Source organism: Astatotilapia calliptera, chromosome 23 (assembly GCF_964374335.1).
Source record: "Astatotilapia calliptera chromosome 23, fAstCal68.1, whole genome shotgun sequence".
Lineage (NCBI taxonomy): Eukaryota > Metazoa > Chordata > Actinopteri > Cichliformes > Cichlidae > Astatotilapia > Astatotilapia calliptera.
In genome coordinates, this window is record NC_137443.1 from 29,129,191 (window position 1) to 29,199,796 (window position 70,606).

General features: G+C 43.4%; 1 protein-coding gene and 18 non-coding genes across 19 annotated transcripts; 6 read left to right on the forward strand and 13 right to left on the reverse strand.

Moving 5' to 3' along the window:
* Window positions 1–11,317: 11,317 nt before the first annotated feature.
* Window positions 11,318–37,345, reverse strand: LOC113015940 (TSC22 domain family protein 1). The gene is made up of 3 exons (XM_026158322.2): window positions 34,547–37,345; window positions 14,817–14,868; window positions 11,318–13,228 (listed from the first exon to the last, which is right to left on the reverse strand). Exons 1-3 carry the CDS (start codon window positions 36,583–36,585, stop codon window positions 12,980–12,982), a joined length of 2,340 nt encoding a protein of 779 aa, XP_026014107.1. The 5' UTR covers window positions 36,586–37,345; the 3' UTR covers window positions 11,318–12,979.
* An 18,564-nt stretch (window positions 37,346–55,909) lies between these two features.
* Window positions 55,910–55,982, reverse strand: trnam-cau (transfer RNA methionine (anticodon CAU)). The gene has a single exon. It is a non-coding gene; the product is annotated as a tRNA-Ile (tRNA).
* Window positions 55,983–57,898: 1,916 nt separating this feature from the next.
* Window positions 57,899–57,970, forward strand: trnae-cuc (transfer RNA glutamic acid (anticodon CUC)). Its single transcript has one exon. It is a non-coding gene; the product is annotated as a tRNA-Glu (tRNA).
* A 1,910-nt stretch (window positions 57,971–59,880) lies between these two features.
* Window positions 59,881–59,951, reverse strand: trnag-gcc (transfer RNA glycine (anticodon GCC)). The gene has a single exon. It is a non-coding gene; the product is annotated as a tRNA-Gly (tRNA).
* A 122-nt stretch (window positions 59,952–60,073) lies between these two features.
* On the forward strand, window positions 60,074–60,145 carry trnae-cuc (transfer RNA glutamic acid (anticodon CUC)). The gene has a single exon. It is a non-coding gene; the product is annotated as a tRNA-Glu (tRNA).
* Window positions 60,146–61,330: 1,185 nt separating this feature from the next.
* On the reverse strand, window positions 61,331–61,403 carry trnam-cau (transfer RNA methionine (anticodon CAU)). Its single transcript has one exon. It is a non-coding gene; the product is annotated as a tRNA-Met (tRNA).
* A 601-nt stretch (window positions 61,404–62,004) lies between these two features.
* Window positions 62,005–62,075, reverse strand: trnag-gcc (transfer RNA glycine (anticodon GCC)). Its single transcript has one exon. It is a non-coding gene; the product is annotated as a tRNA-Gly (tRNA).
* A 122-nt stretch (window positions 62,076–62,197) lies between these two features.
* On the forward strand, window positions 62,198–62,269 carry trnae-cuc (transfer RNA glutamic acid (anticodon CUC)). Its single transcript has one exon. It is a non-coding gene; the product is annotated as a tRNA-Glu (tRNA).
* A 1,185-nt stretch (window positions 62,270–63,454) lies between these two features.
* trnam-cau (transfer RNA methionine (anticodon CAU)) lies at window positions 63,455–63,527 on the reverse strand. The gene has a single exon. It is a non-coding gene; the product is annotated as a tRNA-Met (tRNA).
* Window positions 63,528–64,110: 583 nt separating this feature from the next.
* trnag-gcc (transfer RNA glycine (anticodon GCC)) lies at window positions 64,111–64,181 on the reverse strand. Its single transcript has one exon. It is a non-coding gene; the product is annotated as a tRNA-Gly (tRNA).
* Window positions 64,182–64,303: 122 nt separating this feature from the next.
* Window positions 64,304–64,375, forward strand: trnae-cuc (transfer RNA glutamic acid (anticodon CUC)). Its single transcript has one exon. It is a non-coding gene; the product is annotated as a tRNA-Glu (tRNA).
* Window positions 64,376–65,560: 1,185 nt separating this feature from the next.
* On the reverse strand, window positions 65,561–65,633 carry trnam-cau (transfer RNA methionine (anticodon CAU)). Its single transcript has one exon. It is a non-coding gene; the product is annotated as a tRNA-Met (tRNA).
* A 583-nt stretch (window positions 65,634–66,216) lies between these two features.
* On the reverse strand, window positions 66,217–66,287 carry trnag-gcc (transfer RNA glycine (anticodon GCC)). Its single transcript has one exon. It is a non-coding gene; the product is annotated as a tRNA-Gly (tRNA).
* Window positions 66,288–66,409: 122 nt separating this feature from the next.
* trnae-cuc (transfer RNA glutamic acid (anticodon CUC)) lies at window positions 66,410–66,481 on the forward strand. The gene has a single exon. It is a non-coding gene; the product is annotated as a tRNA-Glu (tRNA).
* A 1,185-nt stretch (window positions 66,482–67,666) lies between these two features.
* Window positions 67,667–67,739, reverse strand: trnam-cau (transfer RNA methionine (anticodon CAU)). The gene has a single exon. It is a non-coding gene; the product is annotated as a tRNA-Met (tRNA).
* Window positions 67,740–68,340: 601 nt separating this feature from the next.
* Window positions 68,341–68,411, reverse strand: trnag-gcc (transfer RNA glycine (anticodon GCC)). Its single transcript has one exon. It is a non-coding gene; the product is annotated as a tRNA-Gly (tRNA).
* Window positions 68,412–68,533: 122 nt separating this feature from the next.
* trnae-cuc (transfer RNA glutamic acid (anticodon CUC)) lies at window positions 68,534–68,605 on the forward strand. The gene has a single exon. It is a non-coding gene; the product is annotated as a tRNA-Glu (tRNA).
* A 1,185-nt stretch (window positions 68,606–69,790) lies between these two features.
* On the reverse strand, window positions 69,791–69,863 carry trnam-cau (transfer RNA methionine (anticodon CAU)). Its single transcript has one exon. It is a non-coding gene; the product is annotated as a tRNA-Met (tRNA).
* Window positions 69,864–70,463: 600 nt separating this feature from the next.
* On the reverse strand, window positions 70,464–70,534 carry trnag-gcc (transfer RNA glycine (anticodon GCC)). Its single transcript has one exon. It is a non-coding gene; the product is annotated as a tRNA-Gly (tRNA).
* Window positions 70,535–70,606: the final 72 nt, after the last annotated feature.

Genomic DNA, 70,606 nt, shown 5'->3' on the forward strand with positions numbered 1-70,606 from the left:
GCATGTGCGTATGAGCTGGGAGGGAAAACTCCCTATGAGTGTGCGTGCGAATACGTGCTAGTCTACTGTATGCTTCATGTGCTGGGACACTCTGTACTTCTGAAAGCCTAAAACCCCTCAGCTTAAGGGAGGAGGGATGGTGGTGTGGATGGGGGTGGGGGGTGTTATACAGTGTGTCGCCCACAGTGGGATTGACCTAAATATTACCTCCGTGTGTGTGTGTGTATCTGTTATATCTCTGGTGTTATTTCACGAGAAGGCAATTAGTGTCTCTCCATCTTGGCCTTGAGTTTTTGTGTGTTCCCCTCTTTCTCCATGGATACATGCATGTAGGTGATGTAAAATAAGGGAGGGATTGGTCAAAAGTAAGCTGCACAAAGAAGAGCACAGGAAAGAGAGAATACAGGAAGGTCTCATGAAATAAAACTTTTTTTGTACACTATATTGCTAAAAGTATTCACTCACTTCCATGGCCACCGGTGTAGAAACTTGAGCAGCCAGGCATGCAGACTGCTTCTACAAACATTTGTGAAAGAATGGCTTGCTTTCTGGAGCTCAGTGAATTCCGGTGTAGTACCATGATCGGATGCCACCTGTGCAATAAGCCCATTTGTGAAATTTCACACAACTATATGTTTCACAGTCAGCTGTTAGTGGTGTTATAACAAAGTGGAAGCAATAGGGAATGACAGCAACTCACCCATGAAGTGGTAGGTCATGTAAAATCACAGAGTGGGGTTATCGGATACTGAGGAACATAGTGCGAAGAGAGTTGCTACAGACCTCCATGTGGCCTTCAGATTAACTCAAGAACAGTGCATAGAGAGCTTCATGGAAAGTGTTTCCATGGCTGAGCAGCTGTATCCAAGCCTTACTTCACTAAGCACAATGCAAAGTGTTTGATGCAGAGGTGTAAAGCACGCCATCACTGGACTCTAGAGCAGTGGAGACAACAGTGCTTTCTGGAGTCACACTTTTCCGTCTGGGAATCCAATGGACTGGTGAGGGTTCAGGGGTTGGCAGAACAGTGTTACTTGTCTGCCTGCATTGTGCCAAGTGTAACGTTTAGTTGAGTTTTTAATGGCTTAATAAGAAAAAAGATCATTAAGTTTGAGTTTGTGAAGTTTCTGCGAAGACTGCTGCCAAACATGTAGCTCATTTCCTCCATTTCCAGCTGCAGGATTTGCTTGTCCCTCCATGTCTGCATATTTAAATGAACTAACCCAGTGGATGACTTGGTTAATTTTACCCTCAGATTAATTTAAACCAAAATGCATCTCTAAGAGTCTCCTGACAGTGTTTACTCCTCTTCCAGATATCAAGAAGAATCCACTTTTGCTGTAGCTTGCTGCTCTGACGCCATGTAGTGGGTCAGAGGTCGGCCAAAATTCAAACTACAAAACACTTCCTCCCACTTCCTCTCAAAGGTTGGTTTACTTTGAGCATAATAGCTGTGTTCATATTAGCTCAATAAAATCATACCAAAGAAGAACATGACTGAACAGAGCAGGACTATCTATATTGTGGGCAGAGATGGGCAGTAACGTGTTACTTGTAAAACTAACCCAAACCATCACGCCTCCACCACCGTGCTTGACAGTTGGTATAAGGTCTTATGTGCTGCTGTGTTTTATAGTCAAACATCTCCACTTTGGTCTTCTAGAACAAGAAGACCAAAGTGGAGACAAAACCTTTTTAGAAAAAAGCGGTTTTCTCCTGGCAACCCATCCAAGCAAGCCAAACCTGTTCTGTCTTTTTCTAATTGTACTCTTAAATATTTAACCTGCTAACTGAGGCCTGTTGAGTCTGAGATGTAGTACTTGGGTTTTTATACATTACGCGGTCTGATGGTCTGACTGCGTAGGTAAAATCTTGGACTCCTTTAAATATGTTCAAGTTATTTTACAATAAAAATAAACAGTAGGGGAGTGAGGGGGTCATGTGCTAGCTATTTTTCAGAAATGGTTGATTTTTCATATATAATAAACCTAATGCTTTTTCAGCACTGCCCTGCATATCAGTGCTTTCTAGCAGGATTTCACAGATTAACCCCCTGGTATATGACTCTAACTCAACACGTTAAAATAAGATGTTGCATGTCTCACCTTCACACAGAGTTCTGATGTAGATGATCAAGCATGTGTTTGACCCTGACAGCAGCAATATCTCAAGCATTTTGGAACTCTTTTCACTTTTCTTACTTGTATCTGATGGCATTTTTTATGTGCACACAGCCTACTGGTGATTGGCAGCATACCAAAAAGCCATGCATGCAATAAAGTAGGCTTTGAACGGGACTACGAAATGGAAAGTGTTCGTGCCAGTTGCTTCCTATCAGCTGATGATGGTAAATTAGGATCAGTTGGTAGGATCCACCTGAAGGTCACATGCCTTTTGATTGGCTTCAAATTAATGCACTAAAGCTTGCAACACGCCGATTGCAGGGCATGATTAACAGTGTAATGCTAACTGAGTTACATATAACTGCAGAACATCGAGACATGACCTGTGGAGGTATCACATGCCTGCTGCTCATGTGTCCAATTAAAGAAGATGGACAGTGTGTGTCAGTAGAGATGGTTTGCTTTCAATGTCATCGCAAGTTAAGCTCCACTCGGGTGTGTCTGAGCTCTCCTCTTTGTTTTGCCTCCGTCTGTAGGTTCTTCCTGCTGATGCTGGCTCCATGTGTCACTGGCTGCTGCCTGGAGCCACACTGAAAACGTGACCAGGACACACACATCATAGGAGAGAAGAATTTAAAAAAAAAAAAAAAAAAACTATAACATTGTCTATTTAGATTAAGTGTATAAAATCTTTTAGCTTTCTTTTTGAAAATATAATATGTATATAGTGTTTATTCTGTAAATTTGCATGAAAGCCTTTAAGCACTCTCACACTTTAAGGATTAAAAAGGAAAAGGACTGTCAAAGTCACCAAGTCTTATTTATAAACGGGACTGTAGAGAAAGTGCTGCCATCATCAGAGATGCAGATAGATTATAGACGGAGAAAAATTCAGCATAGGAAGGAAAAATACAGCTTGAAAGGAACTTTACAGATCTGGTGATAAGGTTTTGCGTGTCTTTCCGCTGCTGATGGAAAAAGACGATGAATGTGGAAATGGTGTGAGGTGAGACGCGAAGTATGGCGTGAGGGAGAAAAAAGAAGAGCACTGATTTCTCTTCCTCTGTCTGGGGAACAGGAAAAAAACAGGAAACACTGCAATGATAGAAGCTGTGTGTGTATGTGTGTGTGGTTGAATGCTTTTTGTGAGGCCAAGAACGATATTTAGACTGACCCACATCAGCTCGATCTATCTCAGTTAAATTGCTGTCTGTTTGGAGCGTAAGCAAAATGCCTCCCTGCAGTCCTGTGACAGAAATACGAGCTGCAGAGGAATGCTCGCTTGAAGGATGAACTCAGAATAAATATGAAGTGACTTTGCTCTCTCAAATGATGTCCACACTGTGCACACCCAGGCTGCGTCTCCACAAACAAAAAGGAGGATTTGTGAGTTTCTGCAAGGAGCTTTGCACGATCCAGACAGGCACATGTCAACCAGCTGCTTATTTACCCATTTACAAAAAGGTTCCAGTATCTGGGCTGATCTAGGGTCAGGCTTGCATGGCTTTTAGTGGATCTTTCTTGAGAGGCCTCAGGCTTTGTCCACCATTTGGTGCACATCTGCTCAACCAGTGGAGACTTTGCATAAAGGAAAGAGTCTAACTTACTCAACAAGAATAATTTACATGCAAAAACTCTGGATTATATCAATCAGGTCATATTCACATTGGTCCTCCGTGCCAATGAGAAACATTTGCAACACTGGCTGGGGGTCGTGGCTATTTATGAGATCGCTGTGGTTTTAGGTCATATTAGTGTGTCACACAAGGTCAAGACTTCTGTTTCCTGTGGTCTGAAGTCTGAGTGCTTAGTTTCCATGTGGCAGCAGAGGAAGAACACATTTAATGCTCACAGTGGCATTGTGACAGCCATGCGTGCCCTCTGATTTTTGCTGCTCAGCACATTGTCGGCCAGACATCTCAGAACTGTCTGCTTTTGAATGTGCAAAAGAGTTTAGCTGGAAATAACAATAAAGTTTAGTAGGAATAACAATAAATAGATCAACTAAATGCCCAGATACATCTGTCAGGTCCCGTGTCAGGTCTATGCTGGATTCTTTTCTTTTTCTTAAGGATAGTTTTAAGGCCTGCCACTTCTTTGGCCGCCCACTTGTCCAGTTTCCTCAATTTTTTTAAGGACACACTGCACATGCAGATTTTAAGTTTTCAGCTAATAGCTGTTTGGAAAGAGCCTTGTTGGTGCAAAATAACTATTTTATGTCTGTCAAATTTTGTTATCGTTGGCATTTTTTCATAGATTCAACTAAAGAAATGGGAACAAATTATATGTTTTTGTAACAAAGTGCCTAAAGATATCATTTAAAATTGGTTCTTTGCCTAGTTGTCTGTTATGTGGGCACAACACTGGTTCATCCCTTGAGATAGGTGCCTTTTTTTGTTAATTTATCGGTCAGTGTTAAGGGGTTTAACACAAAAACAAAACTGGACTGAAAATAAATGAAAAAGCAGCTAGTGTCTAAAGAAAAACATTGAAAAACCTTCAGAAAGCCTGAAGAACTATTGCTCAAAAGCACTTTAAAAATGTCAAGAAAGTCAGGTTGCTTGGAGGTAAAATATAGAGGAAAGAGGCTTTTTAGGACTTGTGCAAAATAAACTATTGCTGCATATTTTATAGTAACGTCTTCTCACATTGGAAAGAGACTTGATGACGTTGTTAATACCTGTAATACTATATTAATATTTGTCATGAACACCCCTTTTTAACATAACCTGTAATTCTCCAGGCTAATTTAATTAATAATGTGTTTATTACAAGTCACGTTGTGTTAATACCACTGTGCGTAGCACTGTGAGTAACTTGAGCTAATATGTGTAGCATCCATTACTGCAGATAAACACCATTTAATCAATACTTTACACTTTTTAAACTTTGAAGAGAATAAATTAAAAAAAAATTCTATATATCTTATTATCCTTGAATACTACTACAGAAAAGTTTACTTCTCAGAAACTTTAAATGCTAATTATAATAATTGTACCTAACAGTTATAATAATTGTTAATGGCTTGCAGTTCGATAGTAGTTTTGCTTGTTAAGCTATGTTTGTTTGGATTGTGGGTTACCAGTGCTAGCTATTATCAAAGGAATCTACAGACATATTGAAGGGTACTAGTATGAGTGGACAGCCAATAGCTTATTTAGTTTGATGAGTTATGGAGTTAAGTAGGTCAGACACAAATTGGCTCTTTTGGTCAAACTGTTATTGAATTGTGTTTGTAAGTGTGATGCCAATATATGGCCTCTGTTTCTCTTGTTCTTTGTGTCTGTGCGCATGTTTTATTGTGTGACAGTAGCTTATATTTAGTTACAGTTTTCAACCACTCTCATTTTATTAATTTTATTTGGCTAACCTACCAGACACCGGCTCTGTACTCCACTTTATGGCTCATAAACTGAAAGTCTTTCAAGCATCCTTCTCAGAAACTGGATCAGTTTGTACCATAAACAACCTGATTAAGAGGAAAGCTCTTTAAGTGAACGTACCTCTGCTGGGCCTGTTGTTGTCTGTCCTGCTGTGTCAGGTTAGCAGTGGTGTAATGACTGTCTGGTTGCACAGACACTCACACTAGGCAAAAGCAAAGCGGCCAAAGCAAACATAATTAAAGTGAAGTGCACTTAAGAAGAATCCAAGTGACATTTGAAGTTACTGCACATAGGCAGGAGAATAAAGTTTGTTTTGAAAAGCATGCGACACTGATTTAGATACAGTCTGCTTGAGAAAATATGAGCAGGTGAACAAAGATTCCCAGAGTTAGTGGGAAAAAGGCGGATAAATTTGGGTGTTCATTTAAATAACACAAGGGCTGTGTAGATTTTATGAATTTTAAAAGCTCAGCCCTGCCCTTGTGTGGTTTCTTTTATCGTCATTGCAAATCTTCCAGCAGCACAAGCCAGAAATGCTTTTTCACAGTTACACGGTGAAAAAATTAAAGATGCTCAGAGAACCAGTCAAACCAGTTCAGCACAGCTGAGAGAAACTTCAGACAGACAACAGACAAAAATCATTATCTGTGTCTGCTGTGTGAATAAAATATCATTTTAAATTTAGAAGAAAGTAAAAAGGGAAAAGGTGACCAAATTGCCCAGTTATGGCAACTGGACACTTTTAAGCTGGAGGTGTTTCCTGTTTTGACATCTTCCGGGGAGCGGTGAAGGTGCTAAGGGGAGGAAAAGTGGAGGATAACATAGAGCCATAATCCCCCATAATCCACCCTTCTCTCGCCAGTGGGGGCGCAGGCTACGTGCCGCTCTCTCCACGCTTCCGTCTGCTGTTTGTTTTGAAATTTCAGAAGGCCCATGGCACAGCAGTGGGGGCACGTGCCTCTGAGACATGTGACTTTGGATGGAGGACAAACGAGGACACACGGACACGTACTGACCACCATGAACATCTACTGCAATGTCCCTTGTTAATTTAAGGGCCTAATTCAGGTTAAGGCAGCAGCTGGGTTTAAGATGACTTAAGCGTGTTATTTTGTGTGCTTTAGGATGAAGATGAATGTTTCACTGTCTTATTACTGCTTCAAGGTCACTGACATTGCTTTTGGTCAACGGAAAATATGAGGCATGAAGTAAAAATAATAATCTTGCAACACTGGACAACAGCAGGAAACTGACTCCTCTTTTCAAAGCGCGCTGCATGTTGAGTACATTAGGGCATAACTTTTTTTAATCCAGAATGATGTGCTCATCCCCAACTGCATCTCGAGGCTTAAAATACCCAACTTGTGTAGCTTCTCTCCATTTATTTCTTCTCCTTTTTTGCTAAACATTGAAGAGCATACAGCTGCAGAATCTTTCATTTGGATTTAATCACACAAAGTATTACTAGCGGTGCTTTTTGTATCTTGTTTATGAGCCACTGATTCAATAAGCAGCATGTGGAAAGTATCCACGCAGTAAACAAAGCAAAAAAGTGGGAACGAGGCCTGTTTTTTGCACGCAATTGTTCACATAAAAAGTGATAGACGCCCACGTGTGATCACCATATGAAGGCATGCATGGGAATGCTTTTCAAAGGTCACAGAGATAACCACACTGATGCCTTTGCAGCATTTTTGTACCAATCAGAACACCTCCTCCAGAGCACTGATCATCATCTGACATACTTTATTCTGTAGGTATTAGAGGTGCACTCCCTATAATTTGTAATCTCTCTTCTAGCTGACTCTTTCCTCGTCTGTCACGCTCTATTTAGGCACAGCAGCAGCGTGTTCACACCTCCCCTCAGCTGCTACCCAAACACAGTGACATGACCCACATACAGCAGCTAACTAACTGTGGCGAGAGTCACAGTGATTCCACAGGAACGTCTACGGACGAGTTTGGAGCATTTCTCTTATTGGCATCACATGGTGAATCAACCGGCTCGCTCTTTGTGTGTACTTTCTGCGTGAGTTGATGTTAAGATCTGTGCAGGGATGTTCTCATGGGTTGCCTGTGACAGCAGCTGACTCTGATTGAGTATGAGTGCTGATTGAAGGCACATGTGTCCTGCTGTGTCTGTGTTTGCCACCATGACGTCACCCGCTGCTTTGCTGTCTTGACGTGGGGTTTAATGTCATCGGCATGCTGGTGTTTTTTGAGAGAGCTGGCTACTAATTTATCCGCTGAAACTAGTAAATTTCACTATAGACAGACACATACCTTCTAATTAATGTCAAACAACAGACTAGTAAAATTCTAGCAGTTCACTTGCCAAACTTCTTAGACAGGCTGAACCTCATAGCAATACAGCCTTAATAGAAATGGCCTCAGCGGAAGGGAGACTATCAAGAAGCAACACTAAAGGAAAGGAAACAGTGAGAAAAGGGTGAGGTATACAAAATTACACAAAAACTGGACTAAAAATCAGTGGTAACAGGTCTGATGGACTGATTTTTGGTTCGAATCATCCTAGGTATGTACATAAGAGGTCAGGATAGGTACAACATTGGGCGTCTACAGCCATCTGTGAAACATGGTGGAGGCTCTGTCATAGTTTTAGGTTACATTTCAGCTAGTCGTTTCAAAACTGATGAATTATGAACACAAAAAAATACACTGCCAATGCACTGCCAATGGAGTAAAATCATACCTGGATAGTGCCCCACTTTGTGTTTTTCTATCAGTCATGGATCGGCCTCCCCAGAGCCCAGACCTTAACATTATTGAAGCAGTGTGGAATCATGTTGACTGAGAACAGAACAAAAGGCAGAAACATCCAAAGAAGAGCTTTGAATATCTTTCAAGAAGCCTGGAGAACAAGAAAATGACTTTAAACGTTGCCTGAAACCCTTTACAAATATAAAGTTTTTATCTCTTTTAGATGATTTACTTTGGATTTTTTATCGTAGCTCAGCTAAAATCTGGTTTAAAACTTATATATTTGGGATTTCACATTCACCATGTTAACAGGTTTTCTCTCTGTGTGTGTACAAACACAAGGTGTATTTCTGATTCTGGACTCTGGATGAGTTAATCCCTACATAGAGTCTTAATGGTAAGTCTAGAGGAGGTGGAGCCCTACTTCTTGCCAGTCTGGACATTGAGGGTTTAACCAGCAGGACACCTGCTTTCTCAGCAATAAGGAATACATCAACAACACAGGGGAGGTCCACTCGTGGGGGTGTAAAGAGGATTTCAGGGGTCGTTTGTGGGGCAGAATGGTCTTTGCATGTCTGAAAACAGTAGGCCATGAATACACAGAGAATTAGTTTTAGCTTATATGTACCTGTCAGTAAACACTGACTAGGGATGACAACAACCACAAAAAAAGTGAGTAAGTGCCCTCCATATCTACCTCTGAACATCACCAAAAATAGATGGGAGACTAGATGAGGAGATTAATCTGCACGTTATCCCTCAGGCTTGCTGTACATCCTGTCCTCAGGGTCTGGCCTGCCTGAAGAAAACACCTTTTGTCAATGAAATGGGATTTGCGAAAGTGCCATCTGGACACAGGAGCAGAAGCTCTGCCTCCACTCTGTGTCTGATCCACCAGAGATGGTCATTACGAGGTCAGGATCTAAGATCAGACTGATCTGAGGAGGTCAGGTCAGAAGCCTTTAGTTACGTATATGTTAGATCAAAGACCACTACTGATTAGATTTTAACCCAGGACTCCCCAAAGTGATGTACTCTGTCATACTCAGGTGTTTTTTTATACATAGGCCATAAAATTATGGGCTCCAACAGTTTAATTTGATTGAATATCACACAAGGCAGGTCGTTTTTAACTTACTTAACTGAAAAAAACCTAAAAGTTGACTTTTAGACTCCCTGCAGTCAGAGGAAATTGAGTCGGCTCTGGCACAGGAGGCAGAGTGAAGCCTAGAAAAAGCTACTAAAAATATCGTGCAGGCTCAGTGAGCTGCTCCACTGTGAGATTCAAATGAGGCTTTGAAATTAAACGTCAGTCACTGCGACGTGGTTAAGCCTCGGTATTCTCGAGCTTTCTGCCACAACTCATGTCCTTCATGAACGGATGGTGTTTGCTTAGATTGTGAAGTGAACCAAATAATTAAAATTTTTTAAATATAAGTGCTGGTAAAACTAAAATATTACAGTTCAACCAGTAAACCTCTCGTTAGGGTGACCAGAACCCAACAAACTAAACACAGTGTTTGTGTGGGAAAAAGTGTGACACGTTAACAATGCTGGGAGGTAGTCAGATGTTTTATATTTAAATGCAACTTTTCTTTTCTTTCCAATCTTGATGAAGCTTTGCATAAACATTGTCTAGGGCACCGTGATTGCCAACATCTATATGGCATATGTTTCATGCAAATCCCACAATCATATATATTTGTAAATGTGATGGTTCAAATGAGCACTAAATGGAATGCTATTGTATAGAATTGAATATCATAGTATAGACATGTGTTTTTATGTTCCATATATCCCATGCATAGCTAGTAAGGTTTGGTAGAAAGAAAAAGAAATTCTTCTTACGCTAGCATGCGATAGTCTTCATATACTGTATTATCTGTTATTTCAGATGCTTTTCTGTCTAGTAACAGTTTTGGGGTTTCAGTTGGGATGTATCCATAGATTGGCTTTTTTGAGACATATCTGACTAATTTTAGCAATTTCTATCCAATTATGACACACACTTTGTAACTTTCATTGATAGGCATAATTTTCATTTCACTCTACAGTCCATCTATAGCCTTTCAGGAAAAAGGCCACAGATGGACTGTAAGGACCTGCATGTTCTGCAGAGCCCCAGTCAAAATGTGGGACATTGTCTCAAGAAGTGGGACAGGGGGACAAGGAATAAAGATGCTGTGTAGCCCCACTTAAACAGCAACATTTGGTTACACATAATTCTCAGTGATGCTCCTTTTAACCTTATGTTTTGCACTTCCTATACTTTAATGTCCTTCCATCAAACCTTTACCTTAACATATAAACAGCTCACAGTAAAAGTCAACAGAGCATGGTCCTATTTTAATAAATAATACAGGTGATTTTATTGACTTTCATTGACAAGCAGTCATAAATATTAATGACCAGTTTTACTGCACAGCTGCACACGTTAATGATTCTGGGTGTGGCTTTGACCTGATTGAACAGGAGAAATTATGTTCGTCTTTTTCTGATTTCTTACTTCTAAAATCTCTGGCTCTGAATAAATATATCACGCACTGTGGCAGCTAATCTTTACCCGCAAAACTACACATTCATACTGTTCAAGCATTTTATAAGTCGCAACTTTCCCTGCAAAATGAAACTAACGGCTGATTTTACCCGTTTAAATATAATGCACTAAAAACGGGGCGGGACCTCCGTTGTAACACGTTTCAGTGTCAAACTCGCCATCTTCGGCTCCTCAGCCGTCGGTCTACATTTTTCCTGCTCGCTCCCCCTTTGCACGTTCTCGCAATTAGCGGGCATGTCCATGTGAATCGGGCGGATGGGCGGGCCGACCATAAGGTTCTGTTGGGGAGGCTCGGCCATATGGAACCAATGAGACACCCGTGTAATATATAAATATTTACGTAGTAGACTCACTTGCGCATGCGCACGGAGGTTTGGCAGAGCCAGCCATTCATGTTGTAAACTGGGAAGCCATAAATATTTATAAATTACCATTTTTCTAATACCTATAATTTTTCAGCTTCCAGAGGAGAAAAGATGTAAACATATGATAAATTTATGACTTAAAACAAACAAACAAAAAAACATTCCCAGTTTTGTCATGTTTTTCTTTTTTTATTTGAGGTGCAACTGTCTAGTGCAATTGTAACGTCACATTTGTGATGGGCTGAGGAACATGCACAAAACATCAACATACTTCTGCTGCTGGGCATTTTCCTTTTCTTTCTTTTTTTTAAGCCAGATGTCTCATTATTGTGTTCAGCGCTCCAGTTGCACTGAGCAACTCAAACACTTGGCTGTACAAAAAAAAAAATAATAATAATAATAAAAAAAAAATGCTAAGATTTATTTAAACAAAACAAAACAAAAAAAACTAAAACTACACACGTCTCCAAATGGTTAAAGAGTCCAGAACATTTGAGCGAGTGAGTTTGAAGCAACGGCAGATACAGTACAAGGCCGTGTGTCACCACAGGAGAGACAGCATCTTAGTGTGGAGGTAAAAGGTCCTCTTCTGTTGCCACCCTGAGTAATGACATCACAGGTAGATCAGAGAAAAACCTGGCCATACCATAGATATATATACAAAATAGTAGAACAACAACAACAACAACAAAAAGGCTTCTATATATGTATCTATGGTTGGAAACCAGGCACTTGGCAGAGTTGAACTGGAAAATTTTCACCTATACAAAGATCACTAGCTAGAAACAGTCATGTCCTATCGAACTGCCTTCCTGCCATTTATTTTTACAGATCACTTGGACATTATTACATTAACAAGAGCCAAAACAAAATTAATAGGACAGACAAAACAAGCTTCTCCCAGCCCTCCTTAAAAAAAACGCCAAAAAACATTGATCCCCTGCATAAATCTTTAATGCGTTGTCTGAGAAAGAACAAGGAGGGGGTGTCAAGGGTGGGCAACGTGGACCTCAAACTCAGTTCTCAAAGTGAACAATGAGAAGCAGCTGATATTTAATTCATAGATTTTATGACCATCCTCCCCTTGAAGAATGTCAAGACTGGTGATCCTCAGAGATCTGGGACTTTCCCGGATTGAGGGTGGGTTGTATGAATCTTCGGTCATCCGTTAAAAGTCCGCTTGGAAAAAAAAAGTGCAACAGGAAAACAGGAAGATGTTGAATTAAAAAAAACAAACAAAAAAAACACTGTGCGCTGATGGACAGTCAGGGTGCGGCAAGGCGGGGTAGGGGACGATGGCACATGTTTTCAGTGGGGAGGGGGTCACACCGCAACGTATTCAACGGCACTGACAAGAGCCTGCTTCTTTGATTGGCCGGGCCCTTGGTTAACTCCTCCCGCCCTCTTTTTTTTTTTTTTTTTTAGCGGCCCTAAAGATGGCGGCAGGGTCGGTTCCTGTTAGCTCTGTCCCTTTCCCCACATTGTTGTTGTCACCATGATGATGATTACAACAACAACCAGCATGACAATGAGGATTGTCTGAAGCGGGTGGTTAAAAGTCAGAAACGAGGCAAAGACGCGCACGCAGACGCACACACACTTACACATTACACATCGGTGTGACTCCAAAGTCAGTTAAATAAAATGTGCAACAAAAGAGAGTGGTTCATCCTCCGGCTGAGCCCGAGTGTGTGCTCCTCGAAACACTGGCAGAGTCTTAATGCTAGAGTCTGTTCACAGTATGACGAGACTCCTTTCTCCTCCTCCTTCTCATCTTCTTTCTTCCATCCCCCCGGTCTCTCATCGTCAGAGGGCTCTCCAATGTCTGGGTTACGCAGATGTGCCGGAGCTCTGCGTGGAGGGGCCAGCCGGGACCGGAGGTTGGGCGGTGCCAGTCGGGGAGCCACCAGTCTGGACTTGAGCCTGGAACTGAGCCATCTGCTCGGGGCTGGCCAGGGTCTTGAGCAGATTGTTCTCCTGCTCCAGCTGAGTGTTGCGCTCGATTAGCTCTTTGATCTGCTCCTTCAACACCTCCACCTCCTCGCGCACGGCGTACATCAGGTGGCTCTTCACCAGATCCTGGAGGAAGAGGGTGGGGGATAAAGAATGAGTAAATAATACAGCGGCACTGGGCTCCTTACACAATGACGACAACAATTACAAATGTGCTTCTTTCAACTTTATATTTCCAGTCAGAAGTGAAATTATTGAATGTTTACTGGCTGGTTGTTCAACAGAAAGCTAAGCTAGCAACAATTATCGTAGTTTTTAAGCTAAATTAAAACTCAAACTGTACTATTTGAGGCTCCTTAACCCCTTTCAAAATCACGTGTTACACAGTTTGACACGTCTACATCAGTGTGATATGGATGTGTCAGAGGTGCACGGCTCCAAAAAAACTGAATAATTTGCACAATACAGTTTGAAGCAATATATTTTTTGCAAATATGACAAATTAAAATCCATACATTTAAATGAATATTTAATTAATGAAAATAAACTGTCATAAGGTTCAATAAACAAATTTTCTGGCAATTATTTTTCAGGCTTTAAATGGTTACATTTAGATTTCCCCTACAGTCAGGTTTCGCATTTTTGTTGACATTTTATAAAACATACTAAAAGAAGAAACCCATGAGTAGACTACAAAGTTTTTCCTCCGTGCACCTGCCACGATTTGGCATTTCCAATATGACTAAACGCCATTTTCCTCTACTTTACATCACTGTGAGGTAAATATTTATGCATGTTTTGTTCAATATTTAAGACTTTTTATAAGCAAAAGGGTTAGTCGGCAAGCTTGCACAATGCACTTGCAATGCACAATGCACAAATGTAATTTGAGTAATTTCTGCAGAATAAAAACAAGCAGACATTGACAGGCTGCTGGGGGAAATGGGTAACACAGCAAAGGCTAAATTAGCATGAGTCTTGCAGGGGCATGCCAGCTGTCTCAGCAGCACGAGGAAAACAAGGGCGACATGAACTCCTGCAGAAACAGCTTCACAGATTATTCCCATGACGACGATGACGGTGATGATGAAGGCAGAACAGAGCTGAAGGGGGATTTGGGTTTAATAATCTGAGCATCCTTGGTGGACCCTCCTTCCTCCTCCCCCCTGCCCTGATATGTAGCAACTAGGGAACAAAATGTTCCCGCACCGGAGTGGGAGGAGCCAATCAGCGGCCGAGTTATTTATACCGCGCGGAGGGGAGGCTCCTGCTTGCCTAGCAACACTTGGAAACTAGAGAGAGAAGGGGCGTATGTAGATGTATTTGGGGGGGTGGGGGCGGCGTGTGAATCCTTAGCCCGACTCAAACTGAGCTACCAGAGAGCTCGAGGGTCATCGGGACAAATCGCGACAGAGCAGAAAGCTTCCCCGCAAACCCGCAGGTGCCCTAGTGCGCAAAAAACAAAACAAAAAACCCTTCCGACGCATCTGCATCTTAATTTCTAGAAAGCTCTTTCCAGTTTCCAGCGCTCTGTGCTCACTACACTGCATGCAGTGCAAGAAAACGCGAAAATAAAAAGGCAGGAGGGGCACAGTTTACCGCTGTAGGTGCTCGGGTTACATAACACCACAGGGCTGCAAGTACGTGCAGAAAGCATACTGCAGATGGTTTAAAAATAAATACATTTTTTAAAGGGGTACAAAGTGTCACCTACCATTGCTTGCTCGATCTTGTTGTCGATGGCCACCACACTTGCACCCGAGGAGCTGCAAGACAGAGAGAGGAAAACCTGTTTGATGATGATGATGATGATGCAACATTAGCTGTGACCACTGCGGCTGTTGTTTTTCTCCTTCTCCCCTTAAAGACAGCGCTGAGAGGGATTTTAAGAAGTCTGCAAAGGCACCTTCCCCCCCTTCTAATTTTCTGCTTACAGCCTCAAAGACAGAGTGCTGACATTTACCTATTGTCAACCCTGACTGATGCACTCTCCTTCCCAAGCGCAGAGGACAGAAACGAAATCGAGAAATTCCTCAGTTGACAAACGCCAAGGTCCATCGCCACCGGGTAGCACTGGGAGCTCATGCTATCCCGTCCATTAAAAGCCCCGCAGGCGACGCATCGTGTGTACAAAGTTGGACTCCGGCGGTATAAAAGTAGAAAAAACAGCGCATTATTGAGAGCCGGGTGCTGCCACAGCTCTCCGGGCGACCGGCCGGGAGAGAGCACACAAAGACTGAAAGCGGCGGGCTGCAGCTCCGCTCCCTCTCTCCCTGATGCATGCGGGAAAACAGCTCCAGCAGCCCGCTGATTGGAGGACGAGATAGCTCATTTGCATAACACATGCGGCTGGCTGGCGCCTGATTGGCGGAGAGGAAGCTGCTTATAACAATATATGCGACATATATATATATATATATATATATATATTTTTTTTAAAGCTATCTCAGGGGGTGTCAAACATGAGGCCCGGGGACCCAGAATCGGCCCGACAAAGACTCCAATACGGACTAACGGATGGTTTTGGATAACGTGAAGTAGGACAGGCATATTTGGACTTTTAATGTTTTTTGTTTTGTTGTTTTTTTACAGCTTCTTGCTGATAAAGACCTCCCCCATGGCTATTTATGCTACGAAAGAGTAATTACTTAATATATTAAAAAACATAATGACAGAAAATTACTGCGTTCCCCACCCCCACTATCTACAGTAGAAATGTAGATGGGACATTTTTCTGTCCTTTTAAAACAAAAACCTTGTGTTTTATAATTAAAAAAAAAAAAATAGTCCATCAGAACCTTTTCTGTAATTTTACCCATATCTTACAATATAAGCCCAGAGTCACGCTGACTCATGTCTCCTATTTACTCAAGCAGAATTTTTTTTATCATATTAAAAAACTGGGGCGTGATGTTTAAACTGCACTACTTTATCTTACATTGAGATATCTTGGAGATTAAATGTGTAATTGAATGTTTGTACACTGATAGTTCTTTTTTCTTTTTTTTTTTGTTACTGGTCCGGCTCCCATTGATATCAAACTGGGCTGTAGGTGGCTCACTAAATAAAACAAGAACATCCCTGTTTTGCCTGTCACACCTCAAGAGTTATTACAGTTGTGTTTTCTAATTAGCTTTTATTTTTTATTTCACTTTGACTGATTATGACTTCTTATTGTATGGAAGAAATATGTCCCACGTAAGTTTGAGGAAAATCAGCACAAATATTACAATAAAAACAAACTTCTTGAAAGCAGTTGACTCAGTAAAGCAGACGTCCAAATTGTTATTAATCATGTTTGTCAATCATCAGGCAAGTTGTAACATTTTTTTAACCAGACTAACAAATACTAAAACGAGTATTTCCTCCATATTTTGTTTTATTTTCGTTAGTTTTCCAAGTTCACAAAATCATTTTAGTAAATGTAACTTGACCAGTTCAACTTAGTTTTTCTACATGATAAAGAAACACTGTTATATTTAATGGCAGAAGTGTGTCAGCATGACTCTTGGCTTAAACTGAAGGAAATAAATATTTTAAAATGACAGTAAAGTTTCTGTTAGCTTATTGTGCAGACTGTCCTGTGATCATAAAATACATAAAATAATAAAAAACTGAAAAAACCCATGTATTTTTACAATAGATGAAAATTTTAGTGAAAAAAAAAGTGTAGAGAAAAAGCAAAAACTTTTCATCATCTACTTGTTTATTTACTTAGTTGTTATTTATGTACTTTATTTGCTTTCGTGTAGTATGACTGACCATGGGGAAGGTCTTTATCAGTAGTAAAAGCTGCAAAAGTTGTAAAAATACAGTTAAAGATCTAAGATTTATGCCCCTTCTTCACATTTTCCAAAACTGACCAGTGGGACAGATTGGAGTCACTAGTGGGCAGATTCTTGCACCGGAGCCTTATGTTTGCCACCGCTAAAAGAGGGTCACACAACAGGGCAGCTGTTCAGACACAACAAGCCTTTTTTTGCTTTCTCACATCATACACAGGATAAAAATGTAATGCAGGTATGGCAAACCTTCAGAAGCTGTTATGTAAAACAATGTCGCCCCCTATTGGGTGTAAGTCGTGTATTAAAGCCACTCATACATCTGAATGCATTACTGGCACTACCATGGGCTTTGAGCAAATGTTATCAAACTGACCAGGAGTTGACCCTAAAAGCAGGTAAAAGCCAACCTTGGCACTGGCCAGATGTCAAAGATAAATATAAACACAAAGCCTGAAAGTCTGCCGAGTGGTTTTCATGTTTCATACCAAACAGTGCAGCAGCTTTTTCTCCTCTCCAGGCCTGTTTGATATGTGGATGCACTCTGCTGTACAGTCACACTGGACCACCCTCTCTTCTTTGTTAGCGAGGAGGCGTTGTTGCAGATTATTTATAAACTCCCTCCTGCTCTTCTTTTGCCAGAACAACGATTCAGCTGGAGGAAAGCTCAGCACTGAATTTCATTAACTGTTAATCATTAAACAGAAACGAATGGGTGTTAACCCAAATTCGGCACTTTGCTGTTTGTTGCTGCCACAGATTTTCTCATTTATTTTTCTTCATAGAAGAATTCTTAAAATTTTGACTTATTTCTTTGTTTTGTTTTGTTTTAAATTTGTTTAGGGTTTTTTTTTTCCAGTGGTGGAAACAAACTTCCATAGTTTCCTGATTAATTTCGTTCTAATTTCATTTAAACAACTGGATGGTTTGACTTTTTTTAAAAAACATTTTTTATGTAATTATTGGGAAATACAATGTGGAATCACATTAAATATATATTATTCCAGTTTAAATTAATAAAGCAACTCTACCTGAAACATATCAATTACAACTGTGTAATACTACTACTATTACGAGTAAAACAAAACATTAAATGAGGCATAGGAAAACTGCAGAGCTGACATCTTATCTCTCATTAATTAAGGAGTTATTTATTTTTGTCCAGCCCCCAGATTTACTTTTTTAAATTATAAATTAATTAACCATTATTTGCTTTCAGCACTGGTGGAACAAGATTAGTGGGAAAAAATGGCAATGACTCTCAAATTAACCCTCCATACATCATCATCATCATCTATATATGATCATGGATTTTTTTTCCTTTAAAAAAGAAAAAGAAAAAAAAGAAAAAGCAAAATAGAAATTTCTCAATTTCAAATGTAAATATTTAGTTTCTTTTTTAATATTCCACCTTGGAAAACTAAAATGTTATGCAGTAATAAATTAACAAAACAAAACAAAAGAAAAGAAAAACCACCATACTGTGATAATTATATTTCAGATCACTACAAAAGCACAAACCTCTCCAATAGGATCAATATTTTCCTTAAATGGTCAATCAGATTATTTAACCGTGTGATTTTTACGGTATGGAGGAGTGGACATAAAATAAAGGAAGTAAATTTACTGGAAACAAAGCATGAAAAAAAAAGAAGCCGTTACTGTCCTGGCATTCGTGTTGTGGTTTTCGGTTTGAATTTCATTGGCTGACTGCACGCATGTAAGAGACTGTAATCAGAGCTTGGAACAATCTGCACCTTTTAAGCACTTTAGTTGGGTTATATCAGTCCCTGGCTGGGATATTCATTAAAAAAATAGCCGTGTTTAAACAAGGGAGTGTTGAAGGTTGGAGATCAGACCCCTCTCTGGGGAGGAGGAGGACGACAAGGCCTGTGGCCTGCTAATATCTTTGTGTTTCACTTCCTCTGGCTCCGGCATTGACTGTGGTGGCTCTGATGAAGGAACTTTGATAGGATCTAGTGATTTTAGAGAAGTCGGAAAAATAACATCTCCAGTTACTTCTGCTTTCCCCCCTTTAGCACACTTCACATCCTAAGAAGCATCATCACATGCTGCGGTGATATCTGCTTATAAAAAGAAAACAATGGGGAGGTGAGGGGGCTGCACGCCCACTATAAAAAGTAAGGCAATTTATCTACTAAAAAAGATTGTTATGCAAATATTTTATTGGGGTCTGGTCGTGTTGAGTGGCTCATTAGAGTGACTTTAACACAGTGCTTATCACTGACAGTTTGGACTGGAGGGAAAAATGACAAAGACAAAGCAGCTACAGCCAGTCACGCCCTCATGCTCTCACAGTCGAGGGGAACGTGCACATGTAGAAGCAAGCCCGCATTGTCACTGAACAAATTGGCAGCTGGAGTTTAAGCGGCCGTTGCTGCAGGTAGAAGTGGGAAACACATTCACACGCTGATGCACGTTTATACTGGAAACTGCACCACAAGATCAACAACAGCACACAGACACATCACCGCACAGCCCCGCTGCCATCCGCCTGGATTTAACCCCACCTAGCCGCTGCAAGTCCTCTGACAATGTGACAAAACCACAGCTATCGTTACCTCTTCAGATGCTTCTCCAGCTCCCAGAAGAGCAGCTTCAGGGCCATTCCGTCCCTGTCCTGCTCTGCTGCTCCTGCCCTGGCCAGCCCCTTGTCTCTCATTGATGCAAACCCACTTCCCCACCAAAGTGTCCCCAAAACAAACACCACTGCCACCAACACTACAACCGCACCCCCTCCTCTGTCCTCCTGACCTATGTCCTTTGGGCCCGACCCCCTCACTCCCTTCAGCTGTGGGAGCTTCACATAGGGGCGTCTGACCAGCAGCAGAGACTAGGAGAGGAGTGTGTGCGCGTACACAACAGGAGTGCACCTTAGTGTGTTACGTCCTCCTGATTTGCCTCCTAACTAGGCCTGAATTACAAGTAGAGGCTGAGATGATTGGGTACGTGGAGCAAAAGCATAGGAGGGTGGGCAGTGATGTCACTGCGTAAGGAGTCACGTCACCTCCTCTTCTGTTGTTATGTAAACTGTCAGCAGAAATCAGGGTGATCCGTCCAATAGGATGAGCCACTTTTGACCACGCACCCCCCATAAGAACTCTCCTGGCTGTCTTTAAATCACTCCCTTTGCTCTACACCTCGTCTCCCTTTCATCTTTTCTGTAACAGCCTGTCTGATGATAAGAGAGGTAAGCCCTGAATACACCAGGCACTTCCCCGCACACCGCACCGACTCTTCAACTCATTTCGCGGAGAACGTTCACATTTTTAGCCATGCTGCCACCTCTCATCAGTGGTCGCACACGTGCCCTGAGTGTGGGTCTCAGCTATAGCACGCCTCACGTGTACCTCCACACTAGCAAAATTTAAAAAAAAAAAAAAAAAAAAAGAGATGGGGAAATACTTCAAACAAACACAAGCACATACAAAGTCTACACTAGTGTCTGAACAAAGGCCACAATAACAACAAACTGAGCCCAATTGTTGTTGCCAACATCGTCAATCAGGTCAATCAGCAGCACAGAGAGCAGCTCTGTGAGTTGCTGACTTGAAGAAAAGTAGAGAACAAAGAGGGAAAAGGGCAACTCTGAAGAGTGATGATGGCGAGGAGCCGTGGGCGCCACAAAATGGCGGAAAAAGGGCACACTTGGGGAGTTTGTTGGTGGGATTCAACTCGATGCACACAGTGAAATTATTAACCCCATTAGGTGGAAGTCACATCATCTTTTCTTTCCTTAACTGCCAGTGCCACTAATCCTAGTAACAGCTGGAAGTTGGCTGGTATCGGAAATAATCAGTGCAATTACTTTTGACTTGAAGCACCGATGCAAGACGGCCAGCGTTACTGCTCACGCTGTATATCTGTACATTGTGTGCTCGCACGCATGCTCGCTTGGAACAAAAGGTCTGAGTTAAGCCTTCACTGATGTTCAGGCAGTTTTACTTTCAGCCAATCACTGGTGCCGCAACAGACTTGGCTCAGCCAATTGTGGCAGACCTTGACGTCATGACATCGCATATGGGCTGCTTTCATTCATTATGCATCCAAGTCCCTCTAAAGCTTCTGTGTGTGGCCTGTACAAAAGTCTGACCTGTATGTTACTGTAGATATTGGACCCTGAAGACTACAGCCTATAAGAACTAATGTAGTAACACTGATGTGACCCTGATGTTTCAGGGACTTTAATAGCAAATTAAAATCCTCTTAGTTTTGGCGGTGATACGTTGTTGTGCAACTGCATCAAGCTATGAGACTGACTTAGTTAGGTAACGTCCCAAACGCTGCACAAAACAACAAGCAGGAGTCTGTGCTCAATTTAACGCTTTAGCAGCGCACCTTTGCAACAGCTTCACCCTTCTCTTCATTCAATACAAGCAGAACTCGACCAACACTGTTGTCCACCTTTTTGTACAGCTCCGAGCAGAAGGCAAAACAGTGGTGGGGTACATCGTTTGCCACACCCTGTGGAGCTTACATAAGAGTGGATGCGCTGCCACAATGTGGTAGCAGATGATGCAGGGTTTATGTTGTTCACCTAGTTAAATATATTAGTCTAAATATAATGTTTTGCTTCTTTTGGGGGGGGTTAAATTAATTTGAATGCATTTTCTCCCATTTTTATTTTCATTTAGTTCCCACACTGGGTTTGATTATTTCAATTTACATGTAGTTTAAAAAGTATTTAGTTTTAAATAGTTACATTTTTCATGTTACCATCTCACGCCTATGCTCTGTATTGCTTCAGTTACTTAATATATTTCTCTTAGCCCTAGTTTAAATTCATATTTCAGTTAACTAAAATGTTTTGTTTTACACCTTGCTTCAGTTTGATTGTTATCGCACCCAGTTTGTGGCTCCTAGCTTCAGAATTGAGTGTTAGGGCTTTTCTGTTCAACACTGGGAACTGCACAGTCAGGCAGTATCAATTTAATCTGCAGGATAGGGACCATTAAAAATAAAAATCGTGGAGCGTTAAATATTCTGTAAATCTAGAGGAGCAGCACTGTTCTGTGTCTGAAGAGTGTACAGAAATAGGAAGAGAGAAATGGAGATAAATGCCAAAACAAGCGAAGCAGAGGATGTCTTTAGGCTTTAGTAGCTTTATGCTGTAGAAAAGTGAGAAACCAACTGCACCAACAGCAACATAAATGCCCTTTAGTGTATTTTACTTCCGTTTATCTATGTTCTGCCTCATAAAAGCATCCAGCTGAGTGTAACTAGCACTTCCACCTCATTTTTATTATGTGGTTTGAGAGGAAGCAGAGCTGGGCGACCAACACCAGGGCTTTACAGTGTGACCAATTTGGTCTCCTATGCGAAAAAAAAAAAGAAAAAGAAAAAAAAAGGGTCTCCGCAACTCTGGAAGTCTCTGCGTTATCAACAACAGACACATTATGCCCATATCACGATCTAAGATAGTCAGGGCCAGGACCTCTCTGATTGGTTGTGGTCCAGATATTCTTGTAGTCCTTCCCGTGTATACGTTTGAAAGAGCAGGCGGATAGAGAGAGGTGAGTAGCTTGAATAACGCGATATCAATTCATTAAATCCTGAATTGACTTTTAAATGTAATTGTATTTTGTCAGAAACCCCGGAATCTGAGGTTAAACCTCAAAACTATTTCAACAACCACCAAGCAACTAAAACAGTAAGTGAGAGCAGATAAACGGATTCCACATAAAGACGTAAACGCAGGGCGCGAACCTGGCGCATCAGAATTGTTGAGATATCGGCTTTCTCACCCGACGGCACGTACACGAACACACAATCGGTGCTGAAAGCCGACAGCTCACAGATTCTCATGCATCAGCTCCGCGCCCTGCGTTTACATCTTTTTTTGTGCTATATTCTTTGCTGCAGGTTTTGTCTCTCTCCAACCAAAATTGACTGAACCAGCAGCAAAAGAAGATCAAAACCAAGCTTCACATTTAGCTTCACATAAACATCGTCATGAATTTCCTCTAACTTGTGCTGTTTTGCTTCCACCACGATAAAAAAAAAAAAAAAAAAAAAAAAAAAAAAAAATCACACTTGCTGCACAGCTCTTTCTCTCAATGTTCTTCAAGAACAGTTTTCTATCTCAAATCTCTGTTTTCTGCAATATTCATTCGCTTATTACGCACGAGTCATGTACAGTGCTGTCGGCTGCTGTTTTTTTTTTTTTGGGGGGGGGGGGGGGGGGGGGTCTCTCAAAAATGACCAGAGAGAGCAGCAGCATTCAGAAAAGCTCAAATTGAATTATTCACACACTTTGGTATTCAGCTTATCCCTCAAGTAAGATTCCTCTGCTTCCATTTTTTCCCCTTACATCCCTCTCTTTATCTCTCCCGTCCTCCAAGCTGCACATCACCCACCTCCTTCCGCATCACTTCTTCTCGAGCATTTGGTAGGCGTGAGCTTGTGTGTGTCTCCCTGGGCATGTGCATCATGTTTGTGTGTGCATCTGAGGTCATGTATGCAGACTGGCAGAATCCAGTTTGGGAGGCTTTAACTCTGTCCTTTACTCAGCAACAGATGACATCTCAGATAATTTTTCCAAATGTGGAAAAAACAAAGGTGTGTTTGAACTGAATTTGGAATGACAACTGAGTCATTTTAGTATTTTGAAGGGTGGAACACCTGACTGGGCAGAGGTAGCGATGAAAGCCACCATTCTACCCGTCTGCAGCAGAGGATAATCTGCCTTGATCTATGCCCAAACACAGACAAAACTCCAATAAGTCTCATGGCATCAGACCTTCAGGGCTGAAGCTCAGTGAAGCGAAAGAGAATAGCTCACTGCCGTGCACGCAATGCCTTACATAACCAGCCTCAGTGCCATATGGTCCAGGAAAGGGAGGGAAGACAGCGAGATGTAGACTGAGCGACTAGTTCGTGATGGTGCAGATGTGCCCTCTTCTCCTCATGGGAAAAAAAATAAAAAAAAGAGATATCATTATCTGCCATCTGACAGATAATGATCTGCCATAAAGCTGGGAGGAGTAAGTGCAACAATAAATAATTGCCAAAAAAGGAGACAATCAGAAACAGCCAAGGGAGGAGACTGTAAGACCGAATGTGATACACATAACTGTAATCTACATATTTTACCTCCTTGAATGAGGTTATGTGGGTAGCTCGTTTTTTTGTGTTTGTGGGCAATAGGTGCCCTCGGTCACACAAGCCTACCTACCAGTCAGAAAACCCCTGACAGTCACTAGGGCGAAAAAGGTGTATTCTTTAACTGGTTGGAAATGTTTGCTAATTAAAATCAGCTGCCAAGAGGGTGCCACACCAAAAGCCTCCCTGTGATTACTAGTTGTAACTTAAAGTTGTAACTAACATGCTTCAAATGGCATGACTAATTTTAATGATAAAAGTTTGTTACCAGTTTGTGTCGCACTCTTCAACATAAAGTTACATAAAGTTTCATTAATGTAGCGCCAACTCACAATACAAGGTGCTTTATAGCGTAAAAATTCGACAATAATACAGAAAACACCAACAATCAAATGGCTGACTATGAGCAAGCACTTGGCAACAGTGGAAAGGAAAAACTCCCTTTTAACAGGAAAAAACCTCCAGCAGGACCAGGCTCAGGGAGAGGCGGCCATCTGCTGTGATCGGTTAGAGGTGAAGGGAGGAAGACGGGACAACAGACACACACTGGAAGAGAGCCAGAGATTACTAATAACTAATGATTAAGACTTCGCAAGCAGTTAGCAAGGAGTTCCAGACAAGTCCGTGTCTTCAATGCAAACTAGGAGATGGCAAGATTTTTGACCATTGACCAGCAGTTGCCAGGGGATCATTGACTTGTTGATAGGCCTCTATGACTATCCATTCATAATACTGGAGGTGGGACTACGCGCAAACTTAGAAGTGATCTTATAAACATGTCAATCCAGATTCTATACCACTGGACACAGTGAAGAAGAAGAAAAAGACATTCTGCAATAAATCTTACCCGCATCAAACAAATAGAAATAAGGAAAATATGGGAGACGTCACTTTAATGTTTTAAAAATTTCTCAAATTACGTTGAATGACAAGACTCGATGAGGGAATTTAGACATCACTTTTGTAATCATGTGGTCGACAGAATGTCTGTAAATTTAGTTACACTCAAAATAAGGTGATAATGTGTAGTTCCCAACAAACGGAGCTCAAATTGAACAATTAAATAATCGATTGTCAATCAACAGTTTACCCCTAAAGCTTGTGAAGGTAGGAGGTCTATAACAACGCCTGTAATTCTAGGAGGTGTTGCAATACTTTTTTGTTAAACACCTTGAATTTCAAGCGCACTGTGGTGGTTGAGTATACAAGAAATACCTGAAATGCCAGTGTTTAAATATTTATGAGCCTGACTATATTTCTGTAGTACTAAAAAGCTTTTCCAAGCTTTTCCAAGTACCCAGAATGATGCTTCCCCTGCACACTTTACTCACTATAATCCATGGGTTAAATGATTATACATCCAAATATTAGACAACCTTGGACACAATTACAATATAGAGGAAGTTATGTTGCCAAGCCTCGGTCATATGGGTAAGTGTTTTGTTTTAAGTTCGAGCACTCGGTGGAAACACAGCGAGCTTGCTTGTCACTACAGTAACAGTAAAGATCTTCTCACCAGCAGTTGAGAAACTTTGCTTGCAGCTCTCCGTGGTCAGCAGGCATCACGTAGTGAATTTAATGTGTTTGAACAATGAGAACCGCAGAGGCTTCACACACAATTACGATTTTACCGCTTCACTTTCAGGGGGAAATGTTTTTCTTGGATGGGTGCTACAATTCTCATGTTCTTGTCATGTGAGAATGAAAGGTGTTCAAAAACAGACCAGAGAAACTGGAAAGGAGAAGCTCAGGAGAGCAGGTGTAGGGTAATGACTGCACAGAGTCCCCCTGAAGAAACACAGCCATATCAAACTACAGCACACGGGTTCCCCACGAAGTTTATTTTGGGACAGAAACTCCTCAGCACTGAAACTGAAACCACAATGCAAACATCGCCAATATCATATTCCACATTACTATCACCAAAACACCCATGTAGAGCTGCTAATGCTGCCTTAAAGCATGCTAGTCTGCAATCAATGAACTAGAAATGCATAACAATAACTAAGTTTATTTTGTGTTAATGATCCAATCAAGATCAAGTGATCAGACTGTGATTAAAATCACCCCCCAATCAAACAAAAAAACCTAGGTGTATAAGCTCAGGTCTTATAGCTTAAAGCATAAAAAAAAATACGCCTAATTTCTATACTTTGTTACTATTACTTTTTCACTATAACACAGAATCTATTTGCCTGTTTGGTTGTTCAAATACAAAAACAAACTAACAAAAACTACAGCTTAGCTCTCTGAAGGATGCTAATATTATGATGCCATCACATTACCTGGCAACCAGCTATCAAAAGGCTGAAAAAGGCCCGATTTTAGCCTCGATGCTGCTACAACACCTTATCAAAGCATCCCATTTTTTCAATTTCGCAATGACAATGAGCTCTCATGTATAACCACAAAGGTTACACACCAACCTGGCAACAGGCTAAAATGATCCACTTTTAGCATATAAACCAAATCCAACACCATGTCTTTAGTCTCTCCAGGTGATTTAGTGTGTCAGTTTACCAACACCACAAACAGGCCAAACAATAAGGCAGCATGGCCATGTGCTAGTATCCAATAATCTAGAATCATGTCTGTGGTTATTCTCATTTATTTAGTGTTGATGAGTTAAAAAAAATAAAACATAAAAACAATAATTAATTATAGATAAATTGTAATCAAACATGTGCCACAGAGGTTTTCTTGCTTGGGCCTCTTGTCTCAGACATTTTTATACATTAGCTTTACAAACACTAGATTTATACACCCATTAATATACTGTTTGCTATATGATAAAGTGGCTTTCAAAAAAAAATTTTTAAAAGCCAATATGACCAACTCGCAAAATAATAACTAAGGACAGTCAGAAATCCCATGTATATCTAGAGGGATATATTTGAGGCTTTGTAAAAATGTACTGATTAGTTACACTCCTTACAGAGTTTACTTTGTGAAGCTGTAAGGATCAGCCTTTCAAATAATTTAGAAAGCCAGGCATTATGAGCATACTACGCCATGATTTTAAAAGTTCCACATTCTGAAATGTTTTGTTTCAGATGGTTTTCACTACTCAGAGACTTTGTCATCTCATGCACACCAGTCCCACGCACCTGCTGTTCAAACGTTCTGTTTGTGAAGGGCAGCCAGTCAGAAGAAGGATGGAATAAAGGGAAAGGGATTAAGTAAATAAGGATTTTTTCCCCCCATAACGGGTATCTTTAAAAGAAAATTCCAAGAAGATGCATTAGGCTATAGAAGATGAATTCAGAAATGTGCCATGTGCTTTGGGTTGTCAGAAGAATAGTTATTTTGGACGGTTTAGTAGAGAATTTTTTTCCCTGGAGATCAGCTTTAATTAAACTTAAAGAATGTAGTTTGAGCATGTGGAAAATTTTAAGTAGATCCTCCTTACATTTGCAAAAACAAAACTTTCAGTAGTACAAGCAGTCTCCCACTTCCTAGCTACGCTGAGGATATGAAATTACTATATGCTCAGTTACCTACCATAAATGCATGGATTCATGTTCAATATCATCACATTTCTTACTTCTTAGGTCAGTGTGAGAAAAGCCAGAGAATTAAAAAGAAAAAAAAAAAATAACACCACAGTTATTGTGACACAGCCAGTTAAAATCATAAATGCACCTCCCTGCTTATCTTTTCCGTTCAGTACAAAAGCCTGGAGGAAAACAGCAGCTCACTCATTCCAATAAACTCCCTCTCCTGTAAACAGCGACAACTTCACACATACATGCACCATAAACCATGCCAGCAGCTCAAGCCATAAACACGCTTCTACATGCATGGACCCACATTATGATCTCAATGGTGTGGGACTTTCTTTAGGAGCAGCTCTGCATGAAGGCACAAGGCAGAGAAACGTGACACTCGTTTGCCCTAAAACCCCAACACATGCTGCCCAAAACAGAACCCGTCAGAGCCAGCGGACACTCTGATCTCAGGACACGCAGGCACACGCACACACACACACACACACACACACACGCACGCACAAAGATGCACTTTCAGAGATGATAGCACAGTCTCAAACATGACAGAAAATCAACTGCGCATGTAGAAAGCAGACATTTGCGTGCAGGTTACACTGCATATAAATCCCCAATGACCTTGAAATTAATGTGCAGAATTTAGGTTTGTCACCACACAGAAAAATTACACTGTGCCATGACAACTTCATCTACTGCCTTTCAAATGCAACTATATACAAAATGTTTCTACACTGAGGCAAAGGGGATGCATATTTATGCGACAAGTTGATGCAAATATGCTTATAGGAGCAAATCCATCTCAGAAATAACCTCCAGTGCATTTCAAACCCTTCCCTGGGATAAATCATAACAACCCCTGCATGCAGCAACCGTCCAAACAGTTATTACATGCCGATTTCTGACAGCAAGCACAGAGAAGATCCTAAACTGCTCATTTTGTTTGTACACTGCATGCAGGAGGGATGTGTCCGCTTAGCTGTAAGGCATATTTTAGGTCAGTGACTCTACAAGCATATTACGGTTACATAAACAACCACGTTTCAATGCTGTGATCATTTATGAGCCCACACTGCCACCTCGTGGTTCAGCAGCAGCACAACAGAGCAGACCAACAGTTGAGTCAACGTCTCTACTGAAGCGTAACGTGATGTTAAAACTAATTACCGGAGAAACAACAGCCCTCAGGTGTGACTTATCGCTCATGACAGATAGGAGATGCCGCCCAGTAAACCTGAAGCAGAGCTAAACCATCCACGACAACTCAAAGGGAAACCTGCTGAGCTCTTGCGGCAGTTCACAGTTCAAATAATACACCTGTGATGAGCGTGCTTGGAGAGGCGCCTGCAGGAAAGGGTTTAAGCTGGCCAACTCAAGACAAATTCTGCTGCAGGATTTCACAAAACTTCACAGACATATTTGTATAGAGCAGGGGTGTCAAACTCAAATACACAGTGGGCCAAAATTCAAAACTGGAACAAAGTCGCGGGCTAACATTAATATTTATTGAAAAAAAAAAATAATAATAATCTTCCTCCAGATTTAAGAATGAATCTCTTCTTATGGACTCAAACAAGTTTTGCTGAAAAACTGAATATGGAACAAGGAAAGCTTAATACTAAACAATATATATATTAGCTGTATAACACCAGTAGGCCAGCTCTAATAATAATTTGATATGGCTTCACGGGCCAAATGTAATTAGAGTTTGACACCTATGGTAAAGAGGGAACAACTTGTGCTTGTGAACTCATTGAGTTTGACCTCATGAAAGTCTTTGTGTTCCCTCAAAGAAATGACCCCAAATACCATTGAAAACATTTGATTCCACTTGCAAAACAAAGCCATCTTTTGCCAGAAAACATCTATGATTTCATAGGTTTGTCTTGATCAAAGCAAACATTCCACGTGGGAAAAACTGAAGCTTGGTTTATCAAGAAAAAAAGTGGTTCCCATGTGGAAACCAATATTACATAATTATATTAGTTCACATCAAACAGTTCTGACTGATGGTAAGGAGAACAATAAAACGTGTGTGTGTGTGTGTGTGGGGGGGGGGGGGGGGGTATTATTGCCTTATGAGTTTTACTGGGGTGGCTATCATTCAGATTTTATTGATTTACTCAATGACACTTATCAATACTATTATCAGTGCTGCTATCCATATGTGGGTGTAAAATAATGACATAAAAGTAGTTAATGCTAGCTTTGACAGACCTTGTTACCAATGAAACTTTACATCTTTCTATCTCAACCTTCAATATTATGCACCTCTGCTGCCAGCATCTGGCATCTCTCTCTCCTGTTGAAAACAGCTGTGAGCAATTCATTTTCATAAGGTGTATTATCTGAAATGATCAGGAAAGCTTCAAGCAGGCCAACCTGCGAGGAGCTTGCTGGTGTTAACCTGCTTAACCGAAACCACCTCTTCACACGCATTGTCTTTAATTAAACTGCATTATGCTATGAAATTAGCTGCTGCTTTCTAACGGTCAATACTTTGGTATTGGCAAAACTTCTACCATAACCAATGAAATACCTTTTTCAATGAAATCCAAATGCTTGCAATCAAACTACAAAACAATGTCGCTAATATAAAGCTGCGAATGTGCAAGTTTTATAGGCAGTAAATCGCTTGATTGAGAATTAATTCATAAAGAAATATCCCCATAATATTTGCTGCAAGCAAACTGAAAGCTCAGGTAACTTTGACATTCAGTCAGCTGAAAGCCTAAAATAAGTACTTGACAGACATTTACATATCAGCATTGTATATAAAGGAAGTATTTCTGCATTCATGTTGTGCAAATGATATAAATTTACACAGGCAAGCATGCAAATGCCGAATCAAAACTACCATCCTTTGGTACCCATCCATAAGCTAACAATTAACTACCAGTGCAGATAACTCACCACCTAAAATAAAGAGATATAACACTATCAGCAGAAACTATAGTGAAAGCTACTATTTTGTGGCTTCAATGAATTTTAGCAAATGCTACCATATTGCTATACAAAGCTGAAGAGGCACCTGGAAGCCAAACATCCTTTCTAAGAAAAACCTGGTCAATCTCATAAAAAGCTGGATCAGAATGCTTGTTGAAGTTGAGGAGAAGCGTCTGATGAGGTGATGGAGGAAAGTTATGTACTGGTGGGGCTTACTGCAAAACCTTCATCTGATGGGAACGTAAAAGGAACTGAGCACATTTCAGATCTTTTTTTTGGGTGACATGCCCTCCTCAGAAAATGAGGACCGCCCCACACCTTAAAAATTTTAATCAGTAGTGGGGTAATTTTGAAGAACTGTGATGGGCATTAACTTTTTTCCCCATGTGATAGACAAGACAATAACTGAATAAAAACTACCCTTCAGCGTTCTCGTAGACAAATCTAAGGTATCAATTACAAAATCTGATCAGAAGTCTGCTCCATGTCTCTCCGTGTGCAGTAAGGTTAAATGTGTACTTTGTATCTCCCCCTGAGAAACTTTCCAAAATCAAAACACAATTACACAGCCCTGAATTCCCATCACATTTTTCACCTGGTTGTTTGCCTGCCCCACAGTTTGAGAACCACCGGCATTGAGACAGTTTGCCACAGGTGTGTCTGTCGGTTTGCCTTAACCACAAAAAAAAAAAAAAGAAATAAATGGAAAAGTCACTCACCTTGAGCACACTGCTCCAACAGGTACAACTGGCATGAAACCATAAATGCTACTGAACACCCTAAAGGCTCTACGTGGAAAAAACAAGACCTCAAAAGGTTTCATTTAGGAACTAGTATTACTGAAAGCTTTAAATCCAACACCCAGATGCAAAAATAGAATAAAACATTCCTGGACACCTGAGAGTCTGATGCTGTCAGGCATGAGTTTCTATTTTACTCTTTAATTTGTTGTCTCAGCTTGTTTGTAGTAGTCATGGTGCAAAAATGTGTGCTGCACTATGACTGTTTTAAAGCTTAATACCATTGCCATTAACAGAACAGTATGAGGTTTTTTGGTAACATTTGCTTTTCCCAGGTAATTTTTTTTTTTTAAAGCATCATATTACTTGCTTTGGACTTGTTGGACCTTCTCCTGGTAACTGTGGGAGTGCTCAGCTGGATTTCCCTGAAATAAAAGGGCACCCAGAGCAACTTCTCTTTGATGCCAGCTACAGTCAAGTTTAATCTTAGCCATCGGGGACTTCCTCTGCTTTGTCAAAGCTTAGCTATGAATGACAAGTCAGTTAAAAGCAGGTGTGCCAATATTAGCAAACATGAATCATGAGGCCGAGCCAGTATAACTACAAATACAGCTTGACAGGTGGCTTATTATCTCTATGACCTGAAGAGGTTTTAAGAAGCCGAACATCTCAAATTCATATGGCCCTTTTCTGCTAAAATATCTAAAAGGGAGTCATTTAAACAGGAAGGAAGAGCTACACTCTGATGCTCATGAATCAGATCAGATGAAGACTCTTAAAAATGATCAATAATAATAGTGGAATTAATCCAACAATGAACAAATGTTTTAACTGCTGCCAAGGATGTGGACTTCATTGAAAAGGGTTGTAAAACACAGAAGAAAGCTTCAAGATGAGACACAATGCTGCTAATCTAAAGCTGAAAAAAGAAGCTGTGTAAAAAGTTTACAGGCCATAAATCACTAGAGCACACCTCTAGCTTTTACAGCTGAGGATGAAGTCATATGGGTAAATATCCATGCAAAATGTGCTGCAAGCAAACTGAAAGCTCAGGTAACTTTGACATTCAGTCAGCTGAAAGTCTAAAAGAGCACATGACAGATATTTACATACGGCATCATACATAAAGGAAGTAAAAGGAATAAATTTGCACAGGAGACCATGTACACTCTGAGTTGAAACTACCTGCAGAGGTTGAAAAGGAGGCTACTCCTAAAGTCACTTTCTCTGCAGATTCGCACTTCTACACAGTGTTGTTGACAGAAATGGAGAAACGTGTGTGCAGGACACAGACGGCAAGTGCACGGTCACCTAGAAGTGTGTTTGTGTGAGGTCATGAGTGTTTTCCTTCTACTCTGATATCCCAAAGTCCAATTACAGCAAGCTGATATTCTGCCCTAGGGAGGAGGACCCTGGTCTTGCTGTGATATTACTAATTAACATCACAGGGGCAGATATAAAAAAAAAAAACGAGAGCAGGATCCTTTGCAGACACACCCTTGCATCTTTGTTTCAGAACTTGGCAGTGTCCGTGTCCGCAGCTGTGCTAGATCAAGCGTTTTCGACCTCCTGACAGCTGCAACGTGACGGCTTTTAAAGACTCAATCTGGACTCTGACACACAGAAGCAACAATATTGGGTGTGAACAGGGCTGATTGGGCTCAACAGGAAACCGATCACCCAGGATAATGAGTTAGTGTCGATTCAGAGGTGGAAGTGGAAAGAGACCTCTGAAACTCTTTGGAAATTATTTTTCCTCAGCGATAGCCACTGACATGTTTCCAATAAGCCAACAGCCACAGACAACAATTTCCACCCTATTTTTCATGAAAAGCTACACCTACAACTGGATGTGTACAAATGTTAGTCATCATTAAGGTCACAACCTGTAGAGAAGAAAGGAGCATCTTAGGATTGGAAAGACAAAAGCCCTGGTGTCTAAGAGAAGAGAGATCACCTCAGATGCTTTCACAAAGAAAGGAAACAGGAAGAAAAGAGACTGTGACAGAGGGGGTGGAACGAAAGCTGTGACAGTAACGGAAACACACAGCCTGATCGCAGCATGACAGGACAATGACTATAAACAAAGATGATACACACACACAGCAAGACAGTCTGCTGCTGCAGGACAGTAGCTGATTCATGGCAAGAAAAGAAGCTGACTGACAGACAGAAACGCACTTGCACACGGCCTTGATGGGGTGCCACGAACTGCTGACAAAAGCCTCCACAAGCGAACACTGTCCTGCTCTGTCTGTGGCTCAGCGTTACTGAGATTACGTCAACATTAAGCCAGCAATCATTTGTTTCTCTGTTTCTTAAACTCGAACGCCAAGAAGACAACTGAAATCATGACGTGATAACTGAATTCAGCTTTAAATATTCTCTCTTTTGCTGCTAACAATTTGGAAGCAAAAAAAAAAAAGTCTATTTGTTGCCAACAGTTGGTTACAAAAACACCACAACATCCACAGAATATGTTGTCCTTTTCTCCTAGTGGTCTTCAGTGGAGCCTGGTGGCAGTCCATCAAATGCCCTCTACACTCTGGGGAGGGGGGGTTAACGGTACTCACAACATGGATCTCCTGCTTAACCAGCTCACAGGGCAGCACTATGGTAACAGGAGAATGCTTCCATGACACTATTCTGTTTCTCTCTGTCGCCACAGTTTTTAGATTTATGCAACACAACTTTACGCAAATGGGTCAAGTCCCCCCCGAAGCAACTAAATTTAAACAAAGCTTGCTTTTTTTTTTTTTTTTAGAAACTACTAACTCTAGAAAATGAGCATTTGGTATGTGTGCATATAAATAAACTGCTGCACAGTTCTCCATATCATGGCACATATCAACAGAGCTGGTGTCTAACAAAAGATTAAATCTAAGGGGAGAGTGAAGGGAAAGGAAACTCAGACTAAAAAACTGGACAAGTGTCCAGTAGATGGATAGAAATGGGGGGTGGGGGGATGAACAGGCTACAGCATCTGCTGAGTCACAAGCACCTCAGTGAGTCAGCAGCTCCGCAGCCACTGATGTTTTACAGCAGCAGTGTCCAGTCGGCTTTTTTTTTCTGATGTCTGGTGTGTTGATAGCTGTCAGGGGGACCACCTCAAGGGACACAGGATCAAGCACATGTGACACTGAACTTCTAGTTCTGATTTAAACAACAAGACCAGAGTGTGTACCACTGATGTGGGGGGGAAAAAGAAATTACAGGAATGGGAAAGACTTATTTTGTTTGTACCTCAGCTTTGCCTACAATGTACCAAGAATAGCTTTTTGTTTAATTAAAGACCTTCACAGTTTACATTAGAATCAAACAGTTTAGGTAGCACAAGCCATTCATCCTCACCTGTCCTCCTCTCCTTCACCATGATGAGTTCTCAGGCCTGCAGCCACCATGAAGGCACTGGCCTCAGCGGACATCCCCATGTGGGCCAGAGTTCTAGCAGCACTGCCAGCTTCTGCGACGCCGTCTCCACCTGCTGCAGCCCCCAGCCTGGGCAGCCCGAGCAGACCTTGGTGCTGGAGCAGAAGCTTCTGGGCGTCCTCCAGCTGGGACGCTGTTATGGCAGGAACATGGGTGAAGGTTGTGCCTGGCGTGAGGATGGGCTGAAGATCAGCTTGCAGCGCAGTCAGAGGCATGTAGGGGGTCCCGTGGGTGGGTGCTATGGTGATGGTGCCAGCAGAATGGGGTTGGGTTTGTGGCTGTGGACGAATCTGGGGTTGAGGTGGAGCTGGGAGGGTCTGGGGCTGTCCTGCGGCAATGGTTGCTGTAGCAGATGGGGCAACCTGACCATGATGGGGCAGCTGCTGGGTAATGCTTACGGGCTGCTGCACCGTGACCCCTGACAGTGGCGTCACAGAGACTATAGCCGTGGCATGCGGCAGTGGAGGTTGGACTTGTGTCTGGAAAGGTGCGGTGGGCTGAATAAAGTCTGGTTGTCTGACCCCCGTTTGGAGCTGAGGTGCAGGATACCCTCCCTGTGGCTGAGGCTGTAGAGGATCCACAGAATAGGGCTGCTGGGGTTTTACTAGTGGAGGCTGGCTTACACCAGTCTGTGGTGTCACCTGTGGTGATGCAGGAGGGATACTGACAGGAACCGCTGGCTTCCCTACAACAACCTCCTGAGGTGAAACATAGGTTACAGGTGTGGTTTGTGCCAGTCCCAGCAGTGGACTCTGCATGGCTTGTGGACTAGTGAAGTCCTGGCTTGGTGGCTGATAGGGCTGCACGGTGTGAGGGAGCTGTACGGCAGCTACACCTGGACTGATCCCAGCATTACCTGCTTCAGGGTCTGCAACCACCTCTGCACCTTTTGCTGCCTCCGCCATAGGAGGATGAGGAACCTCCTTTTCGTAATACTCTGTGCAAGTCCATCTCCCTTTGCGGAACGGCTCCGAATTTGTGTCTAGTTTGACCACCCTGAAGCGAGAGCCGGTGGCTGTCTGAGTTTGGGTGTGGTGAGTCTGAGTGCTGGGAGGAGGAGCAGTAGCAGCAGATGGACCAGTTCCTCCACCAACAGGAGCCACCTGCCCACCCATGTTAGTGTTATCAAAACCTGGAGCAGCAGCAACAGCCGACACAGTAGAAATGTTCACACTGCCTTGTACAAGTGGATCAGTGGCTGCCCCACCAACAACAGAGGCTGCAGGCTGGCTTGCCCCCCCTGCAGTTTTAGTGTTATCAAACACTGCTGGTGGCCTCTGAGGCTGGTTAAGACCAACTTTGGAAGCTATAGATGGGCTGGAGCTTGCCAAAGGAGCAATGGGAAGTGTTGGCAGTGATGCTTCACCTCCTCCTAAGCTGTCAGAGTGATGATGGTGGGCCTGGCTGTGCTGCTGAGGGTAGTACTGATGATGCACAGTCCCGTTTACCATAGAGGGGTGATGCTGAGACCCCTGTGGGATAGAATGAGGCTGGAGAGGCTCATTGGGTGACACCAGTCCAGGCGTGTCGACTCCATGGAGGCTGTTCAAAGTCTCATCAGAGGAGCTCCTCTCCGGCACACCCGTATCCGTGGCCTTTGACACGGACACATCTAGCATGTCAGAGGAGGACAGGTCCTCAGTGTGGGACTCATCCATGTCGTCGTAGCTCTCAGTATCATCTGCCAAGCTGTTGTTGCCGCTAACGTTTATCTGAGCAGAAGTGACACTTGTGATCTGGAAGCCGCTTTTCTTCTTCACCTGAGCTCCAGCCACTTGGGACTGAGGCTGATGGTGGAGTCCAGGAGAGGAGGATCCAACCTGGGTTGGATTGTCGTCCACTGCGCTGACACCGGCAGCGGAGGAGGCTGGGGGCGCCCCGCTGCTGCCTCTCCTGTAGTGGTAAGCGGTTTTCCGGCTCCCGGTCCCGGACAGGTCTCCGGGGAAGTCTTGGTGGTGCATTTTTATGCTGAAAGAGTTTCTCGAGGCCAAAAAGCTGCGCTGCCTACTAGCTAGCGCAAATAGCGAGCCATAAGTGAAAAAGTCACGTGATTAACGTGCCTTGAAAAACAAACAAACACACATATACACACACACACACACACAAGCCAAACGCTCCCAGCTGCAGTCAGGCTAAAACCCAAGCTTGCAGGCGGTGTTCCTCTTCCTAACTCTGCAGGAGCTAAGCTGCATGACAATAAAAACAACACTATAATCGATTACAAAATAAATCAACAGAATGCGAAATCCAGGTAGCCGCTGGCTAGCTAAAGCTGCGCTGGGTCGATTAGATACGCTCCTCTGGAACTTCGTGTATCCTTTCACCCTCCCGATTACGACTGTATTTTTGAGGATATTGCTGCCACTTTAAGCACGGAGAAATAAGGCAAACCGTGAGCAAATTCAGCTGCACTCAACCGCTCCTCAACGCGAATCTGCAAGCCTCTTAGCTGGCCGGTGCGTGTCGCAGGAAATCAGCCGTCGCATCCATTCCTTCTCCCGGACGTCGAGTCTCGTTTTACACCTCAGAGACCAAAAAATGAGTCAGAGACACCTTCTGCTCTTAATGAACGACGGTGTTAAATAATATCCGTCTTTGTAGTGGTAAAAAGTACTCGTTAAGTCCATCTCAGGTTGTCGTATCACGTCCGTGTTTGCTGTCTCATTGCCGGTGAGCAGCGGCAGCAGCTAACGGGCTGTCAGTCTCAGAGGAGGGAGGAGGAACGCAAACATAACCACTGCGCATGCGTATCCGGGTCCATTTCTTCACACTAGTGCAACGTTCATGTTGGATTGTTGGAACGGATTTCCCCAAACACTAGAACACTGTCGCGTAATAGAACGGGTTTTGAGCTTAATAATGAATTTAATTTTTTGATGACCCAACTTCTGGACCATGGGTGTAACAGATTTGGCTTCAGGAATTTCAAAAACAGTAAAAACATCATATGCGACATAGATAGAATATGTTTCACAAATTGACCTGATTGCACATGAAAGGCAGCATCAGCCTAAGTGTTGTGTTTGTTTTTTTCTAGGAAGCCACTGTTTTGAAAGAACTACTAAACTGTTAAAATAAACAGCACTGATTGATGTCTTTAAGCCTGTTTCAAGCATGGGTCTTACCCCTGTTTTTATTTCCTTATTGTGAGTTATTACTTCAAACAATCACATCTATACATATGCAAGAAATTTATGTATTCTTTTTTATGGGCAGGGTTTCAACCCTTTTATTGCTGACAACAGGCCATAACTATAATGCTGACACAAACTAACCACCTCATCAGATAGGATCGCCTTGTTCTGCCTGTTGGGACCTATTCAACCAACGAGGATCCCCTTTTTCAGATATTGTACCTGCCTGCTGTGCCTGCCTTCTAGCAATAGATTCTCATGTTTAACATATTGAATCAGGACTGCAGGTAGAATTGGTGCCATTTAATTAAAAGGAGATAAAAAGAGAAATTAAAGATCTGAGCAGGGCCTGTCAAATCTTTTCCAGGATGTCAGTACTACAGAAATCAAACACGTCATGTACACCTGGAGGGGAGGGTGTGCTCTGGGAAAGTTCCACTGTGAAGTCCGTTTCCAAAGATTGCATAATATTGATGCCGCAGAAAGTAAACAGTGAGATGCAAGTCATGCTTTCTGTAAACGATCAACTGGATCATGAACACCGTTCCTGGACAGCCTCAGGAATTTACACTGTGTTTACATCGGACTGACACAGGCAATTTCAAATAACTAATTGAACTACACAAAACAATCAAGCTCATAAATACAGGGTGCTGTGATTTAACTCTTCAAATCATATTGTAACATAATATGACAAATAACAATCATCTAATGAGCTAACGTTAAAAAAGGTCAAAAGCACCATCCAAACCACAGGTGGTTAGATGAACATTTATATGCTAATTTGTTTTTAAGGTTTATTCGAAATCTTCGCCCATGCAGAAATTATGTGATTGTGAAGCCAGAGTGTCTTCTTATTAACTACTACAGGCTAATGTTTCTTATATTTTTTTGACAAACACGTTTAATAAAATAGCTCTAAAGTAAGTGCCACTGCAGCTTTCTAAACTTAAAGAGCATGAAGCAATGAAAGCATGTTATGACAGAAGTATTAGAGCACACCCTAGGAGAAAAAAATATTCAAGGTGGAATGATTTCAGTATAAAACCACCAACATTTATTTTTTGCACTTTATAAATACCTTTCGTTTTTAGTGCTATTTATAAAGCTGCAATAAAATATCATATAATTCTAATTCTAATTTAGGAAAAGTAAAAAAATTACACTACCGGTCAACAGTTTTAGAACACCCCAATTTTTCCATTTATATTTTTTGCAGTTCAAGTCCAATAAATAGCTTGAAATGGTACAAAGGTAAGTGGTGAACTGCTTGACGTTAAAAAAAAAAGATAAGGTTACCCAAAACTGAAAAATAATGTAAACTTCAGAATTATGCAAAAAGGTCCTTTTCCAGGAAACACAAAATGGGTTAACAGTTTAAAGCTGTTCTGCAGCAATGGAGGTTGATCAAGCCTTGAAAGCTGGTGCTACTAATTCATACAGGTGTTCCAATAAAAGCTGTCCATGCTGAAAGGAACATAAAATAAATACCCTTGGATTAATTGTAAACAAATCCAGTTTTTCCTCATTTTCATCACTTTTACAATATGTCTAGAACCTCCATCAACTTTGGCGTCTTCTCTCCTAATTGGGTTTCAGTAAAAGTACTGTTCAAGATTTATTAGGTTGCATGAGCTTCTCAAGTTCAGTCTTAATAGCAGAGCAGTGCACACACATCAGCACACGGGTATGAGGAGATTCAGCATAGTACTAAATGGTAAATGGCCTGTATTTGTATAGCGCTTTTACTAGTCCCCCCTAGGGACCCCAAAGCGCTTTACACACACCCAGTCATCCACCCATTCACACACACATTCACACACTAAATGCTACTGTTCACTGTTCCTTTGGCCACCTGAACATGTCATTGCATCAGGGCAGAAAAACTGATTTTAAACCTGAAAAATAGGGAAGCAACCTGTTGTGGGGAACTTCTACACTGTTGTTTAGCTCTTCTGGACTCACACTGAAAGCAAAATATTAGTCTTAGTCTTCGTTCACAGGATCCCCTAGAACAGTGTTTCTCAAACTTTTCACAATAAGTACCACCTCATAAAATATATGGCTCTTGAAGTCCCACCCTTATGACTGACATTAAAGTACAGTAGTATAGGCCTATTTAACACCACATACAGTTTACACAAGACAATTTTATTTCTTATATGAATGTTCTTTATTGTAACTGTCATAAACAGGATGTGACAAGTGATAATAATAACAACTGTACTGCATTAAAACATTCACAGCAGGTGGGATATCCAATCTTTAGGTGATAACATGATGAACCCTGCTTCCAGGTCCAAACTACTCTGCATTTATTAAGGCTGTTGTGTTTTTACATGTTTTAATGTTTTTGTTCTATTTAATCTGAACAAGCCCCTAAAAAAGGCGGTGATCACTGTAGGCCTCTCTCGGTTTTCCTCATCACTATTCATTTGAAAGCTCAGTTTTTAAAACTTTTAAAATACAGCCAGCCCATGCAGCAGTATATTAATGACTACATTATATTGCAGTTGTTCTCCTCACTGAAGTTTGATCCGTTTACATCATCCCGACATGCGATTGCCTTTGTCCCTAACCTTCAGGAACCCTCACATTAACTTTGATTTTTATTTCCAGCTTGAGTGAACGCTGGCGCGTCTGGCTGCCGCTACTCACCGGTACATTTTTTGATTATTTGGATTTATTTGGATTAATTGGATTATTTGGATTCAGATTTGAATGAACAGGAACATTTTCACTCAGGACCAGATCGATCTCTGCCAGGGATTGATTTGCAACGCTTGTCCTCAACTTCTGTTATTTCAGCTGAATGTGTTCTCACGTCTTCTTCTCAGTGAGCTGCACTAGCTTAACTGTTTGAGCTATTTTTGCCTACCTGTTCGTTGCTCCGGCCGGCTCGGCTCCTTTTCCTCCACATAATCGAAGATGTGGACCAAGATGTTCCTGAGCTGGTCGACACTATTTTGGATTCTCCTAACGCTCGTCTACCATCCTACGGCTGGACTGCTCCGCTATACAGCCACTGAGCTCCTGCGCCTTCGCGGGCAGCTATCGCTCCCGTCGCCGGCGGAGCTCCACTACCACCCGGGCATCACTTTCCAGCCTCGCCGGAGATACATCCATCGCGGGTCCCGCAGGATTTTCCATAACTCCAATGGAACTAAATCGTTCTGGTCTGCTACTCGCCGCCCTCGCAGGAACCCTGATCGGGCTGTCAACCATCGATCTCTAGCCCACCTGCCCAGGGCGCCCACCGCGATTAGCAAAAAAGAAGATACTCCACTCAACTTCAGTCTTCTAAACATTCGTTCATTGACAAGTAAGGGACCTCTCATCCAAGACCTCCTATCTGACCGTAAGTTTGACTTTTTCTGCTTGACTGAAACCTGGCAACAACCTGATGACTTTTCTCAGCTAACCGAATCTGATCCTCTGGGGTTTGTTTACTTTTCTAAACCCCGCTGCTCAGGTCGTGGGGGTGGTCTCGCGATCCTTTTTCGCCAGCACTTGAAAGTCCTGCCAGTTAACGTTGATACCTTTAGTTCTCTAGAGGTCCTTGCATGTGAGCTGACTGGACCCATTCCCACCATCATAGCTACTGTATACCGTCCCCCCAAACCTAACCCTGTCTTCCTCAGTGACTTTGCTAATCTACTAACCCATCTTTCATCTCTCTCCCCAAATGTGATCTTGGTGGGAGATTTCAACATTCACATGGACAATAATGACCTTCTGCTCACCAGAGACTTTTCCTCCTGTCTCGAAGGCTCTGAATTTAAACAATTTATCGACTTTCCCACTCACTCTAAAGGACACACCCTGGACTTTGTCTGCTGTTCTGGTCGTACTCCCTCGAATCTTTCTGCTACTGAAATCCCCATAACTGACCACTTCCTCCTTTCATTTAACCTCACTCTCTGCTGCTCTTCTACCAAGCCAACCCGTCTCATCTCGTTCCGCAACATCAAGAACATCGATATGGACATTCTCACTACCAGTTTGGACAATGTTCAGATTTCGGACTTCTATTCTACTCCTGATGATTTGTTGTTATATTATAATAATTGTCTACGCACTGTCCTTGATTCTCTGGCTCCTGTAAAAACCCACTCTGTTTCCTTTGCTCGCTCTGCTCCCTGGTTTACCTCTGACCTCCGAGCTCTGAAGGCCAAAGCTCGGCAGCTAGAGCGTAAATATAAGAAATCTGGTTTAACTGTTGATTCAGAAATCTATAAATACCACGTACTTCAGTATAAAGACTCCATCAACAAGGCCAAACAAAGCTTCTACTCTGGTATTATCAGTTCTTATGAGGGTAATGCAAGGACTCTGTTTTCAGTTCTCAACAAACTAATTCAACCCCCCGACGCTTTACCACCGCACTTCTATTCCTCTGAAACCTGCAACTCCTTGATCCTGTTCTGGACTACGAAAATCAATAACATCCACCAGCAACTCAGATCAAATGTTGTGTCTACGCCCTCTCCAGAACCTTTTCTCCTTTTTGAGCCGTTTTCCACTTTTCATCTTCCTGATTTATCTGATATTTCCGAGTTAATATGTAAATCAAAGCCTGCCACATGTCATCTTGACCCCATGCCCACGGGACTTGTGAAATCCTGCCTCTCTTCTTTACTCCCACTCATTTCTGCTATCATTCACTCTTCTCTCACCACCGGTATTGTTCCCTCCTTATTGAAGACTGCTCTAGTCACTCCTATACTGAAAAAACCTTTTTTAGATCCTAACAACTTTAACAACCTCCGTCCGATTTCCAATCTACCCTTCATTTCTAAGATACTCGAAGAAGTGGTTGCAGCTCAACTTCATTTACACCTGGTTAATAATAACATCTATGAGAGATTTCAATCTGGTTTTCGCTCATGTCACAGTACCGAAACTGCTCTACTTAAAGTCACTAACGATCTTCTAATCGGAGCTGACTCTGGTCTTCTCACCATTCTCGTCCTTTTAGATCTGAGCTCAGCCTTTGACACCATTTCTCACTCTGTCCTTCTAAGCAGACTTTCCTCTCTCGGCATCTCTGACACACCCCTCGCCTGGTTTCAATCATATCTCCTCGACCGTTCCCAGTTTATTCAACTAAGATCATTCCGCTCTCGTCTATTCCCCGTCACCTCTGGTGTTCCCCCAGGCTCAGTTTTAGGCCCTCTTCTCTTTATAATATACATCCTCCCTCTAGGTACCATCTTCCGCAAATTTGATCTTCAGTTTCACTGTTTTGCTGATGACACCTAGTTATATCTCTCTTGCAAACCTGATTCCTCCCTCCCACCTTCTTCCCTTACAGAATGTCTATCCGAGTTAAAATCCTGGTTTACCTCTAATTTTCTAAAGCTCAATGAGGATAAAACTGAGATCCTCCTTATTGGCACCAAATCCAACCTTTTGAAGGCAAACCATTTCTCACTCACCATCGATAACTCCACAGTTTTCCCCTCTCCTCAGGTTAAGAGCCTTGGTGTCATCCTAGACAGTTCACTTTCCTATAAATCTCACATCAATAATCTCACCCGTTCTGCCTACTTCCATCTACGTAACATTAACAGATTGCTTCCTTCTCTTTCCACCCAGTCTACGTCCATTCTTGTACATAGTCTTGTTACCTTCCGTATTGACTACTGCAATTCTCTTTTGCATGGTCTCCCCCAAAAATCCCTCCATAAGCTTCAACTGGTTCAGAACTCTGCTGCTCGCATTATCACCAGAATCCCCTCTTACCAGCACATCACCCCTGTTCTTCAGGAACTTCACTGGCTCCCTGTGAAATTCCGGATAATTTTCAAACTTCTTCTGCTCACCTTCAAGGCCATTCATAACCTCGCTCCTTCTTACCTTTCTGACCTGTTAACCACCACTTGTTCTGCCCGTTCACTTCGTTCTTCTTCTTCTATCCAGCTTACTGTACCTTCTTTTCGCCTCACCACCATGGGAAGCAGAGCTTTCAGCTGCTCTGCTCCCAGGCTGTGGAACTCTCTGCCCCCAGAAATAAGAAATATTGGTTCTCTCCCCCAGTTTAAATCCCAACTCAAAACTCATCTGTTCAAATCTGCATATTCACTGTGAATCCACTGTTTGTTCATTTTATCTTGTGCTTTTATTTTATTGTTCTTATTCTGCCATTGTTTTACTAAGTGTTTTATCTTATTGTAAAGTGTCCTTGGGTGACTTGAAAGGCGCTCATAAATAAAATTTATTATTATTATTATTATTATTATTATTATTATTATTATTATTATTATTATTTTATTGAGAGAAAAAGGTTAGCGTTCACTCTCCAGCTTCACTGTGTTTATGTTATGCTAACCATAGCTGTGTAGCTAGCCACCACACAGAACATCATTAAATATACCAGCTAGCCCAACTTCAGACAGTAACCCTACAAAAGCTACTGCTGAGCTTTAGTTTTCTGTCTTCATTTATATCAGAAGTGATAGCAGAGCTGTACATTTTAATCTTTGCTGTGGTGGTTAAGCTGCCGGATTTTTGGCTTCACTACCCTCCTTTATAGCTCATGTATGTCGAAGCTCGGTTTGCTCTTCGTGGCGTTTCAGCACACGAGCCGAAATGTGGTGGCCTTGCTGGATCTGCTGTCCACCCGCCATGTGATGACCCGCCTCCAGGATCCCCCCAGCCAAGGGAAATACACCGCTCTCAAAACACCGCTGCTGCAGCGGTACTCCCTCTCTCACATAAAGTGGGCCATGAAACTCCTCTCTCTCTCAGGCATGGGTGATGGTACCGCTCTCGAGCCCATGGAGAGCATGCTGTCCTTCCTAGGAATGGATGACAGTCGATTCCTCTTCACTCATGTCTTCCTCCAACAGTTGCCAGTGCGAGGTCGCCTCACCAACTCAATGCTGCTGGCCGCAAAGGATTACCGCCCTCTCGCAGAACAGCTGCTTGTTTCACTTAAACAAGCAGCTGTTTTTTATGTGCATTAAAGTTATATAAAAATTCAACAGTGCAAATGCAAGGACATATCCTCAGCATAACCATGTATAATATCCACAAAACGTAAAAAGAGGTTATACACACACAATATGGTAATATTATGTTGAAGCACAGTACATATCACTCCGCAAGGCTCCTGCCTACGATAGCCGTAATGCTCCGACAAATTATATTCACATAGAGTTCAATTTCTTTCTTAAAAAGTGAGGTTTCTTGCTCGAGAACTTACATTTATGGATATGATATTTGGCAAGGAGTAAAATCAGATTAATGAGGTAAAGAGCATTTGAGTCTTTCCAACTAAAGTCAGTATAACCAAATAACACATTTTGGTAAAAAAAGCACAAAATTTGATAATATGTTCTTAGAGATAAAATTAGCGATGTCTTTCCACAAAATCTGTGTAAAGGCACAAGACCAGAATAGGTGCGAGCAGGTCTCCGAGATGATCTTACAGAAGGACCAAAAAGTATCTATATCCCTCTTACATTTTTGAAGTAATCATTTAACAGGGTAGAATCTATGAATTAGTTTAAATGAAATTTCCTTCACTTTGTTAGTAAGGAGGAATTTTTGTGGCAAAGACCAAACGTTTTTCCAGTCAGTGTCCTTGACAAAATTAGACCAGAAAGAAATGGAAGGAGGAATAGAGATATGTGACTCTTGGAAAAGAGACTTAATCTTTGCATTCACACCTTTACAAGAGGAGAAACAAATCTGACCTAAAGGAGTGCCTCTCAAGATAGGGCGGGACATGAACAGGTGTGGGGAGGCAGTGGTATTTCTAAACGACATGGACAGACCAGGTGGTATGGCATCAAAAACAATACAAAACTCCTTTGGGGATACTGGGATGTTATATCTGGATAGGAACTCTGAGTAATTGTATAATAAGCCTGCGTTATTGAATAGTTGACCTACCAGAAGTATACCATTATTAAACCAGTTTTCAAAGAACAGCGACTTGTTCTTGTAAAGAATGTTACAGTTGTTCCAAATATAATATCTTTGTGGAGAAAAGTTATGTTTATAGATCAAGGACCATGCCAAAAAAGCTTGTTGATGAAAGTTTGAGAGTTTAATTGGGATTTTCTGAATATTGTAGTTGCAGAGAAGAATAAAGTCCAAGCCACCCAAATGTGAAAAGATATGATGAGAGAGTTAAGGGTTTTTGAGATATTTTTTAATCCAATTTATTTTGAAAGTATAATTTAGGGAGCTGAAATCTATAAAATTTAAGCCACCATTGTTGTAATTGTTCATAACTACGGATTTGCAAATGTAGTGAATTTTGTTTTTCCATAGAAAATTACATAACAATTTATCAACAGATTTGCATGTAGAGTTATCGACATGTAAAGATTGAGCAGCATAGGTCAGGCGAGACAAACCCTCAGCCTTGGTGAGCAGCGTTCTACCCTTTAGGGACAAATCTTTTTGCAACCAATTGTTGAGGACATTTGAGTTTTATTGATGATAGGGTTAAAGTTTAGAGCGTTCCTAGAATTCTTATCCTTGGTAATAAGGATTCCCGAATATGTTACACAACTTTTCACTGGAATACCGTAAACACAGGACACAGTACACTTGTTCACTGGTAGCAGTTCACACTTATTGAGGTTAAGGGAGAGGCCAGATGCTCTGGAGAAAGTCTGTGAGTCTGTGTAAGGTTTTTAAGATAAAATTTGATATTAATTTTGTAAATTTGTATTTGGACCTGGTTGCTGGCTCGGTCTGGGGAGGGGACACAAAGCTCTTACAAGCGCTATTAGCGGCCAGCAAAAAATCAATAACCAGAAAGTGGCTAAATCCAACTCCGCCAACACTTGAGGACTGGTTTAATGTGGTTTTTGAAATATTTAAAATGGAAAAATTTACATTCTCCTGAAAAATTTGAAAAGACAAATTCTACAAAATATGGAATAAATGGATTAGCTTTGTGTGTCGTCGTCCCCCCCCCCCCCCCCCCCCCCCTGAATTTGGGTAAGAGCAGCCCTGACTTGGTGTATCTCCAATGTATTGTACAATGTCAGGTCGACCCTCTACTTATAATATGTATTGAATGTACTTTATGTAAATAAGTTGAACATGCTGCATTATGTATACACTGTCAAGCCACCGAGTTCACTTTTGTTATTTGAATGTAAAACGAAAGGACTAAGAAAAAGTCTTTTTTTTTTGGTCTTTTTTTTTTGACTAAATAATATCTATGCACTTTATTGTAACAAGTCCTTTTTCAATAAAAATATAATATATAAAAACAAAACAAAACATCAGGACCTGGGGATTTATTACATTTTAGCTGACTTGCTGCATCTGAAACTTCTTTCAAAGAGACTGGTCTGTTACAGAAATCACTGTCCTCTTTGGACAGCTGGTTCACATTAGGGATGGAGTCAAAGAACTGAGAAGCCGACTTCTGACAAATGTGTAGAGATTACTGTAAAACTTTGAGCAGAAGTTGGCTATTTTCTTTGTCCCACTCTTTGATTGAGCCATCAAATTTTAAATACTGAAGTGAACTGTTTTGACTGCTGCCTTCTTCAAGCCATCGCTTAGAGGCTTAGAGGCCTTGGTACCCTGTGAACCATGGGAGGGGGGACTGCAAACCTAACTTCACTTAACTTTAGGAACTTTAACATGGGATGGAACAAATTACAGTTCTGAGAACAGATGGGCACAGAACAGTGCATTAAAATGAAAATAATTCTCTCTAAATTTTACCAGTAAGAGATAAAAAGGGTCAAAAAGAGAGTCAGAGTAAAATAGTTCTGAAGGTGATACGCATATTAAGGTGCATCTGGAGTGCATAAGAGGAACATAACTAGTGTCTACAGCCACAGTATCTTTCTTCTCTCTCTCAGCATAAATTCATTCATGAGGGGGAAATTACAGTGAGAACATGTGGAGGCTGTTAGAGGGATAACATAGTGAGTTCAGTGCATTGATGTGACATTGTCCTGAAGGATTTAGTTATTCTTTATGGTTAAAGAAATTACAATAATTTATTCATATTTATTATAAATAATCCTAATTATACATCTTGCTTCCATGTTTGTATCCTGTGTCACTAAAAATACATTTTATTTTAGTTTTATACATTGATTAATGACCTGCAGAATCTCCTTATCATATTAAGTGATTCATAATTGTCACTTTATGCTTTCTCCATCTCTAAAGTGATGACATCCTTGCATTACATACTTTAGGTTCATTTTCTGCAGGCAGGTTTCTGAGAGATAACAGGCAGATGTAGAATATAATATGCAGCATTCTATAGATGGATGCATAAAAAATGAAAAATTATATGTATGTGCTAACTTTCTAAACACTTTGTTACATTTATGATAAAGTAGATAAAACACATTTATGTCTGCCTTGGCTCATAGTTCTTGTCTTTAAATGAACTTTGTGTGTGTTTCAGGTCCTGCACTCTTAAAGACTGACTGAACCAGCATTGCAGTCATGGGTCACTGCGCATCACAGGGAAGGTTGAAGCCACCCACTGCACCTGTAAGGCTGGAGTCGTGGAGACCTGTCCCTGCTCTTCTGTTTAAAGTAGAAGCAGCAGTGCGGATCCGTGGCACAAGGACTGTTACAGATAAACCTGCATACTGGGTTTTGCTGTGTAATATGACCAAGATACAGCCAGAGGTTGGCCATAAGATAGACTTCTCCTCTTCAGCTGCCCAAAAAAAGGCTCTCAATCAAAACATAAACAGACCATCTGTATTGAAAGGTCAAAGTAGCCGTCCTCAAATAAGAAAAATCCCACCTGCTACTGTGGAGGAGTTGTCACTGCTATTGGATACTTTGCTGGCATACAGTAAAGCTGTGGGTTGTGGGAATGACCCATAATGTTTTATCTAGGGGTCTAGATTTATGCCTGAAGTGCACTGCCATGTAAATAATTTGCATTTACTGAATATGTACTGAGTGAGTCCCACTCTGTTCAAAAATTGAATAAAGAAACAAACTAATTTTTGCCTCTTTTTTTTTTTAAATTAAAACCACTTTATAGAACATCACATCAGTTACAATGTAGGATCCATGTCATTTATAGTTTACAAATGACAAAATGTTTACACAAAATCATGACAGTGTTTACATGATATCACCGACTACTAACATTACTTTATTTACTGTATCTTTTGAAAAATATACCGCTATTTATACAGCACAAGACTAAAGAATATTTAACAGGAGCAAGTTTCATTTTCCCCTGGTTTTACTACCACACTGTTCACCAAACCTTCGCCATCTTATCCAGAAGGGTCACCTCTTCACCCTCACATGGAAGAAGTAATCTGATTGGCATGGTGGTATGTTTGAAGCAGGTCCCTTGTGTAGCGCTGGAACCCAGTCACGATGTGTTTCATCCATTTCATAGGCTGGTTTGCTGCAATAATGCCAAATAATTAGCAAGTCTATAAATAGAAGGTAGTTCTGCAAAATCACTCAGTAGGATGTTTGTTCTAATTTGCTATGACCTCAGAGCGCATCGAAAATAAAACTAACAGGCTATAAAGAGTGATATAAACATATTTAGCAGTTACCGGAATGAAAATGTCTGGAGCACCAACAGATATTTGGAGATGGAAGGGAACTGGATATCAGCTCGTCTCACAGCTGTTATCCAGGCTAGACACCTTCGTATGGTAACATCCGATACACAAGCTCCCTCATGTTGCTTCTAGGTGGGGAAAGAATGAAAAGATAAACCATTTTCAAGCTTATTCTCTTGCCGGTCGTGCAATCAAACATTGCAGCTGACCACACAGCAAATACGAACCATGGCTGTTGTGTGTGCCTTCGCTCCCTTTTCGCTTGCACTTTGTTTTGACCCCGAAAATGGCGGATCAGGCCAAAATCCTTTCTACGCCCACCCCCGTGATATCACGCTCCAAAGCCCTATAACATCTCTAATTTGATATATTTTGTCATATTTTCACAGAATGTTATTCCACGGTTTTCTAATGGGTATTTATGAAGACAGTTTTGTGTGACTGGTAAACTTACCTTTGTACGGACAACGGTCTTATGTTCTACTCTGAACATCTCAAGGTCCTGTACCCATGCGTCAGTAAACTGGACCTGGGCTTGTCGCAGGGATCTGAAGTTACTAAACCCTTCATGAGTGTATGTACTCAAACTTAGGACCATATAATTATAAATATGAGCATGATTTAAGTTGGGCAGCGCGCTAACGTCTTTAGTCCACTCTGTATGCTCGTATGGGTCTAACCCTTTCACTCCTTTGATTTTTTTTTCCTCATACCTTTTCTTTTTGCCTTTTCGTCAAGTCTGTCTTTATACGGACCTGCCGTGTTCTCCCTCATTTTGTACATAACTGTTTTTGGGGCAAATAAAATGCAAGTAGGTATTAAAACCTCAGCATGACTGGTTACCGGTGCTGGAAATGACCGCGGTAAAGTGAGCCGTCATTTGTGAGCCGCGGTCAAGCCAGCCGCCTCTTATCCGCCGAATAAATTTCCTTGCGCTTTTACACCAGTCTTTACCGTAGCGCCTTTTCGCTTTATATCCTGATTGAAAGCCTATACTCGCGCACACGTGCGCGCGCGCGAACAGTCAAACGCACACGCGCGCACACAAATTACAATGGAACAGCCCAATACAGTCAATACAATTATGTCTATTTCAAAAATTCATTAAAAATCATCCTGAGTAGTTGAGGTACAACTTTCAACACATCCCTCTTCTAGGACACCTACTCTACCTGTGTGCCAAGTTTCATCCAGATTTACTGTAAAATTCCTCAAACATTAAAGGACATTTATATGCAATTCAATACAGCCAATACACTACAATTATGGAAATTTCAGAAATTCATTAAAAATCATCCTGAGTAGTTGAGGTCCAACTTTCAACACATCCCTCCTCCGGGACACCTACTCTACCTGTGTGCCAAGTTTCATCCAGATTTACTGTAAAATTCCTCAGAAATTAAAGGACATTTTTATTCCACGCAATACAGCCAATACAATAGAATTATGTCAATTTTCAAAAATTCATTAAAAATCATCCTGAGTAGTTGAGGTCCAACTTTCAACACATCCCTCCTCTGGGACACCTACTCTACCTGTGTGCCAAGTTTCAGCCAGATTCACTGTACAATTCCTCAGAAATTAGTGGAAACTCCTATTCAATCCAATACAGTCAATACACTACAATTATGTCAATTTTCAGAAATTCATTAAAAATCATCCTGAGTAGTTGAGGTACAACTTTCAACACATTCCTCCTCAGGGACACCTACTGTACCTGTGTGCCAAGTTTCAGCCAGATTTACTGTAAAATTCCTCAGAAATTAAAGGACATTTTTATTCCACGCAATACAGCCAATACAATAGAATTATGTCAATTTTCAAAAATTCATTAAAAATCATCCTGAGTAGTTGAGGTACAACTTTCAACACATTCCTCCTCAGGGACACCTACTGTACCTGTGTGCCAAGTTTCAGCCAGATTTACTGTAAAATTCCTCAGAAATTAAAGGACATTTTTATTCCACGCAATACAGCCAATACAATAGAATTATGTCAATTTTCAAAAATTCATTAAAAATCATCCTGAGTAGTTGAGGTACAACTTTCAACACATTCCTCCTCAGGGACACCTACTGTACCTGTGTGCCAAGTTTCAGCCAGATTTACTGTAAAATTCCTCAGAAATTAAAGGACATTTTTATTCCACGCAATACAGCCAATACAATAGAATTATGTCAATTTTCAGAAATTCATTAAAAATCATCCTGAGTAGTTGAGGCCCAACTTTCAACACATTCCTCCTCTGGGACACCTACTCTACCTGTGTGCCAAGTTTCATCCAGATTTACTGGAAAATTCCAAAAAAAATTAAAGGACATTTAAATGAAATTCAATACAGCCAATACACTACAATTATGGAAATTTCAAAAATTCATTAAAAATCATCCATAATAGTTGATGTCCAACTTTCAACACTTTCTTACTCTGGGCGTCCTACCGTACCTCTGGGCCAAGTTACATCTCAATTCACTGTAATCTTTATCAAAAATTGTTACGGTTGGAAGGAGGACTCAAGCGCAGGACTCCGGTACTGATGCTTACAAGAAGAGTTTATTTACAAGTCACCAGGTGTATATACAAGAATGTGCAGGGGGGTGTTATATACAGCTGAGTGGGGGAAGAAGGGGTCTCCAGGGAAGTCCAAGGGAAAGTATACGTTCTTCAGAATATCCACTCACACGATCACAGGTTCACACCCCAACACTGCCACACGGGAAACACACGGGGAAAAATCCAAGAGGTTCTGTAGACAGGGAGACAGGGTTAAGGACGATGCACAGAGGAAAACACTCTTCACTAAATTTGCTGTAGCTTTGACTTTACTAACGCGTGGTAGACAACGATCCAGCGATGAACAGCAGTCACCTCCTGGCTTAAATGCTGCTCCCCTTAATGAGACACCTGGGTCTCATCTCCCGAGGGCGTGGGCCAAGGGCATGAACCCACAGTGAGTTCCGCTGCACACTCAGGTTTTCTGTTTTCACAGTTCTGCCTCTGTGGTTTATGATGTCTATTATTCCATGCCACACCTCTCGTGTGTTGTTGCTGGACAGGTGGGACCCCTTTTCAGGTCAGCTCGAGCAGACCTGTACAGAGCTCTGTCAACAGACCTACAGGGAGTGCAGAATTATTAGGCAAGTTGTATTTTTGAGGAATAATTTTATTATTGAACAACAACCATGTTCTCAATGAACCCAAACAACTCATTAATATCAAAGCTGAATGTTTTTGGAAGTAGTTTTTAGTTTTAGCTATTTTAGGGGGATATCTGTGTGTGCAGGTGACTATTACTGTGCATAATTATTAGGCAACTTAACAAAAAACAAATATATACCCATTTCAATTATTTATTTTTACCAGTGAAACCAATATAACATCTCCACATTCACAAATATACATTTCTGACATTCAAAAACAAAAACAAATCAGCGACCAATATAGCCACCTTTCTTTGCAAGGACACTCAAAAGCCTGCCATCCATGGATTCTGTCAGTGTTTTGATCTGTTCACCATCAACATTGCGTGCAGCAGCAACCACAGCCTCCCAGACACTGTTCAGAGAGGTGTACTGTTTTCCCTCCTTGTAAATCTCACATTTGATGATGGACCACAGGTTCTCAATGGGGTTCAGATCAGGTGAACAAGGAGGCCATGTCATTAGTTTTTCTTCTTTTATACCCTTTCTTGCCAGCCACGCTGTGGAGTACTTGGACGCGTGTGATGGAGCATTGTCCTGCATGAAAATCATGTTTTTCTTGAAGGATGCAGACTTCTTCCTGTACCACTGCTTGAAGAAGGTGTCTTCCAGGAACTGGCAGTAGGACTGGGAGTTGAGCTTGACTCCATCCTCAACCCGAAAAGGCCCCACAAGCTCATCTTTGATGATACCAGCCCAAACCAGTACTCCACCTCCACCTTGCTGGCGTCTGAGTCGGACTGGAGCTCTCTGCCCTTTACCAATCCAGCCACGGGCCCATCCATCTGGCCCATCAAGACTCACTCTCATTTCATCAGTCCATAAAACCTTAGAAAAACCAGTCTTGAGATATTTCTTGGCCCAGTCTTGACGTTTCAGCTTGTGTGTCTTGTTCAGTGGTGGTCGTCTTTCAGCCTTTCTTACGTTGGCCATGTCTCTGAGTATTGCACACCTTGTGCTCTTGGGCACTCCAATGTCTCATCATTGTTGGATATAAGTCCGAGCACTGTAGTGTCATCTGCAAACTTAACAATGAGATTGGACGCGCAGGAGGAAATACAGTCATGGGTGAAGAGAGTGTATAGCAGAGGGCTCAGAACACACCCCTGAGGGGCACCGGTGTTGACCACAAGAGTGGAAGAGGTGTTCTTACCCACTCTGACACTCTGTCTACGGTTAGTGAGGAAGTCCACAATCCAGTTGCACAGAGAAGAGTTAAGTCCCAGTTGGTGCTTAATTGGTAGTAGGCTTTCGAGCCTTTACAGCTTGGAGTAAGACAACATGCATGAAGAGGATGATGTGGACAAAATACTCATTTGCCTAATAATTCTGCACTCCCTGTAAAGTCAGCATTGTGGGGTTTGAGGAGTGTGCAGATGTCGCTGGTCATCCAGGGTTTTTGGTTTGGGAAAACCCGAATGCTTTTGTCCACAGTCACATTTGCAATACAGAACTTGATATAGTCCAGTACTGATCCTGTGAAAGTTTCTAATGCAATATATTATACTTTACCAATGTAACGCTGCATGCCAAATCAATTTTGAAAATATCTGTGAATTTTGTATTGAAAAATGCAGGTATCTTTCAGATTTATTTTTATGTTATCAAAAATGTATTAAAAGTATAAGCATGAAAAATTACAAGAGTGCAATAAAAAATATAACCAAACAAGCTTAATTTACAGTTTGAAATACAGAAGATAATGAAAATATATAAATAACTACCTATTAATCCCCATATCCAAGTATCAAGATGTGTAAAAACAAATTACATTCTTTCCTCAGTTTCTATTAATAAGACTTAAATTTACATGAAATTATTCAAAATTATATACATTATTCATATATACAACACTAGTAGGTTTTAGATGAAGTGTCTTGCCCAAGGACACAACGACCGAGACTGTGGGAGCCGGGGCTCAAACCGGCAACCTTCCAATTACAAGACGAACTGCCAACTCTCACTATGCAATGTACTGTTTAAAAGCAAAAACTTTTTTTTGCCTTGACAACATACATTCATCTTCATTTCAAAAAAGTAGTTATTTTTCACACAGAGAGCAATACCATTCTCCAGCCTCTGCTGTCCAAAACTACTCTGTATTCATCTGGAGGCACTGTGTGTGAAACCACTTTAAATAGCTCTCATGCAGGAACAAAGCAATTGTATAAAATGAAGTCAGGGAATGGAGCTATAAATAGATTAATATAGATATATGAAAATAAACTTATATATAGACATAGGAGCACAAGTTTTAACATTAATGTTTCTGGGATATAATAAACAATATAAGCATACAGGTGTCTAAGCAAACATTGTGGCATACAAAGTGAGAGTGCAGTGAGTCATGTTTATTCCTGTTCAATATGTGTCTGACACAAGTGGATGAATTAAAAAGTCTGACAGCAGCAGCAACAACAGGCAATGCCTTCCTAATGACTTTCTATCTGTTTACATCTTTTTCTTTAATGCCTGTATCCCAGCTTGAAGAGTCTTGGACCCTTTTTCTAGTCAGTGGGTGTGTGGACAAACAACTCTGGCTTGTCAACCAGTTGGATTTCCTGGTATTTGTAAGATGGCACTATCTACAAATCAGGACACATTAACTATGATATTAAAAAAATGACATGATGACATAGTTCTTGGTCAGTTTACCAAGCATTTCTCAGTTTTGTTCTTTATAGTTCTGTTCATCATATCATTGCTTGTGAGTCCTGGATTATTTGATGATATGTTTACATTATGTATTCTTTTGTTTTCAGTTCCATATTTATTTTAAGTGTAGTTCTTCTTCAGCGTTCCACAAGTGGATGGAACACTTGTGAAAACACTCTAGTGTTAAAGCCAGTCTTGTCTTCATGTCTGTTTATGCTTTTGTCTGTGTCAAGCTCGTGTGTCTTAGTCTGTGTTTTAGTTTGGTGGCCTCTTGTCTCTTTCTTGTGTTGAGTCTTACTTCCACTGTCTTCTTATTCCCTAACCCTAACCCATCCATAGGGGAGGATCGCCTGCCACGTGTGAGTCCAATGCAAAGACATTCCTAACCCTACCTGGACAAAGTGTCCTAGAAGAAATAACAGGTAGGAGTCATTTGGGAGCCAACGTGTGGTGCCCCGCAATTCTGACCTGAGAAAAGAAAGAGGAATTGTGGTGAAAGTTGGATGAAGTGGTTTCAGAGGGCCGGCACACATCCATAGGGGAGGATCGCCTGCCACGTGTGAGTCTTGAAATCAAACAGATGGGAAGGCTTTCCACGGTCAATGGCAGAACGATTTGGATTGATCCCTGTTCTAGATCTCGCATCGGAGGAGGCTGAAAATCCACTACAAAGGAGTGGTTCTAAGGCCCCAGCGTCCTCGAAATGGGTAGAAGAGGTACAAAATGGATGGACCAACTCTGTACCAAAACACCTGCCTCGTGTGAGGCTCGAACTCACGACCTTCAGATTATCAGACTGACGCGCTGCCTACTGCGCCAACGAGGCTGACAGGGAGCCTGAAAATGGACGATTTCTCGAAGCTGCACAGAAATGAAATTCAGCTTGGACAAACAAAGGTGAGTCCCCAGGTATTTAAGCCCTGAACGGGTTTTGGAGGTGAAGAGTGCCACAGGAGATCCTAAAAACGGTGTTTTGACCCAGCTCCGGCTTACCTGAAAGGGACAAGCGGTAGACAATGGATGGGTTGCCTTTGCCACGTACTGTGTATCAAGCGAGGCTCAAGACACCATCTTCCCCCAAAACGGACCATTCTTCTTTTGTCTCGTAGTGCCGTCTTAAGTTAAATTCCTTAATTACAGCCACATTAGCTCCACTAATAAGACACACGGGTTTACCAGCAATGTCTGTAAACATATATTCAGTGACCCACTGGAGCTGGCAGGCGACAATTCTAAGTCTGCCAATTGTCCCGCCGAATTCACGCCACTCTCTAAAGTCTACTCTCAACAACATCTTGACTTAATGCAGATACGATGTCCAACCCAAGTTTGGTTTGCATAGACTTCTTGTTCCAACTTAACAGTCAGGCAAGAATGACTTCAAATTATCCCTCTCCATGGACCCTGTTGGCAAAGGAACTCCAGGCAACCTCCAGAGACTCAGCTCGGGAGCTGCTGATAACCAATTATCAGCCCTTGTTCATCCGCTTCCAATGCAAAGACATTCCTAACCCTACCTGGACAAAGTGTCCTAGAAGAAATAACAGGTAGGAGTCATTTGGGAGCCAACGTGTGGTGCCCCGCAATTCTGACCTGAGAAAAGAAAGAGGAATTGTGGTGAAAGTTGGATGAAGTGGTTTCAGAGGGCCGGCACACATCCATAGGGGAGGATCGCCTGCCACGTGTGAGTCTTGAAATCAAACAGATGGGAAGGCTTTCCACGGTCAATGGCAGAATGATTTGGATTGATCCCTGTTCTAGATCTCGCATCGGAGGAGGCTGAAAATCCACTACAAAGGAGTGGTTCTAAGGCTCCAGCGTCCTCGAAATGGGTAGAAGAGGTACAAAATGGATGGACCAACTCTGTACCAAAACACCTGCCTCGTGTGAGGCTCGAACTCACGACCTTCAGATTATGAGCCTGACGCGCTGCCTACTGCGCCAACGAGGCTGACAGGGAACTTGAAAATGGACGATTTCTCGAAGCTGCACAGAAATGAAATTCAGCTTGGACAAACAAAGGTGAGTCCCCAGGTATTTAAGCCCTGAACGGGTTTTGGAGGTGAAGAGTGCCACAGGAGATCCTAAAAACGGTGTTTTAACCCAGCTCCAGCTTACCTGAAAGGGACAAGCGGTAGACAATGGATGGGTTGCCTTTGCCACGTACTGTGTATCAAGCGAGGCTCAAGACACCATCTTCCCCCTAAACGGACCATTCTTCTTTTGTCTCGTAGTGCCGTCTTAAGTTAAATTCCTTAATTACAGCCACATTAGCTCCACTAATAAGACACACGGGTTTACCAGCAATGTCTGTAAACATATATTCAGTCACCCACTGGCGCTGGCAGGCGACAATTCTAAGTCTGCCAATTGTCCCGCCGAATTCGCGCCACTGTCCAAAGTCTCCTCTCAACAACATCTTGACTTAATGCAGATACGATGTCCAACCCAAGTTTGGTTTGCACAGGCTTCTTGTTCCAAATCTTGATGCCGTCTGGCCGTGACCGAGAAACTTAATGCCCCCCAAAACCCCACGCATAAAGGAACCGTGCATTGGCCAGGAATCGAACCCGGGTCTCCCGCGTGGCAGGCGAGAATTCTACCACTGAACCACCAATGCTCACACACATGGCAGTTTTCTCAACGAATTCGCGCCATTGCCCAAGCGCTCCTCTCGAGGCGCAGCGGAAAATGTAGCCCGATACACCCACGCGTCACTCATCAAGACACCTCTGTGGCAGCTCCCTGATGGTCTAGTGGTCAGGATTCGGCGCTCTCACCGCCGCGGCCCGGGTTCGATTCCCGGTCAGGGAATCTGTGTTTTGCCCCACCTCCGCCTTACCCGAAAGGGACAAGCGGTAGACAATGGATGGGTTGCCTTTGCCACGTACTGTGTATCAAGAGAGCCTCAAGGCACCATCTCCCCCCAAAACGGACCATTCCTTGAAGCCGTCAACAAATGAAGCAGAGTTGCCAGTTCTTCAAGCCCAGGATGAGCTGCCGTCAACAAATGAAGCAGAGTTGCCAGTTCTTCAAGCCCAGGATGAGCTGCCGTCTTGGAGGTGAAGGGTGTGACAGGACATCCAAAAAATGTGTGGCCGAACTGCGCATCAAAACATGCCTCCCGTGAGGATAGAGCTCAACACCGCCAGTTTTCGAGACTTGCGCATGGCAGGCGACAATTCTACCGCTGAGCTAACAACCCTTGCATGTCCGCCAATTGTCCCGCTGAATTCGCGCTACTGTCCAAACTCTCCTCTCCAGACACTTAAAATGGATGCACAAACTCTGCCACGTACTGCGCATCAAAGCACATCGCTTGCGTGAGGCTACAAGTCACCACCTTCTGATTTCGTGATTCACATGTGGCAGGCGACAGCTCTAACGCTCAGCCACCAGCCCTTACAAGTCTGCCAATTGTCTCGTCGAATTCGCGCCACTCTCCAAAGTCTACTCTCAACAACATCTTGACTTAATGCAGATACGATGTCCAACCCAAGTTTGGTTTGCATAGACTTCTTGTTCCAACTTAACAGTCAGGCAAGAATGACTTCAAATTATCCCTCTCCATGGACCCTGTTGGCAAAGGAACTCCAGGCAACCTCCAGAGACTCAGCTCGGGAGCTGCTGATAACCAATTATCAGCCCTTGTTCATCCGCTTCCAATGCAAAGACATTCCTAACCCTACCTGGACAAAGTGTCCTAGAAGAAATAACAGGTAGGAGTCATTTGGGAGCCAACGTGTGGTGCCCCGCAATTCTGACCTGAGAAAAGAAAGAGGAATTGTGGTGAAAGTTGGATGAAGTGGTTTCAGAGGGCCGGCACACATCCACAGGGGAGGATCGCCTGCCACGTGTGAGTCTTGAAATCAAACAGATGGGAAGGCTTTCCACGGTCAATGGCAGAATGATTTGGATTGATCCCTGTTCTAGATCTCGCATCGGAGGAGGCTGAAAATCCACTACAAAGGAGTGGTTCTAAGGCCCCAGCGTCCTCGAAATGGGTAGAAGAGGTACAAAATGGATGGACCAACTCTGTACCAAAACACCTGCCTCGTGTGAGGCTCGAACTCACGACCTTCAGATTATGAGCCTGACGCGCTGCCTACTGCGCCAACGAGGCTGACAGGGAACCTGAAAATGGACGATTTCTCGAAGCTGCACAGAAATGAAATTCAGCTTGGACAAACAAAGGTGAGTCCCCAGGTATTTAAGCCCTGAACGGGTTTTGGAGGTGAAGAGTGCCACAGGAGATCCTAAAAACGGTGTTTTGACCCAGCTCCGGCTTACCTGAAAGGGACAAGCGGTAGACAATGGATGGGTTGCCTTTGCCACGTACTGTGTATCAAGCGAGGCTCAAGACACCATCTTCCTCCAAAACGGACCATTCTTCTTTTGTCTCGTAGTGCCGTCTTAAGTTAAATTCCTTAATTACAGCCACATTAGCTCCACTAATAAGACACACGGGTTTACCAGCAATGTCTGTAAACATATATTCAGTCACCCACTGGCGCTGGCAGGCGACAATTCTAAGTCTGCCAATTGTCCCGCCGAATTCGCGCCACTGTCCAAAGTCTCCTCTCAACAACATCTTGACTTAATGCAGATACGATGTCCAACCCAAGTTTGGTTTGCACAGGCTTCTTGTTCCAAATCTTGATGCCGTCTGGCCGTGACCGAGAACAAACTTAATGCCCCCCAAGACCCCACGCATAAAGGAACCGTGCATTGGCCGGGAATCGAACCCGGGTCTCCCGCGTGGCAGGCGAGAATTCTACCACTGAACCACCAATGCTCACACATGTGGCAGTTTTCTCAACGAATTCGCGCCATTGCCCAAGCGCTCCTCTCGAGGCGCAGCGGAAAATGTAGCCCGATACACCCACGCGTCACTCATCAAGACACCTCTGTGGCAGCTCCCTGATGGTCTAGTGGTCAGGATTCGGCGCTCTCACCGCCGCGGCCCGGGTTCGATTCCCGGTCAGGGAACCTGTGTTTTGCCCCACCTCCGCCTTACCCGAAAGGGACAAGCGGTAGACAATGGATGGGTTGCCTTTGCCACGTACTGTGTATCAAGAGAGCCTCAAGGCACCATCTCTCCCCAAAACGGACCATTCCTTGAAGCCGTCAACAAATGAAGCAGAGTTGCCAGTTCTTCAAGCCCAGGATGAGCTGCCGTCTTGGAGGTGAAGGGTGTGACAGGACATCCAAAAAATGTGTGGCCGAACTGCGCATCAAAACATGCCTCCCGTGAGGATAGAGCTCAACACCGCCAGTTTTCGAGACTTGCGCACGGCAGGCGACAATTCTACCGCTGAGCTAACAACCCTTGCATGTCCGCCAATTGTCCCGCTGAATTCGCGCTACTGTCCAAACTCTCCTCTCCAGACGCTTAAAATGGATGCACAAACTCTGCCACGTACTGCGCATCAAAGCACATCGCTTGCGTGAGGCTACAAGTCACCACCTTCTGATTTCGTGATTCACATGTGGCAGGCGACAGTTCTAACGCTCAGCCACCAGCCCTTACAAGTCTGCCAATTGTCTCGTCGAATTCGCGCCACTCTCCAAAGTCTACTCTCAACAACATCTTGACTTAATGCAGATACGATGTCCAACCCAAGTTTGGTTTGCATAGACTTCTTGTTCCAACTTAACAGTCAGGCAAGAATGACTTCAAATTATCCCTCTCCATGGACCCTGTTGGCAAAGGAACTCCAGGCAACCTCCAGAGACTCAGCTCGGGAGCTGCTGATAACCAATTATCAGCCCTTGTTCATCCGCTTCCAATGCAAAGACATTCCTAACCCTACCTGGACAAAGTGTCCTAGAAGAAATAACAGGTAGGAGTCATTTGGGAGCCAACGTGTGGTGCCCCGCAATTCTGACCTGAGAAAAGAAAGAGGAATTGTGGTGAAAGTTGGATGAAGTGGTTTCAGAGGGCCGGCACACATCCATAGGGGAGGATCGCCTGCCACGTGTGAGTCTTGAAATCAAACAGATGGGAAGGCTTTCCACGGTCAATGGCAGAATGATTTGGATTGATCCCTGTTCTAGATCTCGCATCGGAGGAAGCTGAAAATCCACTACAAAGGAGTGGTTCTAAGGCCCCAGCGTCCTCGAAATGGGTAGAAGAGGTACAAAATGGATGGACCAACTCTGTACCAAAACACCTGCCTCGTGTGAGGCTCGAACTCACGACCTTCAGATTATGAGACTGACGCGCTGCCTACTGCGCCAACGAGGCTGACAGGGAACCTGAAAATGGACGATTTCTCGAAGCTGCACAGAAATGAAATTCAGCTTGGACAAACAAAGGTGAGTCCCCAGGTATTTAAGCCCTGAACGGGTTTTGGAGGTGAAGAGTGCCACAGGAGATCCTAAAAACGGTGTTTTGACCCAGCTCCGGCTTACCTGAAAGGGACAAGCGGTAGACAATGGATGGGTTGCCTTTGCCACGTACTGTGTATCAAGCGAGGCTCAAGACACCATCTTCCCCCAAAACGGACCATTCTTCTTTTGTCTCGTAGTGCCGTCTTAAGTTAAATTCCTTAATTACAGCCACATTAGCTCCACTAATAAGACACACGGGTTTACCAGCAATGTCTGTAAACATATATTCAGTCACCCACTGGCGCTGGCAGGCGACAATTCTAAGTCTGCCAATTGTCCCGCCGAATTCGCGCCACTGTCCAAAGTCTCCTCTCAACAACATCTTGACTTAATGCAGATACGATGTCCAACCCAAGTTTGGTTTGCACAGGCTTCTTGTTCCAAATCTTGATGCCGTCTGGCCGTGACCGAGAACAAACTTAATGCCCCCCAAGACCCCACGCATAAAGGAACCGTGCATTGGCCGGGAATCGAACCCGGGTCTCCCGCGTGGCAGGCGAGAATTCTACCACTGAACCACCAATGCTCACACATGTGGCAGTTTTCTCAACGAATTCGCGCCATTGCCCAAGCGCTCCTCTCGAGGCGCAGCGGAAAATGTAGCCCGATACACCCACGCGTCACTCATCAAGACACCTCTGTGGCAGCTCCCTGATGGTCTAGTGGTCAGGATTCGGCGCTCTCACCGCCGCGGCCCGGGTTCGATTCCCGGTCAGGGAACCTGTGTTTTGCCCCACCTCCGCCTTACCCGAAAGGGACAAGCGGTAGACAATGGATGGGTTGCCTTTGCCACGTACTGTGTATCAAGAGAGCCTCAAGGCACCATCTCCCCCCAAAACGGACCATTCCTTGAAGCCGTCAACAAATGAAGCAGAGTTGCCAGTTCTTCAAGCCCAGGATGAGCTGCCGTCTTGGAGGTGAAGGGTGTGACAGGACATCCAAAAAATGTGTGGCCGAACTGCGCATCAAAACATGCCTCCCGTGAGGATAGAGCTCAACACCGCCAGTTTTCGAGACTTGCGCACGGCAGGCGACAATTCTACCGCTGAGCTAACAACCCTTGCATGTCCGCCAATTGTCCCGCTGAATTCGCGCTACTGTCCAAACTCTCCTCTCCAGACGCTTAAAATGGATGCACAAACTCTGCCACGTACTGCGCATCAAAGCACATCGCTTGCGTGAGGCTACAAGTCACCACCTTCTGATTTCGTGATTCACATGTGGCAGGCGACAGTTCTAACGCTCAGCCACCAGCCCTTACAAGTCTGCCAATTGTCTCGTCGAATTCGCGCCACTCTCCAAAGTCTACTCTCAACAACATCTTGACTTAATGCAGATACGATGTCCAACCCAAGTTTGGTTTGCATAGACTTCTTGTTCCAACTTAACAGTCAGGCAAGAATGACTTCAAATTATCCCTCTCCATGGACCCTGTTGGCAAAGGAACTCCAGGCAACCTCCAGAGACTCAGCTCGGGAGCTGCTGATAACCAATTATCAGCCCTTGTTCATCCGCTTCCAATGCAAAGACATTCCTAACCCTACCTGGACAAAGTGTCCTAGAAGAAATAACAGGTAGGAGTCATTTGGGAGCCAACGTGTGGTGCCCCGCAATTCTGACCTGAGAAAAGAAAGAGGAATTGTGGTGAAAGTTGGATGAAGTGGTTTCAGAGGGCCGGCACACATCCACAGGGGAGGATCGCCTGCCACGTGTGAGTCTTGAAATCAAACAGATGGGAAGGCTTTCCACGGTCAATGGCAGAATGATTTGGATTGATCCCTGTTCTAGATCTCGCATTGGAGGAGGCTGAAAATCCACTACAAAGGAGTGGTTCTAAGGCCCCAGCGTCCTCGAAATGGGTAGAAGAGGTACAAAATGGATGGACCAACTCTGTACCAAAACACCTGCCTCGTGTGAGGCTCGAACTCACGACCTTCAGATTATGAGACTGACGCGCTGCCTACTGCGCCAACGAGGCTAGACGATTTCTCGAAGCTGCACAGAAATGAAATTCAGCTTGGACAAACAAAGGTGAGTCCCCAGGTATTTAAGCCCTGAACGGGTTTTGGAGGTGAAGAGTGCCACAGGAGATCCTAAAAACGGTGTTTTGACCCAGCTCCGGCTTACCTGAAAGGGACAAGCGGTAGACAATGGATGGGTTGCCTTTGCCACGTACTGTGTATCAAGCGAGGCTCAAGACACCATCTTCCCCCAAAACGGACCATTCTTCTTTTGTCTCGTAGTGCCGTCTTAAGTTAAATTCCTTAATTACAGCCACATTAGCTCCACTAATAAGACACACGGGTTTACCAGCAATGTCTGTAAACATATATTCAGTCACCCACTGGCGCTGGCAGGCGACAATTCTAAGTCTGCCAATTGTCCCGCCGAATTCGCGCCACTGTCCAAAGTCTCCTCTCAACAACATCTTGACTTAATGCAGATACGATGTCCAACCCAAGTTTGGTTTGCACAGGCTTCTTGTTCCAAATCTTGATGCCGTCTGGCCGTGACCGAGAACAAACTTAATGCCCCCCAAGACCCCACGCATAAAGGAACCGTGCATTGGCCGGGAATCGAACCCGGGTCTCCCGCGTGGCAGGCGAGAATTCTACCACTGAACCACCAATGCTCACACATGTGGCAGTTTTCTCAACGAATTCGCGCCATTGCCCAAGCGCTCCTCTCGAGGCGCAGCGGAAAATGTAGCCCGATACACCCACGCGTCACTCATCAAGACACCTCTGTGGCAGCTCCCTGATGGTCTAGTGGTCAGGATTCGGCGCTCTCACCGCCGCGGCCCGGGTTCGATTCCCGGTCAGGGAACCTGTGTTTTGCCCCACCTCCGCCTTACCCGAAAGGGACAAGCGGTAGACAATGGATGGGTTGCCTTTGCCACGTACTGTGTATCAAGAGAGCCTCAAGGCACCATCTCCCCCCAAAACGGACCATTCCTTGAAGCCGTCAACAAATGAAGCAGAGTTGCCAGTTCTTCAAGCCCAGGATGAGCTGCCGTCTTGGAGGTGAAGGGTGTGACAGGACATCCAAAAAATGTGTGGCCGAACTGCGCATCAAAACATGCCTCCCGTGAGGATAGAGCTCAACACCGCCAGTTTTCGAGACTTGCGCACGGCAGGCGACAATTCTACCGCTGAGCTAACAACCCTTGCATGTCCGCCAATTGTCCCGCTGAATTCGCGCTACTGTCCAAACTCTCCTCTCCAGACGCTTAAAATGGATGCACAAACTCTGCCACGTACTGCGCATCAAAGCACATCGCTTGCGTGAGGCTACAAGTCACCACCTTCTGATTTCGTGATTCACATGTGGCAGGCGACAGTTCTAACGCTCAGCCACCAGCCCTTACAAGTCTGCCAATTGTCTCGTCGAATTCGCGCCACTCTCCAAAGTCTACTCTCAACAACATCTTGACTTAATGCAGATACGATGTCCAACCCAAGTTTGGTTTGCATAGACTTCTTGTTCCAACTTAACAGTCAGGCAAGAATGACTTCAAATTATCCCTCTCCATGGACCCTGTTGGCAAAGGAACTCCAGGCAACCTCCAGAGACTCAGCTCGGGAGCTGCTGATAACCAATTATCAGCCCTTGTTCATCCGCTTCCAATGCAAAGACATTCCTAACCCTACCTGGACAAAGTGTCCTAGAAGAAATAACAGGTAGGAGTCATTTGGGAGCCAACGTGTGGTGCCCCGCAATTCTGACCTGAGAAAAGAAAGAGGAATTGTGGTGAAAGTTGGATGAAGTGGTTTCAGAGGGCCGGCACACATCCACAGGGGAGGATCGCCTGCCACGTGTGAGTCTTGAAATCAAACAGATGGGAAGGCTTTCCACGGTCAATGGCAGAATGATTTGGATTGATCCCTGTTCTAGATCTCGCATTGGAGGAGGCTGAAAATCCACTACAAAGGAGTGGTTCTAAGGCCCCAGCGTCCTCGAAATGGGTAGAAGAGGTACAAAATGGATGGACCAACTCTGTACCAAAACACCTGCCTCGTGTGAGGCTCGAACTCACGACCTTCAGATTATGAGACTGACGCGCTGCCTACTGCGCCAACGAGGCTAGACGATTTCTCGAAGCTGCACAGAAATGAAATTCAGCTTGGACAAACAAAGGTGAGTCCCCAGGTATTTAAGCCCTGAACGGGTTTTGGAGGTGAAGAGTGCCACAGGAGATCCTAAAAACGGTGTTTTGACCCAGCTCCGGCTTACCTGAAAGGGACAAGCGGTAGACAATGGATGGGTTGCCTTTGCCACGTACTGTGTATCAAGCGAGGCTCAAGACACCATCTTCCCCCAAAACGGACCATTCTTCTTTTGTCTCGTAGTGCCGTCTTAAGTTAAATTCCTTAATTACAGCCACATTAGCTCCACTAATAAGACACACGGGTTTACCAGCAATGTCTGTAAACATATATTCAGTCACCCACTGGCGCTGGCAGGCGACAATTCTAAGTCTGCCAATTGTCCCGCCGAATTCGCGCCACTGTCCAAAGTCTCCTCTCAACAACATCTTGACTTAATGCAGATACGATGTCCAACCCAAGTTTGGTTTGCACAGGCTTCTTCTTCCAAATCTTGATGCCGTCTGGCCGTGACCGAGAACAAACTTAATGCCCCCCAAGACCCCACGCATAAAGGAACCGTGCATTGGCCGGGAATCGAACCCGGGTCTCCCGCGTGGCAGGCGAGAATTCTACCACTGAACCACCAATGCTCACACACGTGGCAGTTTTCTCAACGAATTCGCGCCATTGCCCAAGCGCTCCTCTCGAGGCGCAGCGGAAAATGTAGCCCGATACACCCACGCGTCACTCATCAAGACACCTCTGTGGCAGCTCCCTGATGGTCTAGTGGTCAGGATTCGGCGCTCTCACCGCCGCGGCCCGGGTTCGATTCCCGGTCAGGGAACCTGTGTTTTGCCCCACCTCCGCCTTACCCGAAAGGGACAAGCGGTAGACAATGGATGGGTTGCCTTTGCCACGTACTGTGTATCAAGAGAGCCTCAAGGCACCATCTCCCCCCAAAACGGACCATTCCTTGAAGCCGTCAACAAATGAAGCAGAGTTGCCAGTTCTTCAAGCCCAGGATGAGCTGCCGTCTTGGAGGTGAAGGGTGTGACAGGACATCCAAAAAATGTGTGGCCGAACTGCGCATCAAAACATGCCTCCCGTGAGGATAGAGCTCAACACCGCCAGTTTTCGAGACTTGCGCACGGCAGGCGACAATTCTACCGCTGAGCTAACAACCCTTGCATGTCCGCCAATTGTCCCGCTGAATTCGCGCTACTGTCCAAACTCTCCTCTCCAGACGCTTAAAATGGATGCACAAACTCTGCCACGTACTGCGCATCAAAGCACATCGCTTGCGTGAGGCTACAAGTCACCACCTTCTGATTTCGTGATTCACATGTGGCAGGCGACAGTTCTAACGCTCAGCCACCAGCCCTTACAAGTCTGCCAATTGTCTCGTCGAATTCGCGCCACTCTCCAAAGTCTACTCTCAACAACATCTTGACTTAATGCAGATACGATGTCCAACCCAAGTTTGGTTTGCATAGACTTCTTGTTCCAACTTAACAGTCAGGCAAGAATGACTTCAAATTATCCCTCTCCATGGACCCTGTTGGCAAAGGAACTCCAGGCAACCTCCAGAGACTCAGCTCGGGAGCTGCTGATAACCAATTATCAGCCCTTGTTCATCCGCTTCCAATGCAAAGACATTCCTAACCCTACCTGGACAAAGTGTCCTAGAAGAAATAACAGGTAGGAGTCATTTGGGAGCCAACGTGTGGTGCCCCGCAATTCTGACCTGAGAAAAGAAAGAGGAATTGTGGTGAAAGTTGGATGAAGTGGTTTCAGAGGGCCGGCACACATCCACAGGGGAGGATCGCCTGCCACGTGTGAGTCTTGAAATCAAACAGATGGGAAGGCTTTCCACGGTCAATGGCAGAATGATTTGGATTGATCCCTGTTCTAGATCTCGCATCGGAGGAGGCTGAAAATCCACTACAAAGGAGTGGTTCTAAGGCCCCAGCGTCCTCGAAATGGGTAGAAGAGGTACAAAATGGATGGACCAACTCTGTACCAAAACACCTGCCTCGTGTGAGGCTCGAACTCACGACCTTCAGATTATGAGACTGACGCGCTGCCTACTGCGCCAACGAGGCTGACAGGGAACCTGAAAATGGACGATTTCTCGAAGCTGCACAGAAATGAAATTCAGCTTGGACAAACAAAGGTGAGTCCCCAGGTATTTAAGCCCTGAACGGGTTTTGGAGGTGAAGAGTGCCACAGGAGATCCTAAAAACGGTGTTTTGACCCAGCTCCGGCTTACCTGAAAGGGACAAGCGGTAGACAATGGATGGGTTGCCTTTGCCACGTACTGTGTATCAAGCGAGGCTCAAGACACCATCTTCCCCCAAAACGGACCATTCTTCTTTTGTCTCGTAGTGCCGTCTTAAGTTAAATTCCTTAATTACAGCCACATTAGCTCCACTAATAAGACACACGGGTTTACCAGCAATGTCTGTAAACATATATTCAGTCACCCACTGGCGCTGGCAGGCGACAATTCTAAGTCTGCCAATTGTCCCGCCGAATTCGCGCCACTGTCCAAAGTCTCCTCTCAACAACATCTTGACTTAATGCAGATACGATGTCCAACCCAAGTTTGGTTTGCACAGGCTTCTTGTTCCAAATCTTGATGCCGTCTGGCCGTGACCGAGAACAAACTTAATGCCCCCCAAGACCCCACGCATAAAGGAACCGTGCATTGGCCGGGAATCGAACCCGGGTCTCCCGCGTGGCAGGCGAGAATTCTACCACTGAACCACCAATGCTCACACACGTGGCAGTTTTCTCAACGAATTCGCGCCATTGCCCAAGCGCTCCTCTCGAGGCGCAGCGGAAAATGTAGCCCGATACACCCACGCGTCACTCATCAAGACACCTCTGTGGCAGCTCCCTGATGGTCTAGTGGTCAGGATTCGGCGCTCTCACCGCCGCGGCCCGGGTTCGATTCCCGGTCAGGGAACCTGTGTTTTGCCCCACCTCCGCCTTACCCGAAAGGGACAAGCGGTAGACAATGGATGGGTTGCCTTTGCCACGTACTGTGTATCAAGAGAGCCTCAAGGCACCATCTCCCCCCAAAACGGACCATTCCTTGAAGCCGTCAACAAATGAAGCAGAGTTGCCAGTTCTTCAAGCCCAGGATGAGCTGCCGTCTTGGAGGTGAAGGGTGTGACAGGACATCCAAAAAATGTGTGGCCGAACTGCGCATCAAAACATGCCTCCCGTGAGGATAGAGCTCAACACCGCCAGTTTTCGAGACTTGCGCACGGCAGGCGACAATTCTACCGCTGAGCTAACAACCCTTGCATGTCCGCCAATTGTCCCGCTGAATTCGCGCTACTGTCCAAACTCTCCTCTCCAGACGCTTAAAATGGATGCACAAACTCTGCCACGTACTGCGCATCAAAGCACATCGCTTGCGTGAGGCTACAAGTCACCACCTTCTGATTTCGTGATTCACATGTGGCAGGCGACAGTTCTAACGCTCAGCCACCAGCCCTTACAAGTCTGCCAATTGTCTCGTCGAATTCGCGCCACTCTCCAAAGTCTACTCTCAACAACATCTTGACTTAATGCAGATACGATGTCCAACCCAAGTTTGGTTTGCATAGACTTCTTGTTCCAACTTAACAGTCAGGCAAGAATGACTTCAAATTATCCCTCTCCATGGACCCTGTTGGCAAAGGAACTCCAGGCAACCTCCAGAGACTCAGCTCGGGAGCTGCTGATAACCAATTATCAGCCCTTGTTCATCCGCTTCCAATGCAAAGACATTCCTAACCCTACCTGGACAAAGTGTCCTAGAAGAAATAACAGGTAGGAGTCATTTGGGAGCCAACGTGTGGTGCCCCGCAATTCTGACCTGAGAAAAGAAAGAGGAATTGTGGTGAAAGTTGGATGAAGTGGTTTCAGAGGGCCGGCACACATCCATAGGGGAGGATCGCCTGCCACGTGTGAGTCTTGAAATCAAACAGATGGGAAGGCTTTCCACGGTCAATGGCAGAATGATTTGGATTGATCCCTGTTCTAGATCTCGCATCGGAGGAGGCTGAAAATCCACTACAAAGGAGTGATTCTAAGGCCCCAGCGTCCTCGAAATGGGTAGAAGAGGTACAAAATGGATGGACCAACTCTGTACCAAAACACCTGCCTCGTGTGAGGCTCGAACTCACGACCTTCAGATTATGAGACTGACGCGCTGCCTACTGCGCCAACGAGGCTGACAGGGAACCTGAAAATGGACGATTTCTCGAAGCTGCACAGAAATGAAATTCAGCTTGGACAAACAAAGGTGAGTCCCCAGGTATTTAAGCCCTGAACGGGTTTTGGAGGTGAAGAGTGCCACAGGAGATCCTAAAAACGGTGTTTTGACCCAGCTCCGGCTTACCTGAAAGGGACAAGCGGTAGACAATGGATGGGTTGCCTTTGCCACGTACTGTGTATCAAGCGAGGCTCAAGACACCATCTTCCCCCAAAACGGACCATTCTTCTTTTGTCTCGTAGTGCCGTCTTAAGTTAAATTCCTTAATTACAGCCACATTAGCTCCACTAATAAGACACACGGTTTACCAGCAATGTCTGTAAACATATATTCAGTCACCCACTGGCGCTGGCAGGCGACAATTCTAAGTCTGCCAATTGTCCCGCCGAATTCGCGCCACTGTCCAAAGTCTCCTCTCAACAACATCTTGACTTAATGCAGATACGATGTCCAACCCAAGTTTGGTTTGCACAGGCTTCTTGTTCCAAATCTTGATGCCGTCTGGCCGTGACCGAGAACAAACTTAATGCCCCCCAAGACCCCACGCATAAAGGAACCGTGCATTGGCCGGGAATCGAACCCGGGTCTCCCGCGTGGCAGGCGAGAATTCTACCACTGAACCACCAATGCTCACACACGTGGCAGGTTTCTCAACGAATTCGCGCCATTGCCCAAGCGCTCCTCTCGAGGCGCAGCGGAAAA

What these genes read in the sequence shown, in the direction of transcription:
- LOC113015940 (XM_026158322.2), bottom strand. Translation starts at nt 36,585, where the DNA reads ATGCACCACCAAGACTTCCCCGGAGACCTGTCCGGGACCGGGAGCCGG. An exon ending in GGTGAAGGAGAGGAGGACAG is followed by an intron (nt 14,869 to 34,546) that starts GTGAGGATGAAT and finishes TCTGTCTTGCAG; the next exon opens with CTCCTCGGGTGCAAGTGTGG. An exon ending in ACAAGATCGAGCAAGCAATG is followed by an intron (nt 13,229 to 14,816) that starts GTAGGTGACACT and finishes CTCTTCCTCCAG; the next exon opens with GATCTGGTGAAGAGCCACCT.